At 37.1% G+C, this 72,089-nt stretch overlaps 2 protein-coding genes across 4 annotated transcripts; one reads left to right on the forward strand and one right to left on the reverse strand.

The window, feature by feature from the left end:
- The first annotated feature begins 1,609 nt into the window (after positions 1-1,609).
- On the forward strand, positions 1,610-33,973 carry LOC310631636 (microcephalin-like). Of its 3 annotated transcripts, none has more exons than XM_083348240.1 (5): positions 1,610-1,768; positions 2,844-2,881; positions 4,657-4,819; positions 8,143-8,224; positions 33,541-33,973. In XM_083348240.1, the coding sequence occupies exons 2-5, from the start codon at positions 2,862-2,864 to the stop codon at positions 33,696-33,698; spliced, it is 423 nt and encodes a 140-aa protein (XP_083204366.1). In that variant the 5' UTR covers positions 1,610-1,768; positions 2,844-2,861; the 3' UTR covers positions 33,699-33,973. The 3 variants fall into 3 exon arrangements, with proteins under 3 accessions (XP_083204366.1, XP_083204368.1, XP_083204367.1); XM_083348242.1 differs by lacking the exon at positions 33,541-33,973 and adding an exon at positions 33,170-33,256 and having other exon boundaries at positions 8,143-8,220; XM_083348241.1 differs by lacking the exon at positions 33,541-33,973 and adding an exon at positions 28,831-29,098 and having other exon boundaries at positions 8,143-8,220.
- On the reverse strand, positions 9,073-56,930 carry ANGPT2 (angiopoietin 2). Its single transcript, XM_083348238.1, has 9 exons — positions 56,500-56,930; positions 33,116-33,271; positions 28,814-28,935; positions 22,399-22,631; positions 20,556-20,686; positions 17,604-17,705; positions 16,255-16,421; positions 14,808-14,938; positions 9,073-9,359 (listed from the first exon to the last, which is right to left on the reverse strand). Exons 1-9 carry the CDS (start codon positions 56,788-56,790, stop codon positions 9,199-9,201), a joined length of 1,494 nt encoding a protein of 497 aa, XP_083204364.1. The 5' UTR covers positions 56,791-56,930; the 3' UTR covers positions 9,073-9,198.
- Between the last annotated feature and the right edge of the window lie 15,159 nt (positions 56,931-72,089).

Raw genomic sequence — 72,089 nt, forward strand, 5'->3', positions numbered from 1 at the left:
TAAGACTCTAAATCACTTAATTTATTTCTCATCATTGCACTGGTATCAGTTCACCAGATTATGTGAGAATTAAATATTCTCGTTAACAGGGTTGATTGTAAGAGACTTACCTGGCAAATTTTACAGTGATCAGCATTGGAGACGTGTTTTTCCATGTATTTTCATATTACAAATGCCCAAGTCCTATAGAAGAATTAATAATGCATTTCCTTTTTGGCACAGTGTTATATGTCAAATACTGGCTAGAATTTGAAGAACCCCAGTTCCCAGATGCAACTTAGCACTTTATGAACAGCTATGTTTTTATATGACCTCTTTATACTGTACAAGAGATTTCTTGTAGAAGTGAAGTATACTTAGTGTTTGAAGCTTGTTTATATTTTTAATAAAAGTCAACATGCACTTGGAGTTTGGGAAAGCAATTCTAAAATAAAAGTTAATGTGGCCAAATCATGTCTAGAAAATGCCATACTACTGATACTGTTTTCACTAGCCGTGATACCTTCATTTATACGATCATAATCTTAGAATATCATGTACAATGTAAGCTTTTTTTCCCCTGAATTTTTTTTCTCTCCCATTTCCTTACAAACCTAAAAGGGTAATTATAGAAATGCTTAATATATTTTGAGTAGAAAATTTGTTCAGAGAATGGTATTCATAGGTATCAATAGTATATTTACAATACTACAGTATTGTATATAGTATAGCTGTATACAGTATAGCTAGAATAGAGTGAATTTTCTTACTTCATGGTATATTAGGGCACACACCTCTTTTTTGTGTGCCAAGAGATCTTATATCAGGAAATTTGATGTTCACAGTTTTTCCCATTCAGCCAAAGACTTCAATATATATTCCATAAAGCTCAGGCTACTGTCATGTTACATGTTGTAATAATTATGTTTTATCGTTAGTAGGTGGAAATAAGATTGAATGTGGCCTGAAGATACAGAGCAACCAAGTATGAATGCATCTGTTACTAAGGCTGAATTTATATTTTAGAATTCAAATAACACATGTGAAGTATATGAAATTGGAGTGTTTTTATGGAGGTGTGTAGCAGTTTCAGTCTTCCAACAATTCTGGAAATGTTCTGAAGTATAAGAGCTTACTATGAATTAGATTTGGTTTGAACTGAACAAAAACATTTCTAGATAGATCTAAATAGTTGTTTTGAACTGTAAACATTTCAACTTTAAAATATTTTGTCCACCACTGCTGTTTGCTTCTAGTAATATAAAGTTGCAGAATGAAAATCTAACAAAGTTCTGCCATGAAAAGTTGTGAAGAGGTAATGGGCTGCAAGACTAACCTTGGTGCAAGCTGTGGGAAACTCGGCTGGTTTGCCTGCCATAAAGATAAATAAAAGCAAATACTGTACTGCGTTCAATTTTTTAATTCAAATTAGGAATTGCGAAAAATCAATATGAAAGGTGAGTTTTTGAAAGACTAAAATGATTTTTAAAATGTTTACTTAGAACTGCAATTAGTCCTTTTTATAGAAGCCATAAAATGTAGAGAAAACACAAAAACCAAGGATCATTATGAAAAATATACAGGAAAAATGCAGAACTACGATTGTGCTAATACATTAACAGCATTTACATTTTTCATAGTATAGGTTAGAATTAACTCTGAATGGATCTGGTTTTTAGATAATGCCAAATTTTCAACGAGTGATGCCAAAAATGCTGCTTGTGAACTTTTGGGGAACCATGTGAATGAACCTGATAGGAAATTAAAGATTACTAGGAGAATTAAAAAGGTGAGTTGGTATATCATGGCTATAAGACCAGTAGAAAGAAGTGCCTTTCATTTCTTCCTTTTCCCAGGTTTAGTGATGTCTTTTTGTGTCAGGTCTGGGGAACTCTATAGTCTGCAGAACTAGGTGAGAATCCTAAGGGGAGACCAGAAAATGTAATGTTTAGTGGACACAGAATCATAGCAAACCACTGAATAGCTAATCTATCCAGAGGGAAAATATGATCGACTGGACAAGCTACACTGAACTCTGCAGCATTTTATTACATATTCTTAAAATTGAAGTTTTCTGGATTTGGTAAAATCAACATTTGATTTGGCAGAACACAGTGTGCCATGCTACAACCATGAAATGGTTCCTATACTTTATAATCATTTTATTTTTCTTTAATTCAAGTATTGGAGCATTCAGAGCCATTATCAGCCACCTGATTTAATAGCAGGAGGATTTGCAGCTAAACTTAAGATTGCCTTTTTACCCATCCACACACTCCCCTTTCTAATTCATGGAAGCAAAAATTCATTAAACTGATGAGCAGCAACAAGTTTTTAAGAAGCGTCTGTCACAAGACATTTCACCTAGTACCTGGATTTATTCTTCTCAATGTCTATCAATCGGTCTGTTTATTTACTATACAGACCTTTCCACATGGTCAAAATCTAAGCAATGTGTTTAGGTAGAACATTGTATTTGTTTATTAGTAGTTGGAATAATTGCTGTTATTGAAGAGATGTCTATAGTTTGTTTGTGCTGAATTGTTCTGTACAGCTTTACAGCAGTCTAGATACTGAAAATACAGCCCAACATTTTATAATAATGAAATAAATGTGCTTCATATATGGGGAAAGAGCTTTACAAATTTCAGAAAGCCGATTCTATTTGATCCATTTAGAATATTCACTTAGAATGGGTGAATCTTTTCTGTAAATTATGGAGACAAATATTTGCAGTTAAAATACAATACTGATGTATGAAAAAGCTTTAATCTTTGTATGATTTAGATATTCATCAGAATTGGACATTGTTAAGGGCAAACAAACATGTTGATTTATTTTTCCTTCTTTCTTTAAATCTTTAGCCTTTGAGAACATTAGTCATGACAAGCATGTCCCCTGAGTAAGTACCAGGTATTGTGATTATGTTTCTATCTACACATATTTTCATATCTCTAGTTCATACAACTGCCTTCTTTGTCTAGTATCCTTCAATGTTTGGATTTCAGTTTCCTAAAATCTGAGCCAATGTGGCTTCTAATGCAGGCCTATGGTAACATTTGGGAAACAACACTTCCATTAATAGTTTATATTTGTATGCTACAATCAGAAAAAATGTAGACATATATAGACTTCAATCCCTAGGATTCAAATTAGCTTTGGATATATAATATAAATTTTCTAAATGTCTTAAAACACATCATAATAATTTTAATTACTTAAATCATTTTTATGTAAGAGGAATGAGTAAATTAGATTGGACTGTAGCAAAAGTATGGTACTTTTAAATATGGATTCTGTTAGCACAGAGTTAGGAAACAACAATTTTGTTACAATCTGTTTGCTGTATGATGAAAGAATGCATGCTTAGTCAGAACTGCATTCACTATGTGCTGTTCCCTATTAACTGTGCTTCAAATTGCAGTATGGAATAAGACCAATTTCAGAGATTTAAAAAAAACACAATTCAAATATCAAATTAATAACAGCACCTACCATCCTGCTGTCCTGTTCCAGTAGTCACCATCAGATCCCACATGTTCTCTCAACACTTGTTATGGCTTTCCCATGGGAGCAAAATGGAGGCCAACTGAACCACTGGAGGTTGCTATTCCCTCCAGAGAGACATTTATCACAGAGACCACCACCACCCTCAATATACTTCATGAAAATGGGCGCCTTAAACATTCTTTTCTGGGATGGATAGATAAGAGCTGCTGACTCAGGAATTTTGGGAGTTGAAGTCCACGAGTCATAAAAGAGCCGAGGTTGCCTACCATTGTTATAATGGATAGGATGCTTCTGCTTGGAGATACATGGGAGCCAAGCCACATGGTTTAAAACCAGGACTTTGAATTTGATCCGGAATGTTATTGGAAAACAGTATAGCACTCAGAAGATTGGTGTGATCTAATTCATATTTATTTATTTATTTATTTTATTTTAATCCCATTTATATCCCGCCCTTCTCCGAAGACTCAGGGCGGCTTACAATTTAAGCACAAACCAGTGTACTTAGCAATAGCCTTCATTCTATGTATATGCCTGCTTATTAGGGCTTTTCCCCCCCCCCCAAGCGGCATTATTACAAAGTCAGCTTATTGCCCCCAACAGTCTGGGTCCTCATTTTACCTACCTCGGAAGGATGGAAGGCTGAGTCAACCTTGAGCCTGGTGGGATGCGAACCTGCACTAATTGCAGGCAGCTGGTGTTACTTAAGGAGGCATTAGCCCACTGCTCCACCAAGGCTTTGATAATAGGTGGGCTTCTACATTCTGCACCAATTTCAAATTTGATTCATTTTCAAAAGTATATAAGTTCAGCTTGGAGGCAATGAATTACCATGCTGTGTTATTGTACCCTTACTTAAGTAAAGATGTGCAAGACATTCAATGCTAGGAACATTCTGACCCCTGAAACATCTGTTCAGACCTCATTGGAAATATCTCAGCGTCAAATAGGGCTGTCCCAAACTCCATTCCACAGCTAGAAAATAGCTCATTGCTGAGATCAGACTACTTTCAATGAAGTGGGCTCAAAGTCAGCATACCTTTTGGCCATTTTAATGTTTTGTACAAACCTCTTATAATGCTTATATTGTAACTATAAATTAATCATTTCTGTAGAAATGTAGTAAGTTATTAAGTTATCTATTCTACTCTCTGTTTCTTCTTAAAGAATGCAGAAAGTAACTCTGCAGGTGCTGAAGAAGCTGGGTGGTTTTCTGACTTCTGATGAAGTATGCAAAAGTACAAGTCATGTAATTGCAGGGAACCCCCGCCGGACTTTAAATATACTTATGGGAATTGCTCAAGGCTGCTGGATTGTCTCTTATGATTGGGTAAGTAATACAATGACTGTCAATAGACTTTCTTTTTCATTAAAAATAGGTTCATTATCTGGTGACATTAATGGCAAATGAATATATGTAGATACAGTGTGAAATATTAAAGTGTTGCTGTTAATCAATGTCGCTTAAGTTTATTAAGTATTAATTTTACAGCAAAATAAGCATATAAATGCACAACATTATTACCACCTTTTTAAAAAACTGAAGATGAATATTTCCTATAAATCAGGAGTGTGAAATGTTTTGGTCACATTTCACATTATGTGGATGGTAGAGACTTGCAAAGTGAATTTGGCCACATGAATACTTGTAGGTGGGACCAAATTCATCAAATTCACATTCTTGACTCACAAGAGTGGAAAACTATGCTATAATTGTCATCAGTCATGGAGAGAACAGGCCCCAAATATCGAAAAAGTTCCTGGTGCCAGCTCTAAACCTGAGACTCATAGAGTCTAAACAAAGTTAGAGAGAACTCTACATTAGAATAATTTTGCAGTTAAAATGCTAAAATCCAAAAGATTTTCTAAACAGATCCTTCAAGCTCTTCTGTTCTCCCCCTCTCAGACCAAAGTATGCTGGAGGTACCAGAAATATGAGAAAATAAGAAAACCTCTCAACAAAAATAAAGGCTCGCTTACGTTTTCCTGGACCTTACCTGTTTCTTGGATTAGTAATGTACAGATAAATTGGAGGCTCCAAAACTGGCTATTGAAATGTTCAACTGGGTGCCTTTTTTGTTTATATTTTCAACTTGGTGTATGATCATTGAAAATCCCTCTTCTAACTTAAGAAATGTATTTATGAGATTTAGCCTTCCTGCTATTGTTATAAAATATCTACTGAAATAAGACAGTAACCTAGGCACTCGAATGATAACCTTGTATTCAAAGTAGACATATTGATTTTCAAAGTAATAGAAGCAGAAGTCAGTAATATCCCACTTTCCCAGACTGGAGAGGAATCAAGTGCAGCTGCAGAAACAGGAAAGCCTTTAATGTCAAGGGATTGATGTCACAGATGGATTGTATTTTCTGTAATCATATTCAAAGAAATTATCTTGATTCAGATGCTTCTGAACCAGGATTGTAAATACAACTGATTACACTCCCCATTATTGTATGTTACATAATTTTTAAATTGCAACTTTCTGTAGCTGATTTTTTCTTTTCTTTTTATAGTATGGTGTTTAACCTATTCAACGCTTCCTTGCCTGTTTGATTTGTAATACCTGTAAATTGAGTATTTTTCTCACTAACTGGTTTCTTATTACTAATATACATTCTGATGTGAATGCCTAGAGCAGGGGTGTCAAACTGCCGGCCCATGGGCTGTATTCGTCATGCTGAAACCCCACCCACCCCATTGCCAGCAATGGAAAAAAAGTCACATACGTCATGGCACGTCACGTGATGTTGTGAGTTTGACTCCCCCTGGCCTAGAGGCACATGATCCATGTCAAGATGTAGAGCTGATAACTTTTGAAATAAAAATGTGGAGAGGTCATGCTACAAGATATTAGTGATGTAAGGGTGAACCTTAATTTCAGGTGGAATGGAAAGACATCCCAGAGATTTTGTGATGAAGCCCAGGAATAAAATTACCTATTCCAATGTGATATATTTTCTATTAGAGCCAAGATGAGAGGAAAATTGCATTTTTTCCTGGCAGCTGGCCCCAAAATATGATGGAGGAAAGAATTTGAAGACTGGGGTTTTTTTTAAAAAAAATTATCTCTTAGAATCCTATAAAGATATTATAAATACTTTTTCATCTGATGTCCTGCAATTAAGGAATATGTGTATATCTCTAAATAAACAGTTCACCATGCAGAATATTTCAGTTTCTTATCCAATATTTAATGCTTCTGGGCCATTCATTCTAGTATGATTTTATGGGAAATATAGGGAGATTCAGCAAGTATTTGACAATGTTTTGCTTCAGATAATAAGAATATTAAATATTTTTACAGGTGAAAAGTATGAAAGAGGACACTCAACTATATTTTTTACAGAGGGGCTAGTACGGGAAATGGCACATTTAAGTAGATAACCACAGAGGATGTCATTTTGTTCCTGTGGAAAAAGTCATTGACTCGTTTTAAACTGCATTTGTTTTGATCTTTTATTATAGAGTCTTTGTAATGTTCCTTCTGGGACTGGCACGTTAAATCACTGTTTTGAACATACCACCTGTTGACCACTGATCAAATGATGAACAGTATTAATTGTTGGAGTTTTTCTTATTTTGCATATATACGCTAACAACTGAGGAATGGATTTGGGAGTGGAGAATCTGGAACTTATTAACAGATTCAGACAAGAAATACTGTTCTTGAGACATACATCGTTTGTTTCAGCTGTGCTTTGTGAAGGAACTGTTTTGTAGCAAATTAGCAATTTCCAGGACTAATTAATCTTAGGCCAAGCAGTTATAAATGTTGGCAACTGTCTAAAGAAATTGTGAGAAAAGTGGGCGGCACTTCAACCTATGCACTGAGAATTTTCTGGTTTCCATCACATCTCCTCCCTAGATGTATCCATTATGATTAAAGACTTAAAAGTCCTCATAAGGAATACTTTTGGGCTATATAAGGAAAACATTTGTATTCACAATCTTGCTGCTGAATACATGATCCCGGTTTTAATCAATTTGTCTGATGGCACAGGAATAGTGGTTCATTGCATGTTGATTTATCAACCAGTAAGTTAAGATTTTCACTTTCCTCAACTATTTTCAGTTCATCTCAGTCAGGGGTGTCAAACTACCAGCCCACGAGCCGGATGTGTTATCCAGAGGCCTATCCCACCCCATTGCCGGCAATGGCAAAATAGTCCTGATACATCTCGCAACATCACATGACGTCGCAAGTTTGACATGTTTGATCTAAGTCAAAGTTTCAAATAAGCTTGGCTTTGTGTTGCACAGCCCCTGGGGCCAAGTTCATGATCTGATCATATATATATATATATATATATTCCAAAAAGCTTTGTGATTAAGGGCTGTTGATTGAACCAAGCATACAAATATATTCAAATTCCATGCACTATTGATTATGTCCTTAAACATCTATTTTAAGACTGTGTATAGTCCACAAATTTAGAAGCCTGTTTCTATTGTGGGGTAAACTTTTGATGAGATTTCAATAAAGTAAAAAAAATGCTGTACACAATGTATAGCTAAAGCATAGTTATCTGGGATCTATGAAGCAAAACTTGAATATGCTAACTATTTCGTTGTTAATTATCTACTTACTACTGGATACTTTACACATTTCAAACAGATCTATTAATTCTCAGTGGTTCACTGTGTAGGTTTTGTGGTCTCTGGAACATGGCTATTGGATTTCTGAAGAGCCATTTGAACTGTCAGTGGATTTCCCTGCAGCTCCTGTAAGTAATATTTTGCTTTTTAATTTATCAGAATATGATAATGATGTGATTGTCATATATCAAAGTATAAGCAATGGAAAATGTTGACAGGGAACTGTATATCAATTAATCCCAAATCAATGTTCCTCAAGAGATGTTCAAACTTTTAATTAGCAGTTTCCCTTTAAGCTAAAGTAAATAGAAGCAGATCTTTTAATCTGTCCAAAATACTGATAAATTATCATTAATAGGTATTATTTTAACAGAGAAGAACAAGAAAGAACAACAGTCCAATAATCTTATACATTATACTGAGTTCACATGTAGAGTTCTATAAATTGAAAGGGTATTTTGAGCTTTAGAATACCGATACAAATATCTGATATGCAAGGTATAAAAATAGTGGTCTGTTATATACTCAGTATTGGATTTTAAAGAAAAGACATGTAAAATATAGAGATATTTTATACAGTCATTAAATATACTATGTGCTACCAAATATCCTTGAATATGTGACTACTAAAAGCAATAATCTGTATCTAGGCATTAATTACAAAATATTTACATACTTACAAGGAACAGCATGAATTATAAGATACAATATAGTTTACAAAGCAGTGCTCTTTTTAAAATAACAAGAGTTCAATTGTAAGATATAAAGTAATGTTTAAGACTGAGGAAATTTTAGATAATCTAGATATATTTCACAGTTCCAGTTATGCATAAACTTCATGAATGTTCATGAAAACAAAGTTCTTAAGGTTCTGCAGAATCCTTCTAACATTTTCCTTTTAAAATCATTATTGCATTAGTTACTTCTTCTTGCATGACTGAACTGTGTTGAAATTCAGCAATGCTGAAATCAGGACTAGAAATATTGGTTCCTATAGGATGCATATGCATGTTGTTCAGGCAGAAAAATTGGTCATAGTGTATCCATATTGTCAAAGTATATTACAATTATGTCATCATAATATTCCAAAAAGTGTAGATTTTTTTTTAGAAATCTGTTGGGCGGATCATCATAGTTGTGGCCTTTAGAGAATAGCCTGCTCCTTTCCAGTAGTACCATTTAATGCCTTTAAATTTGTTTGTGTTCTGTCGCAATGGATAGTATAGACCATTTAGATTGGAAGGCCCACATGCATCAAACCACCATCCTGTATAAAAATAAAAGGAAACAGGAAACGAACAGATTCACTCTATTTATATTTCGTAAACTGGATGTACCATTAATTAGAATATTCACGTATAGTTGACGTATTTTCCATATTTCTACCTCAAGCCTCAACCTAGGGTTCAAATTCCAAGTGCTAATTCAGAGCACCCTTCTGACAAAAGCTGCTTTAATGGGCTAAACATGAAAAAAGCCTCACAAAAGAGACAACTCTTAAAGCCAATATTTGGTATTATGGAAACCATCTTGATCCTTGTTTATCACTTACACCTCAAATGAGCTACATTGCATGGTGATTGATTATAAGCACTGAGCCGATTAGGCAAAGAGGATGTTTACAGGCCCCCAAAACTGAACATTCTTTAAAACATAATGTGTCTATAATATTCCCTGGGGACTTCCAGGGAAGCAGTGGCAGACTAAAAACTCTCAGCAAAAGTAAAGTCAACAGCTGCAGTAGAATGAAGAACCCCAGTGAATGGATCGTCCTTGAAATTTCTCTCCTGAGCAAGGAGAGGACCAGGATTGCCTACATGCATTCCATACAGTGGCTCTTCACAAGGAAACTGTAAGACAACAGTCTCTGGTGAGATTTAAAGTTTTGGGAGCTGAAGAAATGTCATTTCTACCCAAGCTCTTTCTCGCTTTGTATGTGTGTGTATGTAAAGATTTTGAAACTAATTTTTAAGAAATGCTCCCATGGAAAATTGGTGTTTACAGCCAGATTGGTCTACTGGTTAAGGACCAGGCTAGAAACCAGGAGTTCTTGTCCCACCTTAATTTTGAAAATCAGCTGGGGAGCTTTGGGTCAGTCACTCTCTCTCAGCCTAGCTTACTTCATGGGGTTGTTGTTATGAGGAAAGAAGGAAGGAGTATTATGTACTGTATATTCACTGCCTTGAGTTACTTATAAAGTAATAGATAAGATAAAAATAAAATAATAAAGAAATAATAAATAAACAAACAAACAAATAGGAAAAATGACAAGAGGGACTTTGATAGTTGGACACTAGAGGGAGCCAGAAAGAACTGAAATTATAAATGACTAATTAATATAGAATGGAACAAAATATATGAACTTGGAAGACTTCAAGGATATTTGGGAACTATGCACTCATAAATTACTCTTTAAATTGTCTGCTATTATAAAAATATATTCAGAAATAATATAGAAGAGGAACAGATTTTACTGGATAAAACAAACTAGGGCTAACTCAGATGTAGTTCTGAAAGTGGATTTTAAAATGTCAGGCTTGTATCTTAATAATTAAAGGGGCAGACAAATAATAAATCAGAATGGCTTGGATAACTTTCTTGTCTTGGTTTTACAAAAGAGATTTGTTAGAAACTTCTTATGAGTTACAAAATCAACTTTTGGGACACTAGAGAGATTAAGATTCTTAAAAGAAGATGGAATGAATACAGAATTATTTTATTTGATCAGGTTAAACATCTGTATGTTGTTTCTGATAGTTGTTAATGGATTTTCTTGATTATGACTGAATGATGAGACTTTAAAGATTTCTTTATATGTAAGAGGTAAGATATGGAAAGGAGATCTTTTGCTGTATTGATAAGTTACCATATTACAAATAAAATAAACATAAAACTAGTTTATTTGCTTAAGATTAAATGTATGTTATATTTCCTGGTAACTCTTAATGGACATTTGCTGATTTGGACTGAATAACAAAGCTTTATCATTTGTTTATAGATAAGAGATGAGATATGGGAAAATGATCTTTTGTGGAATTATCAGAGAGGATGATAAAAAAAATCTGCATTAAAAAGTATCAAAAGAAAAAAAATGCTCTGTCATATTAGAATTACAGTCTCTTTATTATTTGTATCCATAATAGCACCGTCTCCAGTTTTATAAATATAGCTTAGTTCAAGGATTCCCAATCCTGGCAACTTTAAGACATGTGGACTTCAACTCCAAGAATTCTAGGAGTTGAAGTCCATGCATCTTAAAGTTGCCAAGATTGAGAACCCTTGCGTTAGATCCTTGTAAAGAATATAAAATGCAGCTTTCTTGATTAGATCAAATGCTTGTTTAGCCTAGCATCCGTTTCCCATTGCAATCATCCAGACTTCTATGGAAAACACAGCTGCCGTATTCTTTCTTTAGTTTTAGTTTTGACCAAGTTATGTGCTACTCCCAAATTATTCTCTAAGGTTTCACAGCATGACTGTATAAACATTAAATAAACCATGTGTGTAACTTTTTTTAAAGAAAAAAACAAAACACCCAAACTAAAAACTTCAGTATAATTTGCAAACTGATAATAAGACGGCTTCTTTCAATTCAGCAGAACCTGTTCCAAAATGAATTAACTGTATTTCTCAACAATTATTCACAGATACGCTGGTACTAATCTGAAAAGTATTAGATACATTTGGCTCCAACTCTTTTTAATAGAAATACTATGGAGTAAATAGGGGTAGAGGGCACTATACAACTTCTAGACTTTTCCCAGATTACAATGTTTTCTTTTTTCCAAGCAAATCGGTTTAATTTTTTATTGCATTTCATTCAGTAGCTGATGTTGATGTTAATGCTAATGTAACAATATGGGGTTTCATGGATCTCATTAAAGACAATCATGTGGAGGTTAACTCAGGGACCCAGGGCCAAGTGTGCTAATTTTGAGATTTTTCCAGATCTTGTTAAATTCTCACCAATTTCCTGATCTATTTCTCTGTATCTGTGCTGTGATTATAGCCGTGCACTGGTGCGAAAGAGTGAAAACAGCATTGATTGGACTACCGTATTTTCCGGCGTATAAGACGACCCGGCATATAAGACGACCCCCTACTTTTAAGAAGATTTTGAAGGTTTTGTCTTATACGCCGGAAAATACTTACCCGCTGCCCTCCCGCTGCTCCCACGCTTCTGCCGGCCCCTGAGGCGCAGCGTTTCCCGGGTGGCAGGCAGCGCCGGAGGGCAGCCACCACCCCGCCACGGCCGGCGCCCCTCCTGCTTCCCCCCCAGTCCTTGAACTTCTCCCATTCGGCACAGGGCGGGGCAGCTCCGCCTGCAGCCTCTTTTTTAGAACTCACGTGCCGCTTCCCTCTCACTGTCGGCCGAGGCACGCTCGGCCCAGGCTCCCAGTCCCTCTTCCCGGCCGGCTTCCCGCCCTGCCCCTCATGGAGCTGGCCTGGGCGTGCAGCCTCTCGGTGTGGCTGCTTTTCCTGGGCAGCCTGGCGGTGCGGCTCCTGCGCTCCGACCTGTTGCTGAGCCGGCGGCTGCTGCTGCGCGTGGGGCTGCTGGCCGTCCTGCAGGCACTGGGCCAGGCCGTCCTGCCGCTGCCCCTCAGCACCGCGCTCACGGCGGCTGGCTCGTCTCGGCCAGCACCGCCCGGCGGAAGCGCATCGCCGCGTGGGGAAGAGCGGTGCTGGTGACAGGTGAGTCCGGAAGGAAGCCTGAGGCTACAGCTTTCCCAAGTTGCTGGTCCCCAAAAGTTAGGCTCCCCAAGTCTCCTTCCTTCCCTCTTTGCCCCATGCGAGTTTGCTCGAATGTTGCAGCTGCTGGAAGGCCCCGCCAAACAGGAAGCTAAGCCTATACCTTCAGAACTGCAAAAAGCCACATGGTTCCTCGCGGGGCTTCCCGGAACAAGGGGCCGGCAGCGGCAGCCCCAAGCCAGGCCGAGAAGAGCGGCAGGCACGGGGGAGGAGCGGGGCCAGAGGGGGAAAGCAGGCCCAGGGGCCCCCGCCCCAGGCCAGGCTCCGGGAGAACCTTCAGCACAGGCACGCCCCTCTCGCCTTTGTCCGCCAGCCCGCCTCGCTCCCTGGCCTCTCCCAGCGCCTCTGCCGAGCCACTCGCGTGGGAAGCGCCGCTCGGCTTCACGCGGCCCACCCAGCAGTCCCTGGAGAGGCGCACACCACCACCCCCCATGAAGGGAAATGGAAAAAGCGCCTTTCCGCCGCGGCTCCGGGTCCGCGGGCGTGCAGAGGGCGCCGCTCCCTAGCCCCAGGCCAGGCTCCGGGAGAACCTTCAGCACAGGCACGCCCCTCTCGCCTTTGTCCGCCAGCCCGCCTCGCTCCCCGGCCTCTCCCAGCGCCTCTGCCGAGCCACTCGCGCGGGAATCGCCGCTCGGCTTCACGCGGCCCACCCAGCAGTCCCTGGAGAGGCGCACACCACCACCACCACCCCATGAAGGGAAAGGGAAAAAGCGCCTCTCCGCCGCGGCTCCGGGTCCGCGGGCGTGCAGAGGGCGCCGCTCCCTAGCCCGCGAGTTACCTGCAAAGCTTCGCGTGGGGAGAGCCGCCCGATGCTCCCGCCCAGCCGTGTCCCGGAGATAGCTCGGTTGCACGGGGCGGCCCGGCTTTGCAGGAAAGTACGCTCGACTGATTTGTGTTTTTTTTTCCGGCGTATAAGGCGACCCCCCAACTTTTGAGAAGATTTTCAGGGGTTCAAAAGTCATCTTATACGCCGGAAAATACGGTATGCTTGCCTCCTCTATTCTTTCAGATTCTCTCTGCTGTTCCAGAATAACTATTGAAAAGTGACTTTTACAGTTATAATATTTTGAGTTGGTTTAAACCAGGGGTAGGCAACCTTGGCTCTTTTATGACTCGTGGACTTCAACTCTCAGAATTCCTCAGCCAGCAGGAATTCTGGGAGTTGAAGTCCACGAGTTATAAAAGACCCAAGGTTGCCTACCCCTGGTTTAAACAGTCTCCTTCTGGTGGAGCTCAATTCCTGGTAACTTCACATATATGTCTGTCGTTTACTTTGCATAGTACAGGAAGTCCTCAACTTACATCAGTTTGTTTAGTGACCATTCAAAGTTACAACATCGCTGGAAAAAGTGGCTTGACCATTTTTCACACTTGTGACCATTCCAGCATCCCCACATTCACACGATCAAAATTAAGACACTTGGCAGTTGTTTCATATTTATGACAGTTGGAGAGTCCCATGGTCATGTGATCAGCTTTTGCGACCTTCTGACAAGCAAAGTCAATGGGGAAGCCAGATTCACTTCACAACCATGTTACTAATTTAACAATTGGAGTGATTCCCTTAACAAATGTGGCATGGAAAGTCGTAAAAAGGGGAAAAATTTGCTTAACAAATTTCTCACTTAGCAACCTAAATTCTGGGCTCAACTGTGGTCGTTAGTCAAGGACTACCTGTACAGAAAGTTTTTGGCACTTCTGGAAAGAGTTTCAGCTTCCCAATCTAGCCTAAAGTGCTGGTAATCTTCCATCCATGTACTAACTAGGCTTGATCCTGCAACTTGCTAGTATAGTATACTGGTAGATTTGCCTTAGTTTTCTTACACAAGTCATTCTGATCTTTCCACTTTTATTATAACAGCTGGCACAACCAAATGTATCTTCTTTTTACTTTATGGTTAGACAAAGTGCCAACAGAAATAGAAAAGTGTGAGAATAGGAAGAGAAGAGAAAATGCCGCTCTTACCTCCTGTTAACATTTGTGAACATTTGCAGATGCATTTGTCGTTGTCGACATCCTTTGTGCTAAACCCATTTCCTGGTTGACTGATGCTGCTTATTTTGCCGGCTGTACCCGTGAGCCCTTTAAGGTTGATTCTGTAGACAAGCAAAATGGGAAACAAATTATTGCAGGCTAAAGTGGTTGCACTGGCTTTTCTGTCGAGAGGAAATATTTTCCAAGAAGTATCCTGTTCCCTTCTCTGGTTAACAATCTACGATTTGCCTTTTGGAGAGTATGCCAGGGACTTTTTGTCAACAGCATATGTTGTTGTGAAAAAAAAGATTAATATATTTTCTCCTGAATTGTTGAACTAGCTTTAAAATAGCAACAATAATAACTAGAAGTAGTAAATCTTAATCAGTTGTTTATGGTTGTATCTAAGAAGTGGCATGTACTGTACAGGAAAATACTTTGAAATCTGTATGTAAGAAATTTCTGATAAAGACTTCGATTCTACTTTGTTCCTTTTTAATACATATTGTATCAATCCTTCATCATTTTGGAATTCATACAGAAGTGAGAGGAGAGAAGAGTTAGTTGAATCAGTGACCTATATTTCTTTGGTTATTTTATTTCTTTGATTGTTTTTATTACGTTTATTTGCTGTCCATCTTGCCACAAGGCTACTTCCAGCTAGGACTGCTAAGGTTCACTATATATGGGGAAAAGGGGAGGGTTGTACATATGAACACAAGTGGAGTAAAGAAGTTAAGGTGGTGGATAAGGAGTAGGGAGATTTACATTTACGTTTCAGAAGGAAGTATATTTGCACCTGCATATGTAGAAATTATTAATATTGTAAAGAATTGGGGTAATAAGTGCTTTTGTTTTCGTGAACGTAAGCTCTGTTATACAACAGCTATTTCCAGAGGAAGAGGTAGTTAGATTGCAGTAAAAATGTTTTTTAATTTTGTTTCTTAGTCATAAAACTCATCTAGTGATATCTGGTAGCTATATTCCTGTTTTCATTCATCTCTTCCTGAGAGTATGTTAATTTAATATGAAAATATACAAGAATTGTGGGTATAATTATTTTGTGATAAGTGAGATTTGTAGCACACATTAGCATAATATTCTAAATCCCTTATTGATACAAATGCCAAAGTAAGTTTCTTAAAATACTTTTCAAAATACTGATTGCTGGTTGGTATTGTTTGGAAAATTATGCACCAGTGATCAAGGACAAGTAAAATGAAAATTGTCCCCTTCAAGTCTTCTTAAAACAAATAATCATTCCAAGCTCTGAGTAGAGGACTGGCATATGAGATAGGTATGTTTACGCATTTTCCGCAAAACAGATCACCCTCAGTCCCACTTCTACGTAACACAAGAATAGCATGCAAATGGCATTAATGCAATTACTAGGTAATGTCATAGAAGAACAACTGTGCACTCTTCTCTGTTGACTTACCTGTATTTTAATTCTTCATCTGCTAAGGAAAAATGCTCATATAAAGAATATGCCTCATTTCCTTCCCAGTCTTTCAACTGTATTCTCAGAACATATTGCTTCTGGTTGGTTAGGTGATAAACCAATTCATTTCCTAGCCAGTATTCTCCAGAAGGGTTTCCAAATCCCTGTAATCCAAATTAAATATTTAAATGTATTGTTTTGTTTCATTTTGAGGTCAGCACTTCACATCTTTAAAAAAGTAATGTCGTCTGAATTATGTCAAACACTCTGAATTTCTCCATTTTGGAAAGTGAACTTGTTTAAACACGGATTTAGAAATGGGAAAACCAAGTGGAGCCATTTATTTGTTAGCTCTCGAGAAAATTGCATAAAAAAGATCATACATATTTTTAAAAATATAATTGTAAATTAAATATTACTGTGTTGATAGACCATGTACAACAAATGAAATCTATATTTCATTTTACAGCAGAATTGCCTTATGTATTTTTCTCCATTGACAGGAAATAGTATTCAGGTTTTAGTGAAATAAAGTAGTAAGTAGGAAGGAGATGGTTGCAATGATTCTTGGGCTTCTTCCGATTTTGTTACAGCAAAGTTTTAAACTATGTCATCAGAATACATTCTTTGAGATAATACCTCTTGAAAAGATTATTAGTAGCTGGTAACAATTAGGTGATAGTACTCAAGGGATGACCAGTAACAAAGAAAACCCAGGGCATGGGTAGATACAATTCAGCCATGTTTATCTAAGTAGGCAAAAGGGGGGGAGGGATTAGGCCTTTATTCAAGTTTGTTTTTAATAAAAGCAATTCAATAGAGATAGCAGTGGAAAAGAGAAACTGCCAAAAATATCAGTGTATGAATCTTTTAGCATGGATGAATCCTCTACAAATCTGAAAGGAGAGTAATATCTGTTGTGTATTGGTACTGTAGTCCTTTATTTACATATTTCTAAAACATATACACATATTTGTAAATAAACACCGGTACTGTTAGATTTCCTGTGACTGCATTCAAGAAAACCCGTTCCAGGGTAAATGCTAAAATTTTGAGATGCCCAGCACAGAATATTTGAATACAGTATTTATCTGCATGAAATGCTGTTTATCTTTTATATTCTACCTCAACAGTACAGTCCATGGCCTAAGAAGCAAAAGACTATAGGTTTAATTTTCTGGCTTCTTCAGTAAAAAAAGTTATTGGATGTTAATGCTGTAAAAATTTAAAATTACAACTTAATCAAGAGTGAGACTATGTCACAAGGAGATATATATTCAGGGTCTAATAAAAATACTCAAAGGTGTATTCAGAGTTCACTCAGCTTATCATATTGTTCCGCTTACCATTTTATATTCTGCCCACGTTCGGTCAAAATCTACATTGCCATCTAAGCGTCGCTGAATAATTGTCCAGCCTCCTCCTGCTGTCTCCATATCACAATATGTCTGATAAGTCTGTCAGGACATACAGATATAGAAATCGTTACTCATTTAATTGATTTTTATGCAAGTTAAAGAGTTAACAAAACTAGGCCTGTTTATGGGAAGCAAAATTTGCTTGCTTGTGTGTGTGTGTGCGCGCACACACACACACACACTTCCCACGTAACATAAAAATACAGTTCCCATAATCATGTTATACTCTAGTATTATGCCTGGTACAAAGAAACAACTATGAGTAGAAGTATGACAATGTACTCCAGCAGTACTTGCATGCAAACAAACATTCAGCTTTCTCTCTGTGTTCATTTTGAACAGTACTAGGAAACTTTGTGTCAGGGCCTGTAGTATTATGTCTGTTTATATGAACACATATAATGAAAACATGTTCCTGAAGTGACTGTGAAATCTGTCTAATTCTCCATCAAACAGATCCTGTATTTTGCTGCCAGTTTTGATTTTCCAAACACTTCTGTTTTTGTTTCTGAAACTTTGTTGTTGTTCCTTTTGGGGAACCAGGCAAAATCTGTAGAATTAAGGTTTCCATAAGAAATATAATGGCATAGAAAACATGCTCTCTTTAGAAATCCATTTCTCGCTTCTGGACTTTTGTGCTTGAGGTGAAAAAAAATGAAACCTTGATTTTGGGTTTTGTTGATGTGATAGGTTTAGTATTAGAGAAATAGCTAGTATATAATTAGGTAAAAGTAAAAAACTTGAGGTTACATGTTATTACTTATTCTGCTGTGCCAAAAAGAATCAGAAGTCAATGCTTTTCTTTTTCTTTTCCCTTTTCCCCTATACATTTTACTCTTCCCCTTTTCCTCCTTTGTTTTCCTATTATTTTCATTTTCTTTGTATTTTTGTATTTTATTTTTGATAAACTAATAAAAATTTCTGACACCCCCCCAAAAAAGAAATACATGACTAATTCTAGATATTTAAGGAATTACATTTAATAAGGCTCTTCATTTAGGGCTGAATGTTATTAAAAGGCCTAACTAAGAGTTGAAAAGTGCAAGAGGGTCTCCTGTTTTTAAACAACATTCACAACTATACCAAACATTGCAGGTGTGCAAAGCTTGTTGCGTCATACCCAAAAAGACTTGAGGCTGTAATTGCTGCCAAACGTGCTTCAATGTGAAAAGTCTGAATATTATGCCAATGTGATATTTCGGTTTTTTCTTTTTAATTTATAGACATGTCTAAAATTCTCTTTTCACTTTGTCATTATGGGGTACTGAGTGTACATTGAGAAAAAAATGAGTTTCAACAACTGTAGGATCAGGCTGCAACATAACAAAATTGACAAAAGTGAAGGGGGTCTGAATATTTTCTGAATGCACTGCAAATGTGGTCCATTACATCAGAACTGGGGGGGGGCGGGAAATGTCCAATTAGATCAGGGGTGTCAAACTCAATTTCATTGAGGGCCACATCAGCTTTGCAGTTGCCCTCAGGGGGCTGGGTGGGTATGGCCTGGGTGGGCGTGACCTACTGGGTGGGCGTGGCTAGAGTGCATATGGCCTACTGGGTGGGCGTGGCCAGCTCTACATAGTTCGCATCAAGGGTGCCTATGGGGGCCTGGGCAGGAGTGGGACAGATCTGGGGGTCTCTGGCAGAAGGAGGGTCTCTGGGCCAGGGCCAAGGCAGTGGGGGCCGTTCCCTCACTGTTTCCAGGATGGCTTCGCGGGCCACATGAAACCACTTTGCGGGCCGGATTCGGCCCCCGGGCCTTGTGTTTGACATGTCTGAATTAGATCTTGAGTTGCACCTGTCAACAATAACCTTCCACCCCACAGAGCTAATAGCTTCTGTATCTTGAGGTATTTATGAAAGGTTTGCAGGTCAACCATTCATTTATTCGTCTTCCTGAGTTTAATACAAAAAGACAAGGCATTTGGCCATTATTTTGTAATGCAAGAAATAGGAAAAGCAAGATGATGTTAACAATATCACAGTAGTATATCTTCAACAAGAAAGCAAGCATGTCAGTTTTGCACTGTGCTTTTTAATGAAAGCTTGCAGGGGGAAGAAAACAAGATTAGCAACAGTACATTGTGCTGCAATGTTTATAAGTCCCTGGAGAGGCCAGAGTGTGCATTGACAGGAAAAGATCAAAACATAAACAGCCGAAGTCTGGCAAATAAAAGGCAATTTTGCCCAAAATAAAATGTAAAGCAACATCAATAGCACCGTAAATCCTGGTCTTACAAAAAGGCCATCGATATTTTCCCTAAAAAGGTAATGACAGTAATTCTGGTGTTTGCATGGGCAGAACGAAATCCACTAGGACTGTTTCTGCAAAACCTCAGTTTTCCTGGAGTAGTATGTGGGATTCCAGGCAAGTTGCACCAAAATTAATGAAGGTTAAGCAGTAATAGTGTTTGATGGATTACACTCCTAAGGCTAAGGATAATCCATTAAACTGTTGCAAATAAAGGAGGTGATGGCAGTCTAAACACTGTAATCATTCTACTCTGTGCAGCAGGTCTGGGAATAAAAATTGTCCCATCAATCATCCTGCCTAATTGTTGACCTAACATTGACCTCACTTTGAGACAGCATTATGCTCCTATAGATATTTTTTTAAAAAAACTAATATAAAAACCCATACTTTGAAATGCATATGGTTGACGTATTCTACTATATGCTAAAAATAGTATCTCTGATCAAAACTGGACTTAAGATAATACTTTCAATATGTTCTGTTAACCTGAAAGTTAAGATTCTCCTTTTTCTAAACTTGAAAACTAAGTGATTAAACTTTTTAATTTACACAACTTATAACTTAAAATATTTCTGATACTGAAAAAGTTTCCCATTCTGATTAACATAACCAAGAGAGTGTAATACCTTTTTTTCTTCTCCTGTGTTAGATATAATTAATGTGTAAATACCACTTGCTGTAAACCCCATCTTGAATGCTTCTGAGCAGTCTTTGAAACTGATCTGTTCTTTTCCAGTGATCAAGGCACTCTTAGATGCTAAAAAGCGAAATGCAAAAACATATTTAAAAAGCTGTTATAAAAATGTCTTAAATTCAGTTGCAATGGAGATTTGATCTATATACTATTTTCTCCACCTGCCCCGTCTCTATCATTTTTCCAGCCTCTTCAGTCTGTTTACTGTTTAAGTAAGGTCTATAAATCTAGTTTCCTTACAATACAAGTTTGCTTCCAGTCTTTAATTGTTTTTCCACACTTCTTTGATAGTTAGAACTTAATCCTCTTGACACTGGCAAATGTTCAGGATATTTTTTCCACATTGCAGTTAAGCCAGTATGGTTTATTTACTTGTTTGTGCGCTACTTAAGAGATAACATCAGCAAAAACAGCAGTTTCAGAAGTTCTCAAAGAAACTATTTTTAAACTGTAATACAAATTGCACAGAATCAACTTCCTTAAACAAAACAAATATCTTATGAATTGATTGTGGAATGCTTACAAAGACAAGCCAGACCCTCAACAGTATGGTAACCAGTAGAAAGTTCTTGTTCAGATTGTCATTTGATCAGATCTACCTTCCTTCAGAATATTTTGTTCTTTTCTGCTCCCCGTTATCCCATCTCCCCTGCCTCAAATCATTTGCCCATCATTCCTTGCCCACCACAAGATGCAGTTTAAAAAGGCAAGACGGTAGCCATGACAATGCAACCAAAGCTCTGCCTGCCTGTTATGCATGTCACATGTATATCACATGTTAAAATCAGACAAACGTTGATCACACTTTTCTGCCTTTTTTTTACTATATTCTTGCTATATTCTGAGGATGCTCTGCCACTTATGAAGTTGCTTAGTCCCAGCTGAGTATTTTGGATTTCATTTGTTAAGATTTCTGTAATGGATCAGACCTTACAGATGCTATACATCTGCTGATAATTCCCTCCTGTTGAATTCTGGATCCACATTCAGTAGCTACATTAGACTTAATTATCTCATAATTTTGCAAAAGAAAAATAGCATACCTTTTTGTTGAGGAAATATTTTATTTCGAAGGGGTGCTAAAACAGCAAAACACTCACAAAGCTAGAAAAAAGTCAGCTTTGACTCTTCAAACAATGGTTTTAACTCTGATACTGGAGAACACAGAGAATTGTATTTGGCAGAATTCAGCCCACCGTGGTTACATTCTCACAGTATTAGAGCTTGTTCTGTCCCTCTGAATGACCCACTGGTTTACTGTTTTCCATATTAGTATGGTATGAGGTTTAACACCCACACATAGAAGTGGACTCCCAAGATTTAACATTAGTGCCAAACTGAGGGTGGTTTGGCCACTCTTAATCCTTCCTTTATTCCCAATATGTGGCTAGGGAATAGGTAGGGAATAAAACTTTCTCAAATCAATACAAACGTGATATAATTAGGCTTTATATTAACAAAGAAACTGAGGGTGACTGTGGGAAGGGAGGATTTTAAAGCTGAGGGAAATTGCAGGGAACAGAAAATGCTAACCAAAAGCAATTAAAGAAAATTTTTGTAGTTCAGGATTGAAATGTGGGGTTCTTGATGCTTTCTGAGCTTGGTTGTTTTCTTGCAGATGTTTCATAACCCAACCTAGGTAACATCATCAGTACGCCGATGATGTTACCTAGTTTGGGTAATGAAATGTCTTCAAAAGCAATTCTCTAGCATTGCAAGAATGGTGTATGTGTATTCTACATCGGCAGGATAATAGTGACTTGCATTTTACTTACGTTGTGGCATAGAAATCATAGCAAACAAGTTTTGAACAGTTTCCCTCAGGTCATGTTGCTGCTTTTGCAGGAATGAATTGTTAGCTGTAGCATTGACTAGCTGTTTCTCTAGTTCTTCTATTATGGAGTTCTGTCTAGAAACAAGTGACTGAAGCTTATCTTTCTCTTCTTTCATTGACTGTAGTTGGGATATGTGTTTGCTTTCCATTTCAAGGACCTTTTTTTCCAAAAGGCTAGCAAAAAGAAAAATCATCAAGATTTGATTATTGCAATATTGTTATGCAAATTAAATCAAATAAAGTACCTGAGCTAGTGGAAGTGCTCATAGTGGTCTATTATATAGTCTGATCAAAACTTACAAAAATGACATTCTGCTCAACCCCATACATAACATCTCCTCTTTATTAGCATGGGCTAAATAACCTCAGATCCTAGTTAGTAAGATTATTTGAATTCATCATCTCTTTGATTTCTGATTCTTTCCTCCTCCCACCAGATAAGAAATGTTACAACAACAGGGTGATCCCCAGTGCTAGGTATGTTTTATTCTGGAGAAAAATAAAATGCTATGTCCAAATTTATAACCTATGTAAAAGAAAGACAATATGTATTATTTTATTTAATATACAGTAAATCTACAACAGTTCTTATTCTGCATAATTTAATCTGATCTTGATAGACATGAAAAAAGAGTTGGAATATATATTGATGCTAAATCCCTGTTTCTAAAGATTGCTTCATTTGCTACTTTAGAAAATGAATAGTAAAGTTTTCAGGACACTGAATTCTGCATTCAGTTCCAAGTTTTATATTCCTCCAAAACTCGTAAGCTTGTTTAAGTGAGAATGCTTTAGAGCAGTGATTCTCAACCTGTGGTCCACAGACCCCGGGGGGGGCGATGTTTTCACGGGGCCACGAAGAAATGTTATGATTTAAATCTTAAGTTAAATCTCGGGGGTCTGTGGCCACAAAAGGTATTTAAAGGGGGTCCATGGGGAAGAAAAGGTTGAGAGCCACTGCTTTAGAGTACTAACTATACAAGTCCATTGAATATAGCACTGCATTCAGTGGCCAAAATAATCTCTCTTAATTCTGCAATTTTAGAATTGTTATATGTCATACCTCTGTATACACCACTTTCAGATAACTACAGTTGAGCTTGTGTCAATATTGATACCTATTAAGAATCTTTTCAATGTTCTCTGACCTCTGTTTTATCATTATGATTACCTCTGAAAGTCATGGGAGGCCACATGCCACATTGATCTCCTTTCTTAGCAATTTACAGAACACTTTGAATCAGTATGATTCAGTTTGATTTTTGTTTTTGTTTTTAACGTGCTAGATTGATCACAGTCCAACAGAATTTAAAACCTTCCACCACCATCCAACAGCTGCATCATGCTAAAAATCTGAGCTCTGCCCATTTATATGATATAAGCCTTCACTGCCTACTATAGCCTTGGTTGCCAAAAAGGTCCTGTCTCCAGATGCCAAATGATTATCTCAATCTACCTAGAACACTACCCTAGACAATTGGTCTCATAAAATCCAACTGTTAGGGTCTTCAAACCTTCTAGTCTCAGTGAAAAATGTACTAGTGCCACCTTTGAAATGATTCAAGCTCTGAGTTAGCTATCTAGATATTATTTTGCTCTTGCCTCCAGAAAGTATAGAAACAGATTTTATAGTGTCTGTTCCAAAATATTCTTGTTTTACAAATATTTGTGACTTGTTAATAGGTAGCAAATGACATTTGTTATGATCCAAATCTATTCCTTCCCTTATCCCATTAGATGACATATAAATAACGAACCCATGTTGATTTTGCTCCTCCAGGAGCAAATCTTGTTTGCATAAAACAAGCCTAGCAGGAGCATACACAAATATAGCAAGAGAGTGAAAACAAAAGTGAAAACATGCCCTTTCCCCTCAGCGTTAATGTTTACCAGAAGTGAGAGGTTCTTCACGCATCGGAATTTCTACCAAATAATAGTTGAGCTCATTGTAAGTGCAAGCCTACCTTATACTATTCTTAAGAATAAGCCTCCATTGTTTTTAATTTTGGAAAGCAGCTTGTTGATCTCCATTATCTTTCCACTAAGATGTCAACAACTCACTATAAAGGCAAGAACTATTCAGCTGAATGAATGTGCTTGCTATCCAATTTAAGAAACAGTAAGGTTGGCTTCTCAACACATGGATCTAGCCAACTGCATAACCAGCCAACAGCAGACAAGGTTCACGGAATAAGTGAAGGTCACAATTCTCCAGCTGGTCTAATGTGATCCCAGCCCAGCAAGAAATGTTAATAATCCTGTTGACTAGCTGCCATTCAAATATCTTGATTAAATAACAACAGATTCAAAATTGTTTGATGTTGTACACCAAATATTGATCCAGGCAAAAATCAAATATGTCTCATTTGTACTGGATTTAAAAAGAAGCATCCCGCAAGATTGGATTTCTTTTTATAACTCAGTGGTTTAAAAATTGTTATGTATCTGGAAGGTTACATATTAAGATAGATGACTTTCTATATCTGGAAGAATGATAAATGGGAGGAGGGATTTCAAATCCCTAATGGGTTAAACTCCATCGAATTTGGATAAGAGTTCATAATGTAACCGATTGATTGTTTGTTTTTAGGGCGTTAGAGTCAGTACTAACCCCCGGTGACTGCCTGGAATACTCCCTGCAATTTTCTTGGCAAGTATGATAGAATCTCCCGCTAGGCTGCAGGGAGGTGTTAAGAGAGGCCCAAGTTTGGAGTCGTTGTACTGCAGGAAGTGGCACAGGCCTGACCTCCCTCAGAATCCCTGAAGCCTTATCTTGCCATTTGCAATGGAATGCAGTCAATCCGGTGAGATTCTTGTAACATGCTGGACCATGTCCACTATGGACATAAAATTCCTATTGAGACTCTCCATGAGTGGTTCTATTTGTTTTCGCCAGGTTGCCTGCTTCCTAGAGCTGAAAAAGAATGACTGGCTCAAGGTCACCCAGCTGGCTTTGGGCCAAAAGCAGAACTAGACCTTATGGCCACCTGGTTTCTAGCCTGATGCCTTCATCACTACACCAGATGACTCTCTAAAAGGCTACAGTGGAAAACATTCAACCTTGCATTCTTAGTTACGGAGTTATTTTTAGACTATAACTCCCATTATTGCTGTCTTCTGGTCTTGTGGTGGAGAATCTGGTGGTGGTGTTCAATATCGGGATTTGAAAACAGGAAATGCAACTGTAAAGGAATTCATGAAAAAGAGATGGAGCTATTTGGTTTCAGGAAGCAACTCCTTGCACCTCAAAAAATATTGTTGTTCCAATGTTGCTGCAATGTTGTGATGGTGATGATGATTGGCCATATAGTTAACCATATGTTTAGATGGGATTTTGTCTTTTTGTCCACCTATCAAGTCCTTCCCAAGGACCAGGGATAAAAGCAGATGATGTTCGTTGATGGTATTAAAGATATCTTTGCTTGATTGTAAGCTGTTCTAAATAAACCTGCCTTTTGCAATTGGTTATTTGTCAGTGCTGGTGGTGTTCAAATGGCATTCCAGATGTTTTGCAATTATACACAAGGCACCTATCATTATTGGTGCTTTCTGTTGCTACAGTTGTTCTACTTCTGTTTGCAAGTATTTCTATTTTGTGATTTTTCTCCAGTTCTTTCTATTCTGCTCTCTCCAGGTACTGTATTGCAATGTCTACTATCCAGAGTTTTCCTTTCCCTTATTGGCACTTGTTAAATCTGGAGTGTTATGTGGCAGATACTTGTCAGTTTGAATTCTAAAGTCTGAGAGCACTTTAACTTCTTTATTTTCTATTACTTTGTCTGTTTTATTTATATAACAAGAAAATGTATATGGACATCCAATAACTCACGGTGACTTCAGGCAGCTTACAGAAGTTAAAATCCCAATATAAAACCCAATAAACCCTCAACAGTTCCTGCTTGCAGGCTATAAATAGTATTTCTTGCAGATCTTCCAGTGCACCATTGTTGCTACTTCTCATGCCTTTGTTTGTAGTCAGTCTGTACAGTCTTCTTGCAGCGGCTAAGTAGGTGGTCCATTATTTCTGTTTCTTCAGCTTCTTTGCAGATACTGCATTTACTGTCTATAGCTGTCTTCTCAATTCTGACTTTATGCATTTGTCCTTAAGGCTTGGTCTCATGCAGCCAGAGTTAGCTCCTCTTCAACTTCCCTGCTCTTAGCCATTGCCAGGTCTTGTTATCTGCTTTGCCTGCTAATTATTTTATGTACTGGCCATGTACTTTACCTTGCCATGTCTCTTTTCTATCCTTCATTTGTTCTTTCTTATACTATCTTCTGTATTCAGTAAGCCATACTGGTATACTAACTTCAGGGCATCTTCTTCATTGTCCTTCCAATATTCTTCCAGTGCCCTTTTTTCTTCTTTAATTGTCCAGTGTATTGTAACATTCCATATCCACCTATGCTCCTTGGTAAATGTACCATGTCAACATAGCTGTGTGAATGAAGGGCAATGAATGACAATGTCATTATTTTTCTGGTCTTTCCATTCAGGATTTCAGCTCCATTCCACCATTCAAGCCATATATCTAATAATTGGAATTGCCAGGTTTTAATTGACTTTACGGTATTTCCACCACTGACTTTGGTCTTTAAGATCATCTTCACTCTTTTGATATATTCACTACAAATCTTATTTTTATTGTGCTTGATGTTGTTAGCTTGAAGGATGTCCAAGTATTCTTCATCCAGACTCTTGATGTTATTTCTATAACACGTCTTGATTCCTTCAGTTTCTTATTCAACTGCAATAGGAGATTCTGCCTATAGTGTGCAATTCAAGCTTTGTATCTGCTGATCTTCTTAGCTGTAATTGTTATTTTTGTTTTATTATTTCCAGTGTTTCGTTAATCTTCCTTATTTCTGGTGATATTTCTTGATCAGATATTTTTTGGTCTTGTTCTTCAGCTTCTTTCTTTCATGTTCTAGCTCACTTCCATCTGATCATAGCATGGTGATTTTATTTTCCAGCCTGACCTTCCATTTTGGTGGTGCACTCTTTGCCTTTTTTTTTGTTCTTTGTTGGTTTGTCTGTACAGTCCAAGCTACTTTTGGCAAGGCTTCATTTTATTTGCCCTAGGTAGACCTTTGCAGTTCTTCCAGTTCTGCTTTTGTGAATACTTTATTTTGTTTTATAAATTGACGTTGATCTGCTAGCCTCTGACCTGTTATTTCTGACTCTGGATGTTGTTCTTTCCAGAACTCATGCATTTTTTTTCAGATATCCTCTTCTTGTTGATTTGTAATAACAGATCATTATTTTGTTTTGTTTTCAATCTTTGTATATTTGCAATAGGTAAGCACCTTCCATAGCCCTGCGGCTGCTGGCCCTAGTTGCTCAGCCAACAATCCTCAGTCCTATAGCCCATTTTTCACCAGATATCTAAGAATTTCAAGCACTTAGTGGGGTTCTTGTTAATCCGGGCAATGACCAATCTGTTATAGGTTTGTATAAATTATGTTTTACCATTATGTTCTCCATTCAGCTCCTTTGAAGAGCTCTATCCAATAGGCATAGTTCTGTTCCTCAGAGCACACAAGCCCCACAACCATGTCAAGATAGTGCTAATTTCACAGAACTGGGGGGGAATATCTCCCATAGTACAGGTAATCTTCAACTTACGACCACAGTTGAGCCCAAAATTTCAGTTGCTAAACAAGGTACTTGTTAAATGGATTTTGCCCCATTGTACATTTTTGTCACAGTTGTTAAGCAAATCACTTCAGTTGTTAAGTGAATCATGCAATCATTAAGTGAATCTGACTCCCCCCATTGACTTTGCTTGTCACAAGCCTTCTGGGAAGATTACAAATGGTGATCACGTGACCTCGGTACAAGGCAACTGTCATAAATACATGCCAATTGCCCGAATTTTGATCATGTGACCGTGGGGATGCTGCAACAGTCAAAAGTGTGAAAAGCAATGCTGTAAGTCACTTTTTTCAATGCCATTGTTACTCTGGTCACTAAATGAATGGTTGTAAGTCAAGGACTACCTGTAACTGAAAATATGTTGTAAAATAAATTGAAATTCATTTATCTGTATTGTTACACTGTCTAAGCAAACATGAAAAACCCTAGGGATATGTGAATTGTTTTCCCTAGAATAGTTTGCTTGGTAATAAAGAAAAAGTCCCTCAAGTTTTGGCATTAGTGCGAATTGAGTGACTATAAATAATATTTTTTTAATCATCAGTTTTAGTTTTTGCCCATTTTGCCTGTTTATGCATTGACTAAAGACATTTTTGTATTTTATTTCATTTTCTTTTTGAAAGTGTGTTAGAGGATACTATAATTATACTATAGGAAAAAAATAATTGATTTCTATATTCATGAGTCAATAAAAAACTGTTACCTGTTTTTTTCTTGCAGTTTACCTATCTCATTGGTCTGATCTGAAATCTGCATTTCTAGTTTGTTAGTTGAGATAGAATGGGCCAGCAGTTGAAGCTCCAGTCGTGTTGTCTGATTTAACACCTACATTTGGAGGAGGGGAAAAATGAAGCATACCTGATCATTTGAAATAAATTACTATCAATGTTGTAAAAATAATAACCTTATAATCCCAATGTACCTAAATCAGCAGAAAATAAACACTTTCTAAAATATGCGTTGCTATACAGTCATAAAGCTACATGGACTTAATACCTGTAATTATTTTTGTTCTAAGAAGGGTCTCATACACAACCAAAAGCATCTATAGAAGTGACAATAAGATAATTCTAATGTGAATTAATTTTTTTGGTAATCTAAGGTAATTTGACCTTAAATTACCTTCAAGGTCAAGCAATATGGTGTTTTTTAGATATTTTTCACTGTTTCTGCATTCTACAAGTGCCAGTCAGTGTCATCCAGGATCAGTGATTTTGGTAGTAGCAGTCTCAAACATCTAGAAGGCATCAAGTTGCCTTTTCATGGTAGAGAGGAAGTCAAATCCCCATTCAGTCAGACAGCACACTGAGTGGTTTAGGGCTAATCTTTAACCTTTCTATTCAGCCTGCCTCAATGGAGACAAAATGAATGGAAACCCTTCCACATAGTATCTTACATTGAAAAGTGGGATATAAAAGCAACAACCATAACCATATCATTGTGTTGCAGAAATAATACCATTTTTGAGTTGATTGTGAAGTAGGAGAGTAGAGTAGAACAGAACAGAATGCTTTTGTAGTTTCTTTTCAGTCAGGTTCGCGTCCCACCAGGCTCAAGGTTGACTCAGCCTTCCATCCTTCCGAGGTAGGTAAAATGAGGACCCAGATTGTTGGGGGCAATTAAGCTGACTTTGTAATAATGCCGCTTGGGGTGTGTGTGAAAGCCCTAATAAGCAGGCATATACATAGAATGAAGGCTACTGCTAAGCTTGTAAGCCGCCCTGAGTCTTCGGAGAAGGGCGGGATATAAATGGAATTAAAATAAATAAATAAATAAATTTCTGTGATTGATTAAGATGAGTTCCAAATTATGGATTGAGATAAAGCACTTGCCCAAATTGTAGCTTTGCTTGTAACTTTCTGTCAATAAAAAGTCAGTGCTATCCTGATGATAATGTCAAACCTGTCTCCTCTGCAGAATGATTCTTATTTTAAATGCTTTAAAGGAGATAAATAAGTGTTTTAAATGAGATAAAAAGCAGGGAAAGTTGGGAATCAGCAGTTGAAATTCAACCCATCTACTTCATTCCAGTCATTCCTCTTTATTATTTAAAAACAATACTGGAAATGTCTTTTTTTCCCCTATGTATTCAGAGAGAATTTTTATGGGTGTATGTAGTGAAGATCCATGTTCCTTTTTGCCAACATGACACCGTGGTTTCGGTTTTAATACGCTACTTTAATGACTGCTTCTTACACCTTTTTTAAGTCTCAAGAATGACATCTGTTTTTAAGAATGAGGAAACAGAACTGTCATGTGGAGCTTTGTTTTCCGTTCTATTCTGCTACATGTTTTGTAAGCCGTTATTGTGTTTCTCACTGTGTATTTTTTAAAGTTTTAATGAATCAAGATTTGGCTTCAGTTGGCAGGATGAATTTATTACTCACATCCTTCATGTTGAACAATCATTCAGGACATGATTTCACACTTAAGTGTATTTCCAAATTGTTGGCAAAGCTTAATTTATTTATTTATTTATTTATTTATTTATTTATTTATTTATTTATTTATTTATTTATAAATAAGATTCTTAGGGTTGCCTGTTCTGGTATCAGATTTTGGATGTTATATAGCATAAGGCAAATATAAGGGAAAAAATTAAACGTTTAATGAAAAGTCTTACAATAAACTTAGTAAATCATGTGATGTACTATCCAGCAGTCATCTCTGGTGAGAGCATTTCATAAAGTATGAAACTCTTTCCAATGAGAGAAAGAGCATCTTCTTTGCAAAATGTCCACTGAAAGATTTTAAAGCAGGGATCAGCAACCTGAATCAGTGAAAGAGCCACTCTGAACCGGTTCCCTCACAAAAGGAAAAACTGGGAGCCACAAAAAATGTGTGCGTATGCGCGTACATGCGTGCAGGTGCAGAACAGGGTTTGACTGAAGAGTGAAGCCAAGGCGAGATATGCACCTACCCTGCATATTTGAATTGATTGCTTGAACTTTCTTAGTCCCACTTTTTTTTTGGACTGCACATGGCAGAGGACTGGGAGCCACAGGAGATGGCTGAAAGAGCCACATGTGGCTCCAGAGCCGTGGGTTGCAGACCTGTGTTTTAAAGGATGAGCAGCTTGATATGGAGGCTCACTTTTTTAAAAAGATGTTATACCAAAGCCAAGATATTGGAGGCAATAATTTTTCAAGTATTCAGGTCATTTTAGGATCATTGGCCTACATTGTGCTTAGAAGGAAACAGACAACTAACGAAACACTTTAAAAATTGGTCTTTATTTATTGAAGTTTCTGAACTATCTTTAAAATTAGTCATGTCAGAAGGATAGTGAAGTAACTTATAAAATCACTCCAATGCAGCCAATTTTCTATCACTAGAGCTTTGCCTTTTGAACTGAGATTCTGGGAATTTTATTTTTTTTAACAAGTTTTGCAGCTGAACAGGTTTGAAGACTCCTGGTTAGTTAGCCAATTTATTATGTTTATTAAGTCCTGTTCAGAATTGATTTACTTAATGTGAATCTTCTGTTTTCATGGAGAAATTGGTCTGTAAAAGGACCTTTGAAAAACATTTGAAAAACTCATCTGTAGTTTAAATTATATATTTTTTTTCATTTCCTTTTGCATCATGTTTAGAATGTTTTGTGTTTTATGCTTTGTAAATTACACAAAAGCATTCCAAAATGTTGTTCTTTTAAAACAGTCAGCAAAACAGTTTGGTTCACTATTCAACATAAATGTTTCAGAAACAGTTGTTGCTGGATGCAAATACTTTGCAAACGTTTTTCATTTATTGTGAGATATGTAAGGAGGTTCAAATGAATTTATTATTTCAAGAATTCTATATTGTTTATTCTGTAAATGCAATCATTTGTGGTTATTCCATAATAACCACAGTTTTGGATGAAATTTGACTTGAGATCTCTAATGAAGGGATACAAAGAGGCAGAGAGAGAATGAATTTGAGTATGGGAATTTAAAGGAACCACAATTGATTTGGGACTTGGACATCAACTTGAAAAAATGTGACCATTTATTTTTCCTTGGCACTTCCTGCTATCCCCTAACCTTTCTCCCACTCAGTTTAGTCTTTTCATTTATCCTTCAGTTATAACCGTTGAAATACTAATGCTGATTCAATTTCCTCACAGATTATGTCTTCCATAAGGGCACACAATTTGGGCCCCTCTAAGATCTGCTTCAGCTCTGTTTGATGGGCTGTAGCAGATTAAAAATAAATCTGGATTTGGATCTGGGTTCAAGTCAATTTCACTTTGGTTTCTGTTCATTTCTATGTTAAGAAAAATGAGAATCAAACCTAAATAAACATTTTCAAAAATTCTCTATAAACAGAAAGACATATATTTTCCAGGGCTAAAATCTCAAAAAACTGTACTGGTATTAAGAATGGAATATAGTCATCTTCCAATAATGTACAATGCCTTTATTAGATATTGCTCGACATTAAGTCAGGTCCTTCTTGCTCACTCCCAGTTTTCTTTGCTCATAATCTAGCCACTGTTAAAGCAGCTATCAAAGACAAGGCCCATACACTGCCCAAGTCTTTCTCATATAAGTTTCTTTTCTCTATCCAACTCAGTGGCAAATAGATCAAGGCCAGATATTTCAGGGTATATTCATATGAACCCAGTTGAAGCTGTTCTCTCAGGAAAGAGTGATTTTAGAAAGAAGAACATTTGTATTGAGTTTAGGAATACAGTATTAGTATAGTATTACATTCTATATGTATAGAATTAGATGGGGGGGAACATGGTTATCCATGCATCCAGCAGATGCTCAGTCTAATATTTCCAGTGCTGGAATGTATACAGTTCAGAATAAGAAAAGGTGGTCATTTTCCTCACAGAGGCATTTTGAATGATAATTTAACTACAGTCTTCTGAAATACATTAGTTTTATTTTTCAAGGTTGAGCATGTTCATTTTTATTAGCCAAATGTTTCTCATGAAACTGCAGATTAAATGCTTTTCCACGACAAAAATATTACTCTAGCTGGCAAAACATAGTGCTCTTGTTACGGTACTTACATGTGCTTCGACATCTGTTAATTTGCGGGTCTGTTCTGCTGTTTGATTTAATAGGTTTGTGCCTAATTCAATCATCACTGCCGTCTGATTCTGAACTGCATTCTGCTGAATCTCAACCATTTCTTTTTTCATATTATCTTGGATATAGTTCTCAATCTGCATACAGAAGAAAGAGAAGATTTGTTACCTTAAAGTCCAGACACTGTTTTGTCTTATTTTGTTTTTAGATTTTGTTTAACAGGTAAGACCAAATGGGGAAGTCTGTTGTAAGCCACACAGACTGACTTCCTGAGCTAAATCTAGTACATCTTCTTTTCAAATAGCCAATGTTAAAAAAAGAGACGAGATAAAATTAAAATAAAATACTGTTGGCTCCAATGTAATATAGACTATTGAACATTAATTATTATTTTTGGTCTTTTCAGAAAACTATCATCATTTCTTGCTTAAGAAAAATGCAGACAGATTGCCTAAAGAAAATAAAGTAGATGATGAAGAGAGTTTAGATGTGAAGTATGATGTGACTAAACATTGTGATACAAGTGTGTCCTTTTTTGTCCACGTAATGTTGAAAAGTATATGATTCTAGGTCTCTCTGGATATGCTATTACACATAAGAACCTTGGAAAGTTGAGTGGTTATTCAAACTTATCTACACGGATGCTTCCCACTATTGTCACCTCTGGTGGCATTGGATCATTGTACACTTTGTTTAAGATGAGAGTAGTTTAGACAAATGCTCAACAATTTAGTCATCTTCCTGAATCAAAAGTTCAAATATGTAAGAATATCTCAAACCCATGTTGCTGAGATTAGACATGAAGTCTGGTATGTTATTTGTACATTGTTACTCAACTTTAAGACAAATAAAACATAAAAAGAGTGTGAAACAATATCTTTCTTCAAGGAATGCCAAAATAACAACTGTTTCAAAATTATCTTGGGTCACGTTCCCATAAGTGTTTCAGCATGTGTGGCCAACATCATAAACCAAGATTTAATGTTTTTTTAAAGGTGCTGTTTATATTAAAAATTTCTTGGTAGGGTATTTTCTCATAGATTATAAATTCTTTGAAAACTAATTTTCTCACAGTCCATTTTTCTTATTTCTAATACAGGCCTTAAAACTATTGTCCTCAGCATTTCAGTTGCTGGATGTCTTGTCACCTTTCATCATTAAATTCACTTCAACTAAAAAAATAAGTTAAAATCTAATTTGTAATAGGAAATAATTGTTTAATATTTGTGGATTATGTCCCTTCCTTTTTCCTTCCCATACAATATTCGATTCATACTATTTTAAATTCTTTCAATATAGAACATTCCCTAGTTTTATTTCCTCAAATCAGCCTTCCTAACTTAATGCCCTCCAAATATGTTAAATCTCTAACCTCAATAATTCTCAGTGAAGATTCTCAGTCACCCAGATAGAATTATCTGGAAGTCAACTCAACTTCCAGATTCAATTATTCTCAAAATTGAGAATTGTATGTATTCCAGATAATAGCACATATATATTTTTTATTTTATTTGATCAATAAATATTCAGGGTATTTTTCTTTTAACATTCCAATGAGGCAAATTTATTTCTATTTATATCTTATCTTCTGGAACCTCAAAATTGCATGCCACCTATTTCCTCTATTTTTCTCCCCCATAAGAACTCTGCGGGTTGGTTTAACATGTGAATGAATGATTGATAGGCCCAAATTTATGCTGTGAGCTTCAGTATCTGAGTGAATTTTCCTCATCCTAGCCCAAAACCTAGTGGCTTTAAGGGGCTGGCAATTTTCTTGGATTGTTAAAACCAAGACCCTAACTAATTAATGTTACCTAGAATCTACTTGAAGAAATTCAGCATTAATTCCATTGCTTGCTATGACTTACTTTCATTACTATTGAAGATTCATCAAATCTTCCTTTGGACTTTGCCTGACAAACTAGATTCAGTCTGAACTGACTGCTTCTCTTTGGAAGAATGTTAGTGGGACATTCATTCTTTATTTGAGGCAGGAGTAAACAGTCTGTAGTCTATGGCCCATAGATTAGGCCCATAACTATCACACCAATGACACTTAATGACAGATGCCAATAGCTTGCAATACATTTTTTCTAATTAAAAGGTGTCCAGTAAGCTGAAACATCTGCTTTACATGTTAACCACCAACCCCAACCTGCTTCTCTCAAGCTTAACATCTTATCCCCACACTCTCTTACAATAGCATCCTCCTGCCCTCTCATTTTCAAAGGTTTTATGTACCGGTATATATGTTTGTAAAATGTAGCTCTGACTCAGGAAAGTGTTCTCGGCCTATGCTTTAAATGTTGTGGGAAAAGGGAATATAATTAGTAAAGATATAAAAATAAACTTTTTACTTAGATACAATACCATTTCTTGTGCACTAGTCTCAATGACATTATCCAACATTTGAAAAGGAAGGATTTGCAAGTTCCTCTTTAAAATAAGACTGTTCCTGAATCTTGTGTACATCTATTTCACAGGGGGGGGGGAAATCAAATGCTAGATTAACAAATTGTACTTTCCCAGATATTTTTACTTAGTCTTCATCTTTGTGATTTATAGTTCCACTTCAGTGCAAAACAACTAAACCTTCTCCTTAACAAGACTTAGTGTTCCTTTTATTAATGTCACCAGGCATTTTTGTTCTTGGCAGTAATAACGATATATGGAATGATATATATCAATTTTTGCCTGCTAAATGCTACCTTTATGAAGAACATATGTAAATGTTACAATACATGATGCAGATCATTTTGAAGAAGAAATATCTAGCTAGAACATTAATAAATAGTAACACCAAAAATAGGTTGTGGCCTGAAGGCAATGAACTAGAGAAAATCCAAAGAGTTTGAAATTGGACAGCTTGCATTTTCTTTGAACAGTAGATCTCCTGCTGTCATACGGTTTTTCAAAGTCATGTTTGAAATTTCACTCCTTCACACGAAATCAGTTGTTTGATCTCCAGCCCAGGGCCAAGACTAAGAAATCTACTTTGAAGAATTAGGGTTCCTGTTTGTCTTGGATAGATAGCAAATTTGGAAAGGTATGTACATGTATTCAAACAACGTGTGTACTTTTCCATAGAGACTATATGGAGACTGAATGAATATAGAAAATATAAACTTGAATATATGACTAGAAATAGGGAGATAATGCTAAAAGGAAAAGAAACAGAAATATTTAAAATTGATGGCAGAAAACGACCTAGTGGTCCATCAAGTCTGCCCTTTGAGTTTTTGTTTGTTTTTGTTTTCTTTATAATATTAATAATAATAATTTGTGTTTATCCTAAGCATGTTTAAACTCATCATTTGCTAATTGCCAATGTGCTTGTTTAAAATTTCTTTTGGATTAGTAATAGAGAGTTGTGTAACTTCATCAAATGTAAACTTGTCTAGGTGAAAAATAAATACAGATAGTCCCTGCTTAATAACATTAATTGGGACCACTCAATGAAGTGGTCTTTAAGCGAAACATCACATGACAATGTGACTTACAACAGCAGTTCCAGCAGCTGTGTTCATTAAGCGAATCACCATGGGTGTTGAGCAAAAAGTCACATGACTGCGACTTATGACCTATAGCTTTTCCATTGACTACTTGTCAGAAGCCAACTGAGAAAGTGGCAAATGGCAATCACATGACCATGGGATGCTACTATCATCATAATGCATGATAGTTACCAAGCAAGCATGATAATGGGACCAAAGAGCTACTGCAATGGTTATAAGTGAGAGGATCGGTCATAATTCACTTTTTTCAGAACTTCAAACATTTGCTAAATGAATGGTTGTTAAAGCAAGGACTACCTATAAATGCAAACTCTAGATGCAATGAAATGTTCACTTTGAATGGCCACTGCTGATACTGACAACATGATCAGGCCTATTAGTGGATTTGTTACTAGATTTGTGTGAATCAATATTTAATTTTTAGGCCTGGGCATATATTACAAACTATTTTCATTATTATATTATGTTTTGTCAATTTGAGCCCTCTCTGTCATAATATGGACAGTGATATAAATTATTTAGATAAATACATAGACCTGCTTCAGAAGTCTTAGGAACCTTAAAATATCTTCTATATGCCAAAAGAGGCTGTGGTTGTCACAGCAGAAGTAGAGGGATATTTCTTTGGATGCAGGCTTTTTTATTAGAAATACTTAACAATCAGAGCAATTTTCATGGCAAAAACTTTGGACTGCCCCTAGTACCTTGCCAATCAGATTTATCTAAGAAGTTAAAACACTTTTTAAAAAAGAATTAGAACATGTGTTTTGGTCTCTTCTTGGATATATTTTTAGACCACTTGAACATGAACTTGAATGTGTTCTATAGAATATTGTGATGAGTTGTAAATTGTGAGAGTGTGCTACAGCAATAGGTTTGGTACAGCAAGCTGAGCATGAATTTACTGAATATAAACAAGTTGCCTGGCTTATAAAATCTTGATTTAGAAAATAGGAATGTAAAAAAAAATGTTCTGTCACTGATTTACAATCCCTTAAGGTTTTGATCTGTTCATTTTTGTAAAAGAAAACGTAATACTAATATAAGCTCAAAGCATTCTCTACTACTGTACTTTCTTTTTTCTCATGCAAAGCTGGGTGTTAGGTGCCAAATACATAACAAAAAAGTTAACTACAAAAAGTTAAAAATCTCAGTCTGGGAATTACATTTTTAAACAAGACTGTGCATCTATAGTATCATGGCAAGACTTATTTCTGAGTAAGAATGGCTATGAATAGTCTGCTAAAATGGCATATATTTCTCAGAAATAATCATTTTAAAAGGAATTGCACCATTTTTTTCCAGATGATTCTCTTCAACTACAACTGTCTAGCCCCAAACCCGATAGATGCTCGCAGTTTAGCTATTCTGTGAATATATCATAATCTCCCATGCATCTATATTTGGTTGTCCTTCCCCTCTTTTTTTTAGCTTTCATTTGCTAAATTATTTGTTGGTCACGGTGTTCCTAGCAGAGCCAGTGAACTATTTGGAACTTGTTCTGACATTGGGATGTTTGGCTATTTGTACTGATAGCCTATAATTAATGCACTTTAAATCTGGACACTTGTATAATTTAGTAGTTTTATGAATTGGTGCTGCTCCCTATATTCTCACAGAAACCATAAGTGATTGTGGTACAAAAGAGAACAAAAGATCTTTCATATTCAGGTTGTGATTTTTACAAATAGCCGATAACAAATGGAGGCCCTTGGCATCTGCCGCCCTCCCCCTAACAAATAGAGGCTTCCTACTCCCCAAGAAATGTTTTTATTGGACTCAGCTATCCCACAAATGAGAAAGCCTGAGAGTTCCCACATTTCCAGCCTCGTGTTGATCACGTCTTCAAGTCAGGATATACAAACTCTGAACAGGATTATATTATCATAGTAAAGTTGTCAGTAAGCTGTCATTAATATTTGCAGTCCCTTCTAGCTAGATTTTGAATCTTATTGGTCTTCTTTCAGTGTTTGCTTTAAGATAGATAGATAGATATAGATATAGATATATAAAGTGTTTAAGTATTTAGAATACCTTGCTAGGCCCCAAATCTTATCTCCTGTTTCAGCCTAACCCAAGGCCATCCACAGGTTGTAGTCACAATAGTGACAGTTCATATTTGTGTAAATTTTTTTGGATTGCTAACAATCCCTTTAACTCTTTGTTAGCAATCCAAAAAAATTTACATATATATATGTAAAAAAAAATTACACAAATATGAGCTGCCACTGCTGTGGCTACTGCCTGTAGATGGCCTTGGGCTAGGCTGAAACAAGAAATAAGATTTGTCCCGTGTCTGGGACTAAGCAAGTGTATTCTGAATGCTTAACAAACATTTAACACATCTCTTCCTTGCTTCTCAGCTGAGAGAGAGAGAGAGAGAGAGAGAGAGAGAGAGAGAGAGAGAGAGAGAGAGAGAGCGCCTGTGGCCTAGGGGTTAAAACAACTGCTTAAGATGCAGTCGGCCCAGGTTCGAATCTCAGAAGGGTATGGCTGACTGATGAGAACAAATAAGTTTGAAATGATCATATATGAGTAGCTGTGGCTACTGCCTGTGGATGGCCTTGGGCTAGGCTGAAACAGGAAATAAGATTTGTCCCGTGTCTGGGAATAAGCAAGTGTATTCTAAATGCTTAACAAACATTACACACACACACACACACACACACACACACACACACACACACACACACACACACATATATATATATATATATATATATATATATATATATATATGCAAATCCCAGAGAGAGAAGCTGTAAATGTAAACATATGCAGCAGAATCGGAAGTCAAAATTAGGAAAGTTTACAGAATGGAGAGTTTTTGCCATACTCCTTTTCCCATTTTCCCTGATCTGTCCCTACCCATACCCTCTCCCATACTTTTTGATTTGTGAGCCTGTTCCTTGGTCTCAGTCCAGAAGTAGCATGACTGTTTTCCACATGCCCTCTTGTCCAGTTAAAAACTGGAACAGTCATCTTACAACTGACAAGATTAAGTGCAACATTCCCAATGTCCTATCAAGTAGAGCAATTAATGTGTTGGATTAGGAATAGGGAAATCTACAGTCAAATCCCCAGTTACCTGCAAAGTCTCTGAGTGACCTGATCTATCAGCCTAATTTACCTTCTAAGATTCTTACAGACCAGTAGCAAATTCTTAGTTTGCCTGTAACATTTTGTTCCTCTATATTACTGTTAACCTTCCAAAGGAAAATCTATGATCTGGACTCCTTTTGTAGGCTTCTAATATCAAAGACAGTGTGGGAATTAGCAGCACTGCCCTTGAAAATGTAAAAAGAGGATTGGAAGGCGTTGCCACCCTGAATAAATTCACATGGGCAAAAAGTCTTTCTAAAAACCAGAGGCTTGGTATGCAGCCTGCCTTAAAGAAATGTATTGGCTAGAGAAGTTTCAAGATGAGATATGAAAAGTGAATCAGCTTCTATTGTGAGGGATTGACAAAAAAGAGAAGACAGGGAAAAACTGTGTCAGATGCCCATAGCTTTAGATCATGACTATTTCTGTCCTCCTTGCTTGTTGTATGGCACTAATTCCAGCATGTCTGTACTATTATGACAGATGTAATATATCAACTACTTTACCTCAACTTTTCTTAGGCTTTCAAATGTTCTTGCCTTAGTATTCTGAGTTAACGGCTTTTTAAATGGAAACTCCACATTTTAGAAATAACTTTTCTAGTTGTAGCTGCAGAAAACAAAAAATTTGCAATGAAAAGAGAGGTTCAGCTGGCACATATTATATCACAATAATAATTACCCTCAATATATTTTCTTGACATCTTTCTTTAACATATCCTCTTGCTTATTTTCTTATTGATCATTTTCTTATTGATCATTGAAGATCAATATGGATTTCTAAATTATGAAAGGTCCACATTTGATTCCAGTCATAAGGAGAACATTGTGATAGTCCCTTTAGCTATGCTGTTTCAGAGCAGGATACATACTGAGTTAAAATTAATTTAAGCAGGGAGCAGAATTTGTGAGCTTCATTGTGCCTTACATTATTTTTTCCAGTAATTGAACACTGGATAAAACAAAATCATAACATTCAATGCAACATACAATAATTACAAAATTCAACAGTACTCATGAAAATTCTCTTCTATATAAAACTAACTTTCAAAGGATTATACATTCAAACCACTTTGATTAGGAAAGCTAATATTATTTTTCCCACTTTTGTTTTATGCTTTGAATGTTAGAATTTGTTCCCGTCTACAACTTATTTTAAAATATGATTCCAGTAACAAGGATTTAAATATTTTGAATATGCAGGAAAATGAAAAAGCATTATACCAAGTACATAATTAGAGTCTGGAAAAGAGTCAAAAGTGGTTTGCAGCCTTTTATATTTCAGGCAGGAAGTCCCCGTAGATTTCTGTTGTTTGTCAAGAAAAAACAATCCCCTTGAGAATGCAGATGGGAATGCTTGGGAAGCCTACAGTATTAGTTTTAAATACGGCCTGCTGTGAGCAGCTCTGTCATTTCAGACCTCCAGTAAGCTTGCTTCTCTTATCTCTTTTTCCTGTCAACAATTCTTTTTTTTTTAAGGTGAAAGTGGTTAAATGATGCCCACCTAGGCTGAGCGAGATTAGAAAATGCTCAAAACAAGAAGCCTAGCACATAAACCCTCCTGAAAGTAGAGGTGGGAACCAATATCGCAGGATAAGAAATCATATTTAATGAAAACCATTTGGGTGCACAATGAAAAGTTATTGCCTCTGAAGTCAAACATAGCAACATATTTCTCATTGGCTTTTTAAATATTAGCTTGGTTTTCCTGTTTCTAGATAATTGGCACAACTCCATCCTGGGGCTTATTGATAAGGATACTGGATGAATGCAAAATCATTAGGCAATATTTGCCTAAATCAGAAAACGATAGTTGCACTCAAATCAATTATCCTCAATGTAGATCAAAAGCTACCATCAGAGTTTCTTAAGCTTTTATAGTTGGATATATGTCTGTTTGTTCTGTTTATACTTGTCTTTCAACACAGTCACTTTGAACAAGTGCCACTGGGCAGTTTACAATGAAAATGCAATAAATGTCAGGATATAAAACCGTTAAAGGTCTTAAAGATCTTTAAAGATAAATGTATTCCCTAAAAGATGCTAGACAATTAAATAAGAATAGGGATAGACTAAATGGATTTTTGTTTTGATTCCAGTATGAAGCTTCTTCACCAATATTTACTACAATCTATTATGCTAAATGTAACTTGTGTCCATTTTTCATACTTTATCTCTGCTACGCTGAGAAAGTGTATATGTATTGCTATTATTGCACTTCTGGATTTTTTTCAAGAAATGAGAACAATTTCATTGCTTTCACAGGTTAAGTTTGGAAGTATAATCATTCTCTAATATTCTTGGTTATCAGGATCATAATCTCCAGCAACTGTTAAAAAAAAAACCTGAGCACTTTCCAAAACTGAGAAAGTAACTGAACCAAGCTATCGTCCATCAAATTTAATAAACCTCTTGTATTTTACTGAACTCTCCACCAACTATACATTTCCTTGGAATAAACAGATATGCTATATCTTCATCGAGGTGAACCCTGAAATCAAAAAACTGTTCATGCAGAAAGGGCAATAAATTCAATAGGAATCAGTATTTGAAATAAAAAGGAAATAAATAAAAAGATGAGTAGAGTTAAAGTAAAAATTACCGTGACCACCAAGCCAAATTAACTTCAACAGTCCACAGGAAATAGTTTAATAATGTAGCCTCCACAGATTTTAAACAGAAAGCAATTTTATACAGAAACGCTCACTTATGGATCAGAATCCAATATCGCACAAACGATAACACCATTGCCTGTTTTTTTCCGCAGCAGGCAGTAGCTTTCCAACCCATTTTCTGCCTGGAGGATTAGCCAGCACTCTAGAGCAGGTTTTCCACAATCACCAGGAAAGAAAAAGGAACCCCTCCATCCCAATTCTGCTGACCGCTTTTACCCACTCAGACTGTGTCAGGCGAAAAGAACTGGAAAGAAAATGCCTTCTACAGCATTTCACACAATTGGAATATTTCATTTAAATTCTCCTTTCAACAAAATACTGTGAGATTCAAGCAGTTCCTAACAGGCAATATGTCATCTTCACTGCATTTTCTTTTACATGCCATGTATTGAAAGCCAAATGACCTTTCCTTAAAAGAAAGATGGATTTCATTAGCAAATGTTTGTACAATTATGCTATCTCCAGTATTACAAATCATTAGCAGCACTGCTTTCTCTATACAGCATGGAACAGTAATTCCTGGATTTGGTACTAGGCACGTTGTATATTATTTGGCAGAATGCATTTTTTTAACTGGAAAACCCAATTCTGTATTGGTTCCTATCATACAAAGATCTTTCCTCCCTGCTTCCCATAAAAAGTTATTGGGGCTACAATCTTTATCTTTGATGTATTAGTTATTTCATTAACTTTTACACACACACACGTAATATACACACTTGCTCAATAGTGGCATCTTTCACTGTAATCTAAGTGACCACGACTTGTGATTTTACTGCCAGCTTTTCTATTAACTCCACTTGTCAGAAGATGACTGTGACGCACACAGTGTTGATCACATGACTGCAAGGACACTGCGACAATCATAAGTGCTAGGATTGGACTAAGTATCTTTTCGCTTCCATTGTAACTTTGAACAGTTGCTCAACAAGCGGTCAATAAGCAAGTACTGTCTATACTGCATTAGTATGTAGAACATATTCAAGTAAACATACTGAATATTTGATCAAATAGATAATGGGTTGTCATTTTTCTCAAGTAAAATATATGAATGGAGGGAGTCCAGTTGATCATTTTTTCCTTCGTCAACTGTCCCTACCCTCAGTCACTGTTACTCCTTTCTTGCTGAGTCCCCTGACATCTCTGTCCTACAGATTGCCCTGCACTGTCCCTTGTTTTCCGGTGCACCATCTTCACTTATTTCAGTTTTCCCTTGCCTCTTTTCTGGTCTTTTTCTCTTGCTTGCCTACTTTCTATTATACTTTTTGCTTTCTCTTTATTAACACTACCAAGTGGTCTTGCTGGCGTAAGATTTCAGAATAAAGAGTAATGTGCTATTTATTATATTTATTATCCCATTGGCTTTTATTTTATATTCAATCAGAGCTTAGTCTGCCTGTTAGTTCACACCTTCTGGCCTCATTTACCTATGTTTGAGAGGAAACAAATCAAGGACTGTTTCTAGTTTGTTGAATCATAAGACTTATTTGCATATTACTAAGTAGATGGATGCAGCTTATGGGACAGACTGTGTTTGTAACACCTGGTCCCTGTCTTCACAGAGAATCATGACTTGTACAGATCTCCTTTAATTTTTTTTTGTCAGTCTTTTAATTTAATGGAAGTTTCTCTCTTTTGTCTCAGCATTTTTTTTGGTTGAATACAAAAAGAAAAAGCCAAGAAAAGAGAATTCAGTTCAAATAAGAGCTGTACAGAACTGGGGGTGGGGGGGAAAGAATCTCAATCCTATAATTCAAGCATTTTAAAAATCTGCAATAAATTTACATCATTCTAGTATGAAAATTATGCTATGGTAATTCAATATTAATCCTCTAAATTCCTTTTGAATATAGCTAGGCATAATGATTTGGATTGCATTTTTGAATTGGCAGTTTGTTCGCTTGGATTGTTGAAGAATATTATATTATTTACAACATTATAATATTCCAACATATAATCTGTGGGATACATTGACCTTCTGGAGTAGCTTTGTGGGAACACAGGTGGTTGCAGCTCAGTATAAACTGACCAAAATTCTTACAATCATGTGTCCCCAGAGAAGCTCATGTGTAGAAGCTTTGTATACAAGCTCTAATGTTTCTAACTGGAAACACAAGCCCTCATATATCTATGTATTTGGGGTTATGCCTTGCCTTCCGAAAACATTTATATCCTTCAGGTGCCAACTGACAAGCCTCACATTCTAGTTTTGAAAGCAACTTAATTGTTTCTTCATTTCTACATAGCAATTAAAACTAGTATTTTTTATTTTTGCAAGCTCACTGCCTGTGTTATAATTTCCAAAGAATACCCATCTGCTAATTGCCATAGCCAACAAAAATAAAATAGTACTTTGAAGGAAATTGATTTCAGAAACAATGTATTTTGAAAGAATATCCCAGCTTGCAGCCCATGAAAACACTTCAGAAGCTGCTAAGCTCCTGTTTCGAACGGCTCAAAATTATTCTTAATGGCATGACAAGGTTCCACATGAGCTAATGAGAAATATCTCTAGCTACAGTGGTTTCTGCTAAGGATAGACATCTATTTTCAAATATGAAGGAGGCTTTTATGCTAGAGAAATTTGGAGCAACTTGCTTCTACTAAGTATATCTGTCCTTCTGTTTGGTTAGTTGGGACTATATTTACTGCCCAAAGAATTAAGATTGAAAACTAAATATATCTTTATTCATGTCTATCATGCAACCTTTAGTTATAAGCTGCTTACACAATACAGCAAATAGCAGGGTTTGCATATCATGTTTCATTAATATGAAATGCTGTGTAGGTAAATATATCTGATCATCCCACTCTTAAGAGTGCTAAATATTTGTCATTGGCTTTGTATTGGCTAAGGTAAAGGTAAAGGTTCCCCCGCACATACGTGCTAGTCGTTTCCAACTCTTGGGGCTGGTGCTCATCTCCGTTTCAAAGCTGAAGTGCCAGCGCTTGTCCGAGGACGTCTCCGTGGTCATGTGGCCGGCATGACTAGATGCCATAGGCACACGGAACGCTGTTACCTTCCCACTGTAGTGGTCCCTATTTTTCTACTTGCATTTTTACGTGCTTTCGAACTACTAGGTTGGCAGAAGCTGGGACGAGTAACAGGCGCTCACTCTGCTACGTGGCACTCGGGATTCGACCCACCAAACTGCCAACCTTCTGATCGACAAGCTCAGCGCCCTAACTCACTGAACCACCACGTCCCTTCTTGTATTGGCTAATCAACATCTTAAAAAGATTCTTTTGATGTTATATTTTATTAGCCAAAGAAGAAAACATATTGCTATCAAGGCAAGACATATTAATATCATGGGAACTAAATTTTACGATAGATTAGTAGTGAGAAAAGAATCAAATGGGGACCTCCCTTCACCCACCTCTATTTAAACTAACTCCAAGGTTGCTTCATTCAGATACCAATTCCAATCCACTCTTGGCTAATATCTTTCATTCCCAGTGCTTCCCGCATCTCTTCTCTTTGTAATTTCATCAGGTATACGTTTGAGTAAAATAAGTCACACTGGATTGCTTTCAGTTTCAGCATAGAGCTCCACACAAAAAGGTCTACAATTTCTGTTAAGCATTACAATAACAGCTGTAATAACTTTATCATAAGTATGATACATATTAACTAAAATATTAAAGGATTTGAAAAGCCCGATATTCTTTTTCCTTTGCTTGATTTACATCAATTTACAAACCAGAGAATAAAAAACAAGGATATTCCAAAATAACTTTTGGTAATGGGCCAGTGTTTTAAATAAAAAAATTAATATTCTGTCTATACCTTTTCTTTAAAAAAAACACGTACTGTACACATCCTTTATTTAACATTTCTGTCTATTCCATTAAATTAAATTTAACAAATCCTACTGCAAGGCATAACAAAAATGTTTATTAATAGCACTGCTTCATTTACTTCCGACTCTACTGATTACTATTGTTCTCTAATATCAGTGAGAGAGAGATTCATTCATTCCTTCACCACTCCAGTCCTAATGGGTTCTGAGCAATTTTACAGATATTAAAATAACTATAAAATATATTAGTCAAATCACCAAAGCTAAAATAGATTTATTTTATATAAATTTTATATTTTATATAAATTTATAGCAAATGTATACCTGTGGCTCCACAGCCAGCACCTAAAGTCCTTTGGATAAAGCTAGGATTTCCTCAGCCTCTAAAAGGTGTTCTGCTTTTCTAAGCAAGTAGGTAGAATCCGTGGCGCTGCTGGCATAGCACATATGCTTTTAGAGTGCCACAAGATTGGCCTGTTTGTTGCAACAGCCAAACACAGCTATCCCTCTGGAATTCTGATAAAAGCATTGTGTGATTTATTGGAAGAGAAACACATAGTTCCTGGTTATTTATTCATATTTTGAAAGGGAAAAGCAACATTTAAATCTTCTCATCTTGTAGAAAAAAGTATGCCATTCTGAACACAAATGAATGTACTGCGTGAGGCAGACCAATGATTCATTAGGCACAGTAATGCCTGCTTTGATTTGCAGTGGCTTTCCAAGTTCTTGCCTACCTCCTAGATCCTTTAGAACAGACATGTCAAACACAAGGCCCGGGGGCCAGATCCAGCCCGCGAAGTGGTTTCATATGGCCCGCGAACCCATCCTGGAAACAGTGAGGGAACAGCCCCCGCTGCCTTGGCCCTGGCCCAGGGCAGCTGGGAGCCAATGTACAATTTTGTGGTGGCCATCTATGCTGAAATACATTCAGTCTTACCTTCACAAGGCCATCTGAAAACAGTGAGAGACCGGTCCATGCCATGTCAGCACTGCCCCCTGGGTGCACGCTGGGGAGGTATTACCCTTTGTGAGAAGTGAAGAAATGCACCATCGCCTGGAAGTGGCCAGCACATGGCCCTGCCTACTTCGGGCAGGCTAGGGGCTGGGCAGCATTGCGCTTCTCTTCAGATTCGTGCCACCTGGCTCAGCCTCTCGGCACTGTGAGAAGAGTGCCCTGCTGCCTGCCAAAACCGGGCAGGCTGGGGACTGGGCAGCATTGCGCAGGTAACATCGATTCTCATGCTGCTCATGGCATCCCCTCCACCAGAGCCCACCAAGCCGGATATGTGAAGTAGGCGAGGGCCATGTGCTGGCCACTTCCAGGCGATGGTGCATTTCTTCATTCCTCATGAAGGATGACACTTCCCCAGCTTCGTTTCTTGCCTGTTTTTCTCCCTCCCTCATCTCAAATATTTTCCCACCACTCAAAGGAAAGAAGGAAGGAAGGAGAGGGAGGGTCTAAGGGAAGTCCTGCCTTAGTCCTTCCCTGCTACCCTTTCACCATCTCCTTGCCCCCTCCTCCCGGCCTATCCTGGGGCGTCTCCCATCCTATTTCTAAGGAAGCTTTGGATACAAAGCCAGGTCTCCTCACATGGGAGTGGGCCTCCCTCTTGACTTTGCCCTCGTACCCATCATAAGCAACCTGGCTATGGAGAGCAAGCACAGCAGCAGCAGTGCAGCTGGGCACCCCCTTGGGGAGTGGGGCTGGGCTTAGTGCCGCGGGTGTTTGAGGGCTGGGCTGGGCATTTGACCTCTGCACCACTGTCCAGCTTCCCCCCGCATGGCCTAAGAGGAACAGTGAGGCTCCTCCAGTGGACCATGCCTTGGCACTTGCCCCGGTCTCATCTCCTTCTGCCAGAGACCTTCAGATCTGTCCCACTCCTGCCCAGGCCCACATAGGTAACCTTGATGTGAAAAATGTAGAACTGGCCATGCCCACCCAGTAGGCCACATGCACTCCAGCCACGTCCACCCAGTAGGCCGCACCCACCCTGGCCACATACACCCGGCCCCCCGAGGGCAACTGCAATGCTGATGCGGCCCTCAGGGAAATTGAGTTTGACACCCCTGCTTTAGAAGGAAGTCTGAGATTTAAAACGCAACGAAGTGGGGATAAGGCATGTCTTCTACCTCTATGCTGAATTCTTCTCAACTTGTGACTTAATACTTGCCTATTACCTGTCCTTGGCAAAAAAAAAATCTGTGTTTAATAAGGATGCTAAGGTCTGATTTCTTCTGTCACTAGTTCTAGGAATAGAGTCTTCTGTATGCCAAAGTCACATAACTCTCCTGGTTTAAGAGTACTCATTGATAAAGTATGAACAGAGTTTATTTCTACCATCTATCCAGTAAAATAATATGGCACTGAATCAGTGGGGCCAATAAGATAGTATTTGTTTAACTCTTCTACTGATGGGAAGGAATGGCCAAGACAAACATTTGCTGCTCTCAGGAGAAAATCTTTTCACTCTTGCCTCTGCCTTGCAAAGAAATGCAGCAGCATCCTGTAAGTTCCATATTCTAAAGGTGATAAGAAGCTCTTTTTTAAAAAAATGGCTATGTTTATGCCAGCTGCATCCAATAAGGAAACACAGCCAATGCCAAATGACTCCCCCCACTTGAAGGACAAATGAACAGAAGATTTTGTAGCACCATCCTCCATGAATATAATGCCAAAAGAAAAGAATCATTCTTCACAGACCAGAGTGGGAGGATAGCCAAGAGCTAACAAAGATACTCATCCATATCTCTAGTAATCAGGGCAGCAACAAGTGCTTCAGTTGTGGAAAAAGCTTCAAGGATACAGATACAGTACCCACCTTCCAGTCAAAAAAGGCCAGGCACATAAGAGAAGGGCTAAAAAAATGTTAGTGAGTCAGCTTATGGCTGTCTTATTCCTGGATTTCATTTAGTTATTTGCTTGTTAAATTTGTTTGCCCCCTATCTCACCATGGGGCTACTCTAGGCAGCTTACACTAATAAAAAGGATGAAAAATGAAAGTGAAATAATAGAACAATAAAATACACAATGACAAAAGAACACCGCAAGAATAATGCATCAGTATGATAACCCAAAAGATTGGATGGGTGGAGAGCAGAACACAAGGTGGGGGGGGGGAGAGGTAAGTTCTGCCATCAATCTAGCAATTTTTATATACCATCCAATTCTCAGGGAATCTGGCATGGCAGACTGTCAGGAATTGTGCCAGAAACAACAAGTAGACCACAAGTCCAAAGCTAAGTTTCTATCTAAACCCTTCCTGGGAGGGGGGCTAACTACTGAGTGAGACCCAGTGCTAATAGAGAACAACAAAAAGAAGGTCTTGCTTATGGGATGTAAGAAAGATGAGTTCAGGACCATGAGATAGCCCCTTGTCCTCTTTTTGGAGCTGAAATAGGATACCCTCCCCTTTTTGTTTAGGGATCAGATGCTGTAGATGTCACTGGTCCAAACCAGCCCTCAAGACTACCACTCCCACATTGTAGAGGGGAAAAAAGATGAGGCTCTGATTGGCATGGCATTACAACCATTCAAGTAGATGGCCACTTGCAGAAATTTTGCCATAACTGAGAAGCGCATTCCTCAGACAGACATAATTGAGATTTGCATATGTCTGGAATTTCCAAAACAAAGCAGAGGATGGGTTTTTTTTCCCCTCACCATTCTCTAAGAATTAAACATCAAAGAATTAGCAATCATCATTAATCATAGACAGTGTACTTACTGGACAACTTTTCTCAGGAGCGTTCTCCATTTTTTAATCATTCCCACAAAGAGCTGGAACTAGAAAGCAATTCTGAATATCCCGCATCTCATCAGAGAGCTCTCAAAATGAAACTAAAAGCAACAGTAGATCAATTTTGTGGCACTGGTAGACCATGGTGGAAACATGCCTCCATATTTCTTTATTTTTCTTCAATATCATTTATAATAGCAATCAATTTCAGTTCAAACCTCTTCACATTGTTCTGGTATTAATCTCTAGAGTGTTTACCAAAGTGATGGCTACATTCATAAATAATCTGAGGACTCATGATATGCACATCTGTGGATGCCTCGATGATCTACCAAATCCAGCACCCAGACCAAAGTTGCCTGGAAAATCACAGCCTTATACTGAATATTTCATAGACATGGCCTAACAAAAGAAAAAAAACTGGGTTGTGTTTTTTTTGGCAGAATATGCACAAAAAATTCAGAAGGTAATATAAATGACCTTCAGATCATTTGTGTTATAAAGCTAGCATACTTGTAGGATATTATGATAGTTTCATAGATTAAATTAATGGACATCCATCTATTCCCAAAGCTGACAATTCCTAGATTCAAATTGCCACGAAAGCATATCTCCAGTCTTCTCATTGATGGCTTAGTCCAGTTAATCTGTTTCAGTCAGAGACCAATCAGGTGCAAGTCATGATCAGTTCCAGCCTATTGATCTGAGCAGCTTGCCTAAGGAATTATTCAGAGCTGGTGGTCAAATCACCTTTTTTGATCAACTGGTTGGTGCTCAGAATAGTATGCTGCATCTGGACTGCTTGAGAACCAAGAAGTTACTGTACTGTGGCAAGCAACCTGGCTTGAAACCTCTGCAAAAATCTCCCAACAATAGTTGCAGAGTACACAAAGGGATCCACTAGTGTCATAGTCAACTAGTAAGCCAACAGAATTTGGGGGACAATGGAAACTATTTGCAAATGTATTCCTGCAGATTGCAGAGAAGTGAATAACACCAGAGATTAACTTGTTTGTAGACACACAGCACAAGCAAATGTAGGAGAACATACCAATGGAAACCCCATCATCACTTTTTCTCCAGTTCTGACACCAGTCAAAATGACATGCAGGAATCAGTAGGTGAGGGCTTAATTCATCCTTGTCACCTACTATTGACCCCTGGTTTTGGAATGAAGTCAGCAAGGCAGACACCTGCATATTTGTCAACAAACCCCATCTGCCTTCTAGATAGCAGCCAACATAATTCAATTTAATTCTCATCTTTAAATACCCAACCATGTCAAAGTTGTATCAGATGACCGAATAGAACTTCCTAGGATATTGGAAGGAAATGCACCAAACACAGAACACCAGACGTTCTATTCTCTTAGGAGATACTGTGGTATTCATTTAGGTATGTCCCAATAAGTTGGATAAGTTGTTTTAGTTGTATTACGTAGTGTCTATGCAGTAATAGTGAAAATAACACACAAATCTTGCAGCTGAAGGGGAGGTTACCTAAAGGACAGGAAGGAAATTCTGCTTTGGCCCTACCTTCTGTCCTGGCAAGTTCATTGTCTAGTGACCCGAAGGCCACTTTGCAGTAAATCCAACTACCATTTAACTGAAAACACTTCCAAATCAGTACAAGGTTTTAGGATTCAGGAGCCCACAAGAAACGAAAACATACTGTATACTATGAAATTATTGACAGACATCTAGACAATATCACCAATTAACCCTAGCAAGAATATTGCATGTCTGGCTCCATACAGTTGCCTCCCAACAATATGACCGAGGCAACAAGCTAGCAGTTGTTCAGCCTGTTTTCTGATGTATGTGTTGATCTTCCAGAATGCTGATCATGGTAATCAAATAAACGTCACATGCCTATTATTCCTCATGCAAGCTATGAGTGAAAGTTAAAGCAGATCGTACAGTCTCAATTGCTTACTTTTCCTTAGGTGTTGTTTCTCTGAGAAAGATCTTTAGAACATTCTTGCAAATACTTTAGTGTACTTGGCAGAATAATCATAAATAAAAACTGGTACAGTTCACAAGTTGCTAGGATTACTGCCAGGTCAATTGTGTTTATTATGGAGACAAAGCGAACTTTAAAACTTCTGGAATCTACTACAAATCAGCAGAGTTCTGTTAATTCACTAATGGTATTAATGCTCTGAGCTGAATCTATGCTTAAATGCTAGCTAAACTGAATCCCCCGATATCATACTTGCTGCTAGTCCTATTTACCAATATCCATACATTCAGTATAGACATTTTCAATGTAGGAAACTAGGTATTTGAAGTACGTGGGTGATCCAGAACTGTCCATGATCAAGTGGCTGGTTCACTGATTATACAGACATCAGAGATAAGGCAAGTTAGTAGGTGTGAAATCAGCAATGGAGATAAGCAGTATGATAAGCAGTGCATATACTTTATTACCATTTCAATCTAATGAATGGATTAAATATCTGACTAGCATATGCAGTTAAATCAATTAAACCATGTATTTGATAAATAAAATGCTAGCCAACTCAGTCAGGATAGATACAGTGTAGAATCTGTAGGTTTAACCTATGTGAGGGATCTTCAAATGTTATTCTGCCTTCCTGTAACTGTAGAAGAATAAAATATAAGATGGTTCTTATGCAGGTTCATTGCTTCTGCTTCATCAGCAAGCATTATAACAATAAGATGATAGATAGATAGATGATAGATAGATAGATAGATAGATAGATAGATAGATAGATAGATAGGAAAGAAAAGAAAGAAAAGAAAGAGAAAGAAAGAAAGAAAGAAAGAAAGAAAGAAAGAAAGAAAGAAAGAAAGAAAGAAAGAAAGAAAGAAAGAAAGAAAGAAAGAAAGCATAACCGTGGTTTATATAATAAACTTCATTGAAGACAACCCCGAAATCCTATCATGGAATACTTTTGCTGCAAAGTCATTGGAGCTATCTACTATTACAAAATTGGGTCTGGTACCTGCTTGCAGTCTGATAGAATATTTATTAAATATAAAATATTCCTACTCTTCTATTTCTTGCACCTATACTGTAGCTTGCAACTGAGTTCAGAAATAGAATTCTATTATCTGGTTAACTCTTTTAGAAATTCATTAATCAGTTGTTATTATTTAGTCTACACCAGACGTTCTCAAACTTTGCAGTACCATGGCCCCTAAAATGAAAAATGAATTTTGGGAGACCACCCCACCTCTTTAAATAAAATTGATGATTTAATTGGGGTTAGGATTGGGAAAGAAATAATACTGTATACCATTTAATTTTAAAATTCAATTTTAACCTAGATACAGTTAAGTCTAAACGGTTACTTAAAATTAAAAATTGGCCAAATTGGTGAAGCTAATACAGAAATTCCAGGATTTGTGCTTAAAAAGAAACAATATGGTACAGAGGATTAGAAGTCCCATATATTTTATTTTTCTATCTTTCTCCCAAAATGTGATTTGTAGAATTTGTTGAAATATATTGTTGTGAGTTGGTTTTTAGTTTTAATAAGATATCAGAAATATTAGTATTTTTTGCAAGAGGTTAAAAGAGGTTACACATTACACATTTATACTAATAACGTTAATCTTATTTTAACTGTAAGAACAAGAGTGCCCAAATGTAGTTTTCCAGGAATTTGTGAAATGTTAATTTTCTTTTAGTATCCAGGATGTAACTTGGACATTGTCCAGCTTTCTATTGTAATGCAAGCACACTGAATTCAGTCTCTTCCATTCAGACAGTTCACTGTCCATTCAGAAACACAACACTTCCTTTTGATGATTGATTCAAGATGGGAAATGCAATACTGCTTGATGATGCAGGCAACATTATGAGTAAAACTATTATAGATAATTGATACTAGAAATAATTAAATGTAGACAGTAGTAAACAAGGTCTGTTCTCCCAACATGAAACTAATATTTTTAAAAGCAGGAACAAATCTACATTAATCAAATTTTCCAGCATAGAAGTGTTGATTTACTAGAGATCAGAAGGTTGCAAAAGGCTAAGTTAAACAAATTATAAGCTAAAAATAAATGTGAGAACCAAATGTTAAAAATGGAAAGGTGGCTCTCCAAATGTAGGACTGTAGTTCTTATGGCTTTGCTAAGTTGAATGGCCATAAATAATTATAGAGAGATTTACAAGCAAAAAGTAAAGATAATGGAAGCTAAATCCAAATAGTTTTAATCCAATTTTTTTGTTCAACTGACAAATGCACTGTGAGAATGTTGAATGTAATCCAGAATTTCCTTGGGTTTTTTTTTAGGATTTATGTTGTTAGTCCACATTTTCTTTTTGAAATTAACATTAGCATCAAACCATGCTCATCTCTGCCATTTCCACTGAATGCCTACAGCTTATAGTACAATCAAAATGTTTAGTTGCTTAGGAATATATCTCCTTCATTTCACTGGGATTTCTCCTGAGTAAATATATATAGAATGACTCTATGAGAAAAACACATCTTCCTTCCCCTGTCCTGACCATTTTCTACAGGGGAATGATCGAGAGCATCCTGTCATATAGCATCACAGTCTGGTTTGGAAGCATCACTGCTTCAGACAGGAAGGCGGTGCAGAGTGGTGAGGATGGCTGAAAAGATCATTGGCAATTCCCTCCCCTCCATTCAGGACATAGCACAGAAGCGTTGCTTGAGTAGGGTCCATAAGATTATCTGGGACGCTACACAGCCTCTTCATGACCTGTTTTTCTTGTTACCTTCTGGGAGGAGGCTTTGTGGTATCCGTAGCAGAACATCCAGATTCAGCCATAGTTTCATTCCATACAGCATTAACCTTGTGAACTCTCAAGCTTCCTCTTTCCATTATATATTCAAGATGGGCAGTATTTAATATTTATTTGTTATGTATATGTAGGGGTGTGGGTCTATATATATGTGTATATAGTATGGTTAAGTGTGTGTCATGTATGTGTTTGAGAGCGGGCAATCAAATTTCATTTTTGATGTGTGCCGTTGTGCCCACAGTAAAATGACAATAAAGCTTATCTTATCTTATCTTATCTTATTTATCTTATCTTTTAGATAAACAGTCCACAGCACCTCAATGCTTAATTATTACGCAACATTGAATATCAATGTTACCATTCAGTTATATTTTCAAATCACACAGTAGTCAGCTAATTTGACAAGACATGAAAAATCCTGTTCCTTTATGCATATTGACTATAGCAGCTATCAATTGCCATTCACAGTGCAAGAACAGTTCAAACAGACACCTTTAGACAATAAATTAAATGATGTGCAATGCTTTTACAGTATTGTGTGATGTAGCTACAGAATCCTATATAATATACAAAGAAACATACTGTAGCAAAAGCTAGAATTCTTATTAAACTTCCTGTGGAATGAGTGTCGCCTACCTAACTGGAATCTAGTTTTGAATAAATCTGACATTTTTAAAATTAGAGTACATGGGATATCATGTGACCACACATTTTTATTTAGGTTGACATCAGTGCCTACCTGGAAGTAAAGCTCATTGTAAAACAGAGATTTTCTGTATTGATCATGTAATTATTAGGTTTCTTTTGTGCAGGAACTTGTTTTGACATTTATTTTATTATCCATACTTCACATTTCCCTGCATTCAACCAGATGAGTTACTGGCATCAAAATATAGTCTTGAGAAAACATAATTTCTCACTATGCAATGTTATTTTACCAAGAAGAATATAATCTAATGTTCAGTAAGTATTATCCCTTGAAAATGGACCTTCTTTTGCTCTTGACTTAAGTTACTTGTAAATCATAGACAATAATTAATACTTTACTGTCAGATTCTGTCGTTCATAGATCTGTTATTCCACAACATGGTCAATGATATTCATGTTTTTGGCATTATGACCCAAATGCTTTGAATCTCACATAGGGAAGTTACATGTCTTGCTTTTTAGCCATATATACCCAGTTGGTTTTCATTCCTTATAACTGATGCACAGGTGAGGGTGAGTTGCTTGCTGATTTTTGCATGAGACAGCTTTTAATAGGTTTTCCATCTGTGTAACCTGCATATAATCCAAATCTAATTTTAAACTGGGACTAAATTCTGATGGAATGGATATCTGAAAATGCGATGCCAGATATAACTCAGGAGCATGGAGGTATGCAGACACCCACACATGCAGCACAGTTTTCTGAAAATATGAGCAGACACACACACACACACACACACACACACACAAACACACACCATTCATAGATGGCTCATATCAGAGCTTTCTTCAAAAAGCAAAAGTATAACATTTTAAAACACATTATTCGATGAATGATTCTGCCCAGGAAATAAGCTTCCTCACTCTGCTTTCTTTCTGTCACTCTGCTGTCACTTTCTTTCTGTGACTCTGCTGTGACAACATGCAATTTTATTAACTTTGGGCAAAGTTGTTTACTAAGAATATCCAAATACTTTGCCCTGAAATATAACCTACTCCACTATAAAAAAAAGAAGAGCATGTTAGTGCTATTCAGCATGAGCTTCTATATAGAGCAGAGAAGATACTCTTTGTTACCTTCATTAGCCATTGAGTGTTGTTTTCCAGCATATTTTCCAGCAGCTGAAGCCTCTGTATGGAATCATCATACTCTAACGGGGCATCTCTTTGCACAGCATTAGAGACATACGAGGTAGTGGAGGAAGACCGGCAATTGTCCATCTCAGGCAGAAGGAAAGTATAGCTGCATAATCCGTGCTGGACTTGGTATTGCTTCTTGCCTAGAGTCTCGAGGCTTCTCCGAAAGGAATTATAGCCTGCTATTAGAACAAGATTGCAGCTCAAGAGAAAACAAAGAGGCAGTTTCATCTTCTCCTTGGTAAAAAAAAAAAAAAATCAACCGGCTGAACTTTGTCAAAGATTCAGATGGACCCTGAGAATCTCTCTGAACAGTCAATCAGCGCCCCGGTGACATGTGCAAAGACAGACGAAAGAGTTTCTTCCTGTGTCCCGAGAGCGTGGCTGAGTGCAAACTGTCACAGGCAGATTTTTCTCAGCTGCTGCTTGATCTGTGCTCCATTTTCAGGTGTTGTATTTTCATATATTTTTTTCTTCATGCAGAGATATAGATATAGAGAGATACGATAGACACACCAGCAGTCCACTGTTCTCGTCTTCAGAAGCACTCCTAAGACAGCTCAGGAGGCATGTGCAGCTCAAAACACTCCTCTCTCTGCGGGTCTCTGTTATCTTTCTGGTGAGGACTGCTTTGCAAGGCAGCATGACGGTTCAGAGCATGCTGTTTTATTCCTGTCCTGAGTGGCAGGAAATCTGTCTAGGGGGAACAAGGGATCAGCTGTGAGAGCAGTGTAAACTTCCTCAGTGAAGGGACTGCGACATCTGTCATAGACGCTGAGACGTAATGCATCCTTCTCTTATGTAGGGTGCGTTTTACAGCAGCAAGAAGGCAACCATTCTTGTTAACACTTTAGAAGCAGTCACATAGATTCCTTTCTATCTTGTTGGGAAGATGGGAAAAATCCCCTTGAGTTTCACCCGGTTGACATTGTGGGATTTCCTTAACATTCTGTGTAAATGGAATCTTTCTTTCTGACAAAAGCAGACTTCCCTTTAACTGGGGAAGAGAATTCAGTGAATATTTGACCTAACGTATTAAGAAACCATTTACTGCTTTTAAGAGGTCAGTATATAGAACCCTGGGAGTTAATTTTGGGAGAAAGAAACCATATGCTGAAAATACACTTTTAAAATCTCCTTTGTCTCCTCCAATTTCCCCCCCCCCAAACACACACACACACACACACACACACACTTATAAAGGAAACTCATGAAGGCCTATTTATATAGAGACCCTACACTTCAAATAGTTATTTATTTATTCATTCATACATTCATCCAATTTCTTTAGCCATCCATCTCAACCAATGCCTCTGGGCAGCTTACAATTCAAAAAAACAGATTACAGTTAAAAAAACAAGCATTTTAAAACAGTAAAAACACTAAAAACATCCAGATTAAATATACATAGCAGCTGAGATACTTGACCAGTTAGGTGTACAACCAGGAAATGGGGCCCGTAGCACATTCGGCAACCCAGGCGAATATGAACAGCTAATAGGATTGGGACCATTTTAATCTCCAAAGGGAGGGTGTATCATAGAGCAGTGGCCACTGCTAAAAAGCCTGTCTTCTCATCCTCACCACCCAATACTCTTTAGCTGATGGGACCTGCAACATGCCCAATTTGTTAGATCAAGTTGGATGGGTAGAGTCTACCTTTGCAAAAAGATGATTCCCAAGGTACCCTTGTCACAAACCATGTAGGTCCCCCAGATACTAACAGACACTTTAGGATTTCTGTCCTCATCCCATCCAAACCCTCTGTGTCCCTTTCCTCTCTCTTTGCTTTCTTTGCCTTAAATAAAAAAAATAAGTGAAAGATTACTATAGCATTATTTATGACATTCCATGTGTTTCTGTCTCTGTGACAGCATGCACAAACACAGGGATTTTTTTTCTTCTAAGCCTTTCCCTAAAATTAATACTATGTAGAAGCTGTTAGAATCAATTGGCTTCTTCTGCACCCATTCTTGCAAATTTTTGGGAAAAAATGCTTTAGAAGAAATATAGAAAAAAAGCAGACTTTCTTTTCTTTACCATCTTGCCCACTTTGATATCCTCCATAGTGTTGGGGCCATAGTTTCCAGAATTCTTACTCAGCATTAGTCTAGCCAGATGTATCACATTCAATGACCTCTGATTCTTAGGGCAGGCTTTCCCAGTCTTAATCTCGCTTCAGATGTATAGGCTTTAACTCCAGAATTCCTCTGGCAGCATGATCATTGCTAAAAATTTTGGTAGTTTACCAAGAGCAGGTAAGGCTGTCTCAGAGTATTTTGGTATTCCACCTCAGACATCAATGTCTCTTCACTTCATACATCATAATATTTACGATAAGGTTTGAACTGTAATATTATATATATTACAGATTTTTTGTTAAGGATGAAAAAGAGCCTTAGGAGATATGTGTGTGTGTGTGTGTGTGTGTGTGTGTAATTTTTTGGGGTTGCTAACAAAGAATAAAGGGAGACCGATATGATCATTTCAAACTTAATTTGTTCTCATCAGTCAGCCATACCCTTCTGAGATTCGAACCTGGGCCGACTGCGTCTCAAGCAGTTGTTTTAACCCCTAGGCCACAGGCGCTCTCTCTCTCTCTCTCTCTCTCTCTCTCTCTCTCCTCTCTCTCTCTCTCTCTCTCTCTCTCTCTCTCTCTCTCTCTCTCTCTCTTAGCTGAGAAGCAAGGAAGATATGTGTTAAATCAAAAAAATAAAGGGAAAACAAGATAAGACATCCTACTATTATATACAGTACATATATATATACATACATATATACATATATATACACATATACATATGTACATATGTACATATATACATATATACATATATACATACATACATACATACATACATACATACATACATACATACATATATATATATATATATATATATATATATATATATATATATATATATATATATATGTTTTCTGAGGTTTTCGCGGGTGCCTGTATGTGGATCCTTGGTTTTTCGGGTTTTTCCCCACGTAGAATTAAAGGTGTAGGCGCAACGTTTCGACGGAGTCCCATCCGTCATCATCAGGCTTTAGCTTCCTTCTTCTGGGAGAAGCATGTGGCTGTTAGTTCCTCTTTTTTAAACTGCCAGAGGGGGTGTGTTCTGTGGAGGTGTGCTCTGATTGGGTAGGGGACCAAGTGTGTTCTGATTGGGTGGGAGTGTGTTTTGAATGGTGGGTGTGTTCTGATTGGGTGGGGGGGTGTTCTGAGTGGATGGGCTGGTCTCAGCTGCCAGCTCCAGAACTGAGCTGGTGAGTTGTGCTGCTTTTGTTCGGCTTCGTGTTTGTGGTGGTGCCATGTTTTTATAGTGGGTGTCAGTTTGCTTATTGTGTGGTTTGGAGGGGTTTAAAGTGGCTGATCAGGAGGGGTGGCTGGCCACTTTAAACCCCTCCAAACCACACAATAAGCAAACTGACACCCACTATAAAAACATGGCACCACCACAAACACGAAGCCGAACAAAAGCAGCACAACTCACCAGCTCAGTTCTGGAGCTGGCAGCTGAGACCAGCCCATCCACTCAGAACACCCCCCCACCCAATCAGAACACACCCACCATTCAAAACACACTCCCACCCAATCAGAACACACTTGGTCCCCTACCCAATCAGAGCACACCTCCACAGAACACACCCCCTCTGGCAGTTTAAAAAAGAGGAACTAACAGCCACATGCTTCTCCCAGAAGAAGGAAGCTAAAGCCTGATGATGACGGATGGGACTCCGTCGAAACGTTGCGCCTACACCTTTAATTCTACGTGGGGAAAAACCCGAAAAACCAAGGATCCATATATATATATATATATATATATATTTCCTAAGGCTCTTTTTCATCCTTAACAAAAATCTGGAATGGGGAGAGGGAATGCCTTATATAGCCCCTTGGCATACTTTCAGAAATATACGAAAGTCATTAGTTTGTTTTGTAGTGTTAATAAAATGGGATTGTAGTGTGTGTGTGTGTGTGTGTAAGTGATTGGATTAGCACACCAAGTCTGCTCCCAGAATCATTGTGTATGATACCTCCATTTCTGTATTGCAGAATTTCTGATCATAGGAAAGACCCTAAGTATGTTCAGTTGAATTCATTTCAACTTCTTCAGATCTTCCTCCCTCCCATTGGGAGGGAGGGAAGGAAAGGAAAAAAGCAGTACTTCCATGCCTTTGAACCTGAAGAGATTCAGACTTCTCTGTATGTGTTTATCCAAATCCTTTTTCAGGGATGCCCATTGCTAAGCATATTCCTGGGCAAGCTTGTAAATAAGTACGTAATTCCTATCTTTCTGAAAGGTAACGCGGTGGCTCAGTGGGTTAGGACGCTGAGCTTGTCGATCAGAAGGTCGACAGTTTGGCGGGTCAAATCCCGAGTGCCGCATAGCAGAGTGAGCGCCTGTTACTCGTCCCAGCTTCTGCCAACCTAGCAGTTCGAAAGCACGTAAAAATGCAAGTAGAAAAATAGGGACCACTATGGTGGGAAGGTAACAGCGTTCCGTGCGCCTTTGGCATCTAGTCATGCCGGCCACATGACCACAGAGACGTCCTCGGACAAGCACTGGCTCTTCAGCTTTGAAACAGAGATGAGCACCGGCCCCTAGAGTAGGAAACAACTAGCACGCATGTGCGGGGGAACCTTTACCTTATCTTTGTGAGCAATCTAAGAAAATTGCACAATTTGATAAAGGATGGTTGGAAGCTTTTTTTCTTTTTTAGCCAATAGTTGGGTTGCAGTGCAAGATTACAAGGAGATGTATTTTAAAAACATGGTTTGACTAGTCATCAATTTATCTGTAATAATTGTTGTTTAGTTATTCAGTCGCTTCTACATTTCATGACATGACAGACACCATTTGCAATCTGTCAGTAATTGCTGCTTTGCAAGCCTGCAAACTCAAGTTTGTGACATTAGTCACAAACTTGAGTTTGTGACTAATGTTTCTATTATCTTTGATTTGTCTAGGTACCAGGCTCTTCTGCACTGATTCTTGTGCATTGTGTCATATTTGTCTAGTAAATTGATGCTCCCTCACCTCTCCCTAGATAAAACCCCTGCAATCCCATCTAAATTAAAGACTAGAAGCCTTGTTTACCCTCTCACAATACAGCCCAAGGGCAGCTCTAACAAGTGAAATGGAACCTAGAGGAACCTCAATGTTTCATCCTCAATCAACCTGATGACCTTAACATCTCCTTAACAAGGGACTTCCCCATTTTTTTTGCCTAACAATAGAAATAACTCCAAATATACCTATGAGGACCTACCTAGTTTCCCCCAAATTGACCAACAAATGGGATTGCCAAGAAGCATAGAATTAAGTTGCTTGCAGGGAGTACTTCAGAAGTGTGTGATAAAACAAGAGAGGATCAATAATGAACAAATGCTGAACGAATGTGGATTGAATTCAAAATTGGATGACTACTAGGAAAAAAATATGTTGGGGTAGTGTGACATATAAGGAGAATTAATGAGGGCTGAATCACAAAGCAATTATATAATGAGGAAAAATGGCTTGAGAGAATAAGAAAGACCAAGAAAGAGATGGTTGGAGGAATTAATGAGATCGTTGTAGGGAGAAAGGTGAAAAGAGGCAATACATGAAGTAGAGTATGAGTGTGATGGAAGCAAGAGTGGTTTGCAAGGTAGAAAAGTATGGTGAGGTATACTGAATGATGCTCACCTGAGCTAGGTTTGACTATTTTTCCTATTTAATTTCTTCAGTTGAATATTCTGGACATCTTTTCTGTACTTTGCATATTGCTGCTTACCTCAAAAAGGAGCAATCATGGATATGTATGTACATTATATTCCCTGAGTTGACCAAAACCGCGCTGAACTGTGCAAGCTTTATTTCCCATTATTGATATTTGCCACAATCAATATCAAGATAATTATATTGCATATAGCCTTGGAGCCTTACCCCACCCTCACATCTTTATTGCAATACCACTGCCTAAATGATGGAAGGAGGACACAATAAAAAATAGAGTTAGCGGAAACTAGTGGACTTTCTTGAAATGCCAGACTTTTTTTCACATTTTACCGAGTTTTGGTCTCATGCTGCCACTGACTAAATTAAGCATCAAACTGCTAAGGACAAGATTCCATGGCAAGCATAGCAAGAAGCCAAATCAAGGCAGCAAGCAGAAAATGTAATCTCTTCCCTACCATTTCCCTATTCAAAAAATTACAAGGAACACCCAAGGAGTCAGAGAAACATTCTAATGGTCCATAATGTCAAAAGTCATTGATTGATTGATTGATTCTTCTACCAATTGGCTGCAATTGGGAGAGACTCCAGAGGCATTACAGATGTTTTTAAGGGTCTACATGTGAACCATAGATTATAGGTTGCCAACTCTTAGCTATTTTCTAGTGTGAGAAACATTATTGTCTATAAAAATATCTAAGTTTATTATAAGCATGCTTTTCTTTTCCAGAAAAGAATAATGCTAGTATAGACAACATACTACGTTAAGCATATTTTACCATGCTTTGCTTGGCTAAGTATATTGACTTTTCTGCTAATAACTATACTTTCTGAATTTGTTACACTAATTGGATGTTGGCCTCCAGAATAGTTGCTTTCTCAATGGTGTCATTGTTGAATGAATGAATGAAGGAGAATGGTTGAAATCTCCCACATAATCCTAGAATACAGTTTAACCACAGGAGCTGATGAGGTGAAAGTGGTAAAACCAGAAGATAAATTTTTGCCATAGTCTCCATGATCTAAAATGTACTTCTCACCCACACTGCTAGGAACTCTCATGATTCCATCTCCCAAACTATTATGAGTCAATACACCACTGATAACCCACATAATGATCCTTGTATCATGGAAATAAGTTTAATTTCTGCAATGTTCACATAATCGCTAAATAATTGTCTTTGTTGTTTTGCTTGGCATCCAAAATATGCTTGATTACTTATTATTTCAGTAAAAGTACAAGTAGTTGTTCATGGGTTCAACTTCACATGATGACAGTTGCTATAAAGAGACTGCTCCTAAAAATATAAAATAATAGTTTTTGCCATTTATTGTAGTTTTTAACCTTGGTTTTTGTTATTTTAACCATGGGCAAAATGGAGGAATGGCTTCTTGTCCATAAAGTAGGTTGTTTTTAATATCATTATGCATAGTTTCATTATAAAGCACCTTCCTCCTGGGATCTGGCAGTCTTCTGCTCTCTTAGCTTTTTGAAAAGCAATGAAAACCTGTTTTACCCCACAACTGAAATGTGCCTAAAGCCTAGAAAAATTATTAGATATGTTGCTTTGGAGGATAGGAGTTTTTATGCTGTTTTTAAATACTTTTTATTGCTTTAGCGTTGAAAGCCATCCAGGGTTATGATATGTCAGATGGGTGGATATGTTATGTTACATTATGTTACATTATGTTGTTATTTAATAAAAAATATGTCAAATTGTGAGGCAGGATTGGAATCCACATAAACAGCCCCCACTCTTATTTCTTTGTGAAGAAATCTCATCAAAAGAAATCATCATCCAAGAAGTGTTCATTATATACATTAATCAATTAAATAAAATAATCATTATTTGTATGGAAGCTTTCTTACTCATCTACAGGAATATTATACTGTATGCATATATAGCTATCACTTGCTTCTTTTTAAAATATATCTTGTCTCTGAGAGCTTATATAGTTAATGAGTAGCTGTTTTCAGGAATGCTGGTGGTATCTTCCAGCATTTAGAATTTATCTTTATAAAAATACTAGGGCTTTGCACAGAAGATGAAAAGAAGTGACTTGAACCTCACACAAGCACAGCACAGCACTTCTCTTTATTAAAATAATATGACATTTTAGGGCTGAAGTTACTGCTATTTGAAGAGGTCAACTCATTAAAGTCAATGCAAATTTTAAGGCATAGGAGAGAATTACTGTAGCACTTCAACCAAATAATTTTTGAAGCAGGCATAGTCTTAATAATGAGGTGACCACTTTTCATGTCTTCCTTATTAATACCTGAGAGGTATGAATGGCTAATATTTTGGACATTCAAATAGAGAATACTATTTGTAGAATATCTGCAATGAATATGGAATTCTGTTTTTTCTTGTGATTGTTCTCATATCCCATGCAGATGGAAAAATGCAAGAACACAGCTATGAAAGCTTAAGGAAGAACACTACACATTTAATGTCCATAGAAACTTATTAGAAGAACCCACTGCATGGAGAATCTTCTGAAAGGCTACTGATTATAATGTGTTGAAACAAAATAGCTTTTTTCCTCTAAAGTCTGGAACTCCTTTGCTAATTTTAAAATTAGCTAGCACATAACTTTTGTAGCAGCAGGAGTAACTTCTTACATCAGAGGACTAGTCTGTCAACATCATTTCCCTGTTATTTTAACCAGACACCCCTGCCACAGGAAAGAGCCAGGACCCACAGTCTATTCTGTGTACTAAAAGATGGAATCTTCTCCCCAGGGACCAATTTAAGATAGCCCACTTTGTACTTAAAGTACAGATCAGAATTTATTCCTTTTTCGGAAAAAGAAAGTATTTACTCAACATGCCTGTCTTATAAAATTCGGAAAAGCCTTGAAAAACTGGCTCTTCCCCCCAGCACTAGGCCAGCCTGGTATGTGACCTAGTTTTACTGTGTAAGATATGAGTTGTTTCTTGCACAGTACGTATTACTGATTTGTCTCATAGTTTGAAGCCTATGTTAGCATCTGCAGGCAAGTGTAATCAAGTAAGCTTTAAGAGGCAAGTGTAATCAAGTAAACAAATTCCTATTCCTTTTTAAGTGTGAGTGCCTGCCATTTTGAAGCCAGTCACCATCACTGTAAATGCCATTAGTCAAATGCCAGAAGGTCCATGGTGAATGGGGAGCCATGTCAACTGAATAAGGAAATAAGATGAAATGTACAGATTTCCAGATGTATTGTAAGCAATTAATTTTCTTTCCTTGGACTATTGAAGATGTTATCCATTCAGTTGTGCATGACTCTTGATGATTTTATGGGCCAGGTCTCTCCACATCTTCCGATCTTGCACTACTTCTTTAAGTTTTTCTATACTGTGGCTAGTGTCAGCTTGGATGGTGTCCAGCCATCGTGTTCTTTGGTAGCCTGATTTCCTTTTACCGCTAACTCTTCCAAACGTAATTGCTTTCTCTGGTGAATTCCCTTTCATGACATGGCCAAAATAAGTGAGACAGAGTTTTGTGATAGTTTTATAATTATACACCCCATTCAGACAACCTGTTAAAACATGGGGGGAAAGAATATGCAAAGATCTTGGGCCTAATTAGAACATCACAGTGAAATACTGAATGAAATATAAGTATTGGAGTTCTTCCTTCGGATTTTGTACAGCAATAACAATACAATGAAAGTAAAGTGGGAGAAAAAGTAATTATTTAGGTGCTATGCTTAAGACAATGTTAAAAAAAATAAAAGCTGTGCAGTCTATTAGCACTTATAATTTCCTGCTGTTTAGTCTATTTGATGGGCAGGTAAAAAAAACATTTTTGCGAAAATTTCTGGCTTCAGAAGAGGAAGCATAAGCCTAGTGAAAAAATATGGTACAATATGGCATGACTAGTTGTTAGGGTTTCCTGAAATTAAAGATCCAAAATATTTCACAATCTGGGTTGACGTTCATGAAAATCCTACAGCATAGGTTTTTGCAGCTGGTATGCAGAGCAATTCCTTCTCCAAGGAGTTATTGCTTGTTTGTTGTTGCTTTCTGTTTCCATCCACTCATTGATAAGCCTGAATGAAAATTTTTAACAATACCTTAATTTATGCTTATGATTTATTTATTTATTATGATTTATTTATTTATTATATTTGTATACCGCCCTTCTCCCGAAGGACTCAGGGCGGTGAACAGGGCACATATAAAATGCAAAATACAAAAGTTAAAAGAGAATTAAATAGGAGCCCGAGCTAAAACAATAAATAATAGTATAAAAAACCCGCAATAAAAACCCCAACACATCCCCCATCAGGCCAGGCCGGCTTGTTCAAATAGATAGGTCTTCAGATCGCGTCGGAAGGAGCGAAGGTCAGGCGCCGTCCGGAGCTCAACCGGCAACTGATTTCATAAGTCCGGGGCGCCCACAGAGAAGGCCCTCCCCCTGGGGGCCACCAGACGACATTCTCTGACCGGTGGCACCCTGAGGAGGCCCTCTCTGTGGGAACGCACAGGGCGGAGGGAAGTTGACGCCGGCAGCAGGTGATCCCCGAGGTACTCCGGACCCATGCCATGTAGGGCCTTAAAAACCATAACCAAAACCAATTTACTTCATTGGTCATTTGTTTATACCTGCCTGTATAACAACAGCATTTTCTGATTGTGGAATATTACAATCTGATTTTTAACCCACTAAAAAAAAATAGACCGCTGTCCTATGTATGCACAGAGGGATTTATTTCCAAGTAAAGATGCAAATGAAGTAAAGATGCAAAAGAAAAGAGAAATAGAAAAGCAACAGTTGCAATCTCTGTTCACTCTTTATTTTTAGTTGCTTCCTTTTCCCATCTTCTCTCAAAGGCATCCCATTCCTTTGCCATAGCAAAGCAATTGCTTATTTCCCTTTCATGTCCCTTTATTGGTGGTCTTTGAACCAGGATTTTGAGAGTTAAAATATAAACCTGAGGTTTGCCAGTCAAGGTTCATTTATTCTGCAAATTGTTCAGATGAACTAAATTAGACCTTTCACTCTGATTGCCTTAGAAATCTTCTTCAATTTTTTTTTTTTGCTAAGCAATCTTTGTAAGCTTTATAGCAATCAGTTTTCCTGCTATATATTGATTTGAGATATTTGGAATTGAATTTAAAATTTAAGCTCTTTATCTCATACAGGAATCTCAGGATAGTTTTTGCTGAACATTCCAAATACAATATTTTATCCCATTTTATCCCATTTCTTTGTTGTCTAGGTTTTTCTTACACTCTTCATTCTCTTTCTTTACTTCTGCATCTTTCAGATTAATGGACTGGAGGTTAATTATTTTTTTTACTATAATGACATATTTATATTTTCACTCAATCAATCTTAATGAAGTCAGACATTAAAAAAGTAATTATAACATTTAGAAAATAGACTAGTAAGGAGATATATATCTATTTCAGTATTTAAGTGAAGTCAAAACATATGAAACCAAAACAGAAAATTTAAAGCAACTTTTCTGAACCCTACGTCCTGCTAGATCAGCATTGGGATTTTATTGCTAAATTAAACAAAAGATAATTTAAAACCACAAATAGCACAGAAAAAAAAACCCACTAAAAGCTCAGTTTTTAGGACATACTTGATATTTAAAACAAGACCAAGGAATGTGCATGTACATTTCCGTGCTCATAATATTTATTCCAATATTAAATCTGACAGTTATCCATCCAAGATTGTCTTCTTTTGGGGATCCCATTTAGTTTCACAGGAAACCAACCCTTGTCCAGTTGAAATCCGTGGGGTGGGTTTTTTTTGGGTTTTTTGTTGTTTTTGTTTGTTTGTTTTATTTCCATTGGTTGCAATTGCTCTACCACAAATAAAGTAGAAAGAGTATAGTGAAAGTGCTTGCTTCCTTGTATTTGCTTAAAATAGTTTTAATAGTTTTTGAAATAGTATTTGTTATTTCAGTTTTCCTATCTTTAAATAACTTTTATTTTTGATAATGGGAAATCTTTAGTTATATTCAGTTAGCATAATTGTTGACTTCAATATATTATATACATTTACTTTTTGCTATTGAGGTCAAATTAGGGGGGCTATTAGATCTTGAGGGCAAATATCCAGATGATCATTGGATGGCAGCAAAGAGATATAATTTCTACTGAGATACAGGAAGTTATTATTATGAAATTATTTTCTTTAGTAAGTGCACAAATCTTTGCAGGCCAGATCTGATAGCCTAGTTAAGGCCATGTCACAGCTTGGGGATATTTTTGATATATCCATGTTACATATTCAAAGGATTTGTCACATATAATAATTTTAAATTGCTGAGATAAAGATTACTGCTACTCATATTATTATAGTAATTTCGTCCAGAATTGTGTCTGATGTGCATCTTACAGAGACATTTTAGTCATGTTAATATGATTTAAACTAAATCATATTAACATGACTAAACTAAATTTCATTTTTGATGTGTGCTGTTGTACCCATAGTAAAAGATGACAATAAAGATTTATCTTATCTTATCTTATCTTAATCTACAAATATTATATACCATGTTTTCTCTACTAACTTTTATGTTGACTTTTTAGAGGAAAAAATATGCATTATTTTTCACAGACATATATATATATATAGTATGTGTTTTTTTAAAAAAAAAACCTCTTAAGTCTTTACTCTTACTTTTATCTTTGAAGCTTCCCTCCCACACACACATACATACTTCATACAATAAGAGCTCTCCACCTGCTTTAAGCTGATAATCATTCATCAGTGGATATAAATACACGTTACCTCAACTTTGGAGTCATGCAGCTCATTAAAAAGTGATGTCACAAAAAAATGAAAAGGAAGTGAGAACTTGCATAAAAGGAATAAACAACCGTTCTAGAGCAAAAGGATGCTTATGGCAACAGTAAAGTAATTAGTTCCTGACATCTGTTTCCCTCACACACAAAAAGGGCAGTCATATGTCAACCCCTTTTAAATGAAAGCTGAATATTTGTAAGGAATGTTGATATAGATTATGATGTCTATTAGTGTATTGTTCACAATGAATGCATTTCCTACAACCTAGATCCATCATCCCAGCTGGTTGGCCAAACTGAATAGTTGAATGACTACAAGCCTGTTGCACTGAATAGCACAGAATGGAAAGGTGATTGCAAAGGGATATCTTAGAATCCCATTAGTAATGATGGTGAGGATTTTTCCTACATTCAGTTGTGTGGATTTAGAACCACATAAAAAGGAAAATTCCAAAGAGGTAGTGCGCCTCACCCCAATTGCATGAAAGTCTTTTCTTTTTTAAAAGTATATATTTATTCATCAATTTGATATGTTTTCTATTTCACTATCCTGAGTGGGTGGCTTACAATTAGCATTAAAGCAGAAATATAAAAACATTAGAATTGAATGAACTTTTTATTGTCAAAGTACAACCATGTATACATTGAGATTGGCTGAGCCTCCTTTCGTCCCCCACCCCACAACTCACAGTGACAATAAACCCTCCATCTTAACATTAATTAACATTAACAACAATTAAATAGTTGGTCCCTTTACATCTCCAGATATTTATTTCGTTTAAAATTATATCTGACCTCTATTGCATGACTAGCCACAAACACTGATCGAAAGAGTTGACTAATTTGTAAATAACCTCTACAATAATATCCTTGTTGCTCCTGTTTGTACAACAGTAATTTAAAAGAAATCTGATAAAATCAAATCCAGTAGCATTGAGCTTGCTGTGAATAAAGAATTTGCCATTTAAAAAATCCTGACACTTGAAGTTCCTTAAACTAGATTGTAGAGAAGCAATTCTGGAGAGAGGAAGTTTACTCTGAGTATCTGAGGGATGTGAATTAGAAAAAGATCTCTGATCAGCACTCAGATGTGGTGATGCTACGGGTTATAACTGGACAAATGCCAGAGTCCTGGAGAACCCAACAGCAGACACTGCCTTAATATCATGGTTTAAAAACAAAAGAGTGAATATGGTCCAGGGTCAAGAAAAGAAGAGCCAAGCGCCAACATCGATAGACCAAAAGCCATTTTAGATCAACTGAAGGGATTTGAAATCAGTGCAATCTTGCAGGTTTCAAGGTGTCTCCGTTGTTCCAGTTGGAGAGTGCAGAACTGGGTAGAAAATGGAAAATTATGTCTGACATCTGAATCTGTTTACATAGGGGTAAGTTAATAAGGAACATCTGAGTATGTCATTTTAGAAGTTGAAAAGGGTGATGAAGGGACTTGGTACGTGTGTAGACACACCATACACACACACATACACAGTCCTTGATTTATGACTACAACTGAGCCCAAAATTTCTGTTGCTAAGTGAAACATTTCTTAAGTGAGCTTTGCCCCATTTTACAACCTTTCTTTCTAGAGTTGTTAAATGAATCACTGTAGTTAAGTTAGTAACATGATTGTTAAGTGAATCTGGCTTCCCCATTGACTTTGCTTCTCAGAAGATCGCAAAAGGTGATTACATGACCCTGGGAAACTACACACACACACAAACACACACACACACACACACACAAACGAGAACAGAGAGCTTAAAAACACTGGAGCAAAAGGTAGTCTGTACCATATTACAGCTTTCTTATGTGAATTTGGAAACTTTGATATTCAGGCAAGGGCTATAAATATTAACTGATTACTAAGGTGTTGAATATAGAGAACCAGTACAGTATTTGTCTGGTTAATTAGAGTAATAAACATGAGATTAACCATTAACCATAACCATTTCATAATAGGAATATTGGCTTATTGAGGAAATAAAAACATACATATAAAATAGATAGATAGATAGATAGATAGATAGATAGATAGATAGATAGATAGATAGATAGATAGATATAGTCTATTTATGTGCATTATTAAAAGTAGTTTTATCATATGGATTATTACACTTTTATCACCAAAGTTCTGAGGGGCAGAAGAAGATATGCTGGGAATCTAACAGCAGGCTGTACATTAGACTGATGGGGCAAGATAGTTGCAAGCGGTCCCACTTCTAACTTTTAGTATTCAACCCTAGATCATCTGATCCTAAATGCTTGTTGGCTGCAGTTGCTTGTATTGTGTGTCACCCTGAGTCTCTGTGGAATCCAACAGCCTTATTAATTTGATAAACAAGCAATAACATAAATAATAGAGCATTCGTTATATGAAAGCAGTTCCACTCTTGTCTAGTTTATGCACATTATTTACAGATAAGTCATTTCTTTATTTTAAGGTTAATATAAATGAAATTAAGTTAGCTACCAATGTTAACATGATTATGTTTAAAAGATTCTCTAACTCAAAAGGTATGAAGATTGGGTCTTTTAAATTTTATGACAAATGCTGGTTTCTTAGTTCTGCTAATAGTGTTTTCCACACAATTTATTGTAGCTATGACAGAAACATTGAGAGAAACAAATCTGTAGAATGTACTATTTATAGTTGTCTTGTATCATAGAAAAAAATATCATATTTTGTCAATGTTAGACCCTGGCCGCTTTTTAGGAATCTTTATTGGCTCCTGCTTATCACTCACTTGGCATGCTATTTTCAGCAATAAAAATGATAATATTTCAGCTTTTTGAAAAAAAATATAAGGATTTTTGAGATCTTAAACTAGCTGTCAGATTTAATCCTAAGAAGCCAAAATGGTAAAGGCCTGATTGATTCTATTTGCTATGCTGAATCCAATGAAGGCTGAAGCTGTCCAAGGCATAAATAAAGGAGTCGGAGGCCAAATAAACCAGTATACATACTTTGCAAGTGCTTTCAACATCCAAGGCTGAGAAATGAGTGGCAGAAAGTCTGCAATCACATAAGAGTGGGAAAAGAGATG

This window comes from Vipera ursinii (assembly GCF_947247035.1).
Source record: "Vipera ursinii genome assembly, chromosome: 1".
Taxonomy (NCBI): domain Eukaryota; kingdom Metazoa; phylum Chordata; class Lepidosauria; order Squamata; family Viperidae; genus Vipera; species Vipera ursinii.

What these genes read in the sequence shown, in the direction of transcription:
- ANGPT2 (XM_083348238.1), bottom strand. Translation starts at nt 56,790, where the DNA reads ATGAAACTGCCTCTTTGTTTTCTCTTGAGCTGCAATCTTGTTCTAATA. An exon ending in AAACTGCAAGAAAAAAACAG is followed by an intron (nt 22,632 to 28,813) that starts GTAACAGTTTTT and finishes TCTTTTTGCTAG; the next exon opens with CCTTTTGGAAAAAAAGGTCC. An exon ending in TATGATTTCTATGCCACAAC is followed by an intron (nt 20,687 to 22,398) that starts GTAAGTAAAATG and finishes TTCGCTTTTTAG; the next exon opens with CATCTAAGAGTGCCTTGATC.
- LOC310631636 (XM_083348240.1), top strand. Translation starts at nt 2,862, where the DNA reads ATGACAAGCATGTCCCCTGA. An exon ending in GGATTGTCTCTTATGATTGG is followed by an intron (nt 4,820 to 8,142) that starts GTAAGTAATACA and finishes TTCACTGTGTAG; the next exon opens with GTTTTGTGGTCTCTGGAACA. An exon ending in TTTCCCTGCAGCTCCTGTAA is followed by an intron (nt 8,225 to 33,540) that starts GTAATATTTTGC and finishes TGGTCTTTTCAG; the next exon opens with AAAACTATCATCATTTCTTG.